General features: G+C 41.3%; 1 protein-coding gene across 5 annotated transcripts; it reads left to right on the top strand.

Moving 5' to 3' along the window:
* The first annotated feature begins 13679 nt into the window (after positions 1-13679).
* ZNF326 (zinc finger protein 326) lies at positions 13680-48261 on the top strand. 5 transcript variants are annotated; one of them, XM_054981667.1, is made up of 12 exons: positions 13680-13833; positions 18372-18486; positions 20333-20738; positions 23294-23489; positions 25687-25721; positions 27919-28000; positions 30122-30218; positions 33034-33181; positions 33654-33753; positions 34296-34426; positions 46390-46485; positions 47587-48261. In XM_054981667.1, the coding sequence occupies exons 1-12, from the start codon at positions 13818-13820 to the stop codon at positions 47749-47751; spliced, it is 1587 nt and encodes a 528-aa protein (XP_054837642.1). In that variant the 5' UTR covers positions 13680-13817; the 3' UTR covers positions 47752-48261. The 5 variants fall into 5 exon arrangements, with proteins under 5 accessions (XP_054837642.1, XP_054837641.1, XP_054837644.1 ...); XM_054981666.1 differs by having other exon boundaries at positions 30122-30236; XM_054981669.1 differs by lacking the exons at positions 25687-25721; positions 27919-28000 and having other exon boundaries at positions 23294-23423; positions 30122-30236.
* Positions 48262-72089: the final 23828 nt, after the last annotated feature.

Genomic DNA, 72089 nt, shown 5'->3' with positions numbered 1-72089 from the left:
ACTTGGGATGGTGAGATGCAAAGTGATAGATGCCAGGAAGGCACTATGCGTTTTTGTTCTGTTTTGGCAAAAACCAAGAGCAGGAGTGGGCAGATACGGCAAAACAGTCCTGGACCAAGCTGAGCCCAGTTAATTTTATTTTATTTAAAACATTTAAATGCTGTCTTTTCAACCAAATAGAGTCCCCAAGGAGGTAAACATCAAACCATTTCAGCATTACAACATTTGAGACACTGAAACAGAATTGAAAATGAAGTATATATAAAAATTCAATAAAACACATAAACACAATCACATATAACCCAATCAAGGAGGAGCCGTATAACAATTAGTGGTAGTATGCCAAACGAAACAAAAAACCTTTACCTCCTGGAGGGAGACAGATTAATCTCTCTCTGGAGGGAGTTCCAAAGTTTTGGCATCACAACATTTCTCAGCATTTATATGCTGCCTTTCTACCCAAAACTGGGTAGAAAGGCAGCATTATTAAACATATTAATATTTTTAAAACATTAAGATATTTAAAACGTATATATAAAGACAAAAAACGTACAGACAAGTGAGTTGCCACCCATCTAGCCTCAGATGGTGGGGCAGCCAAAGCAGGGCCTCCAGAGTGGATGGTTAGGTTCTTATGGGAGTAGGCCAGGTATGCTGGCCTGAGGCCATATAAGGCTTTAAAGGTCAACATCAGCACTGTGACTTGTGCCTGGAAACAATTTGGAATCCAATGTAAATGAGTTGAGACTGGAGTGATAGAGTCCCTGCAACTCACTCCAGTCAACATTATCATAAAAGCAACAGCACTTGGGAAATTCATTTCAGAATCTCTGTCTATGACAGCTAGTCTATACGGATACACACCCACCCACTGTTATTCTTCCTCCTAGCTCTTCTACAGTTTTTCTTTTTTATTGACTGCACAAAGATATTTTAAAAGTGTCAATATGGAGGGAAGCTGTGTTTGGCCGATTCCTGTGCCTTGGTGAACAACGTACATCATATTAATTAATAAAACAAGGCACAATCAGTTCAGGTGATTGGTTCATCAGGCTGGATCAACCTCTGAAATAATGGCTGAATAATCTATGTTGTTGACCATATAGAAGCTTCTTTATTTTTGTCTCTAAAGCTTCAGTTGACTCCTGAATTACCAGCGTTGATCACCTAGGTACCAAGCCATCAGTGGTCAAGATGGCCAAAGCTACCAGCCTAGTGTCCCTCTAAAATGAGGGAGGGAAAAAACCAGAAAAATCGACCTAAGGATGATAAATGTACTTCACCCTCAATCTTGACTTCTGTGATGCTTCTCTAATGTGTCCTGGAAGCCCTTGGTACAGAACTGCCTGAGCCAATCTTCAGATCATCAAGGAGACTGTCCGAGTCCCAAAAGAACCCCATTGGTGGATAAAGCAATCCCCTACAGTGTGTGGGATTCTTTTCTGAAGGGCAGCTGAAAGACTGCAACACGGATGCAACCATTCCACCCTAATTCAATTCTGCCATTTTCTCAGTTTTTAAGCCTGCAGTAGAAATTGGGCTGGTAGATTTTTGCATCTCTTATATCGCTGAAATCGTATTTATTTTCATTATTTATAGTGTGCCTTTCTCACTGAGACTCAAGGATATGTGAGAAAAGGTCCTTTCTTTAGTCTCTCTCAAGAGATAGGCACAATTGTTGAGGTTTTAAGGGTCACTTTACTTGTCATAGATAAAAGGAATCCTGTATTTAACGACCCTTTGATATTGCTGTTTAATATTTTTTCTTCATAATTTGTCTACCTAGTGAGGAACCACATCTGATTAGATATGTTCTATGCCTCAATAGCTTATGCTAGAAGAAAAACATGTTACTCTTTAAAATCCCACAAGACTCCAGTTTATTTTTGATTCAACAGCTTAACATGGTTTTCTCTGGAAACCATTTGATACTGCATCTCTAAGTATTTCCTGTAAAATCTGAAGGACATTTGAGATTATCTGATCTACAGCTGGCTGAAATTTCTGGGTGCATGCTTCAGATGTTACCGACAAGACATACTTGAGCTAAGATGAGAAAGTAGACGTGGGGAACAATTTACCCCTTGCCCTTCTATATCCCCGTATGAATTCTAGGTAGAATATAACCAATAGAGATGTAAGGACATCTCCATCTCTCTCTGCTCTTTTGCAACATGCCCTTCCTCTTGTATAAGCGGAGACTGGTATGTGCACACAAATGTAGGCCTTTGAGTATTTTCCATAATGTGTAACTTGGATAAAAGTCTTATTTTTAATCATTTGTGGTGCTTGCTCTTCTCTGCATATTTTGGAGATCTTAAGTACTGTTATGCAAGGGCAGAGGCAGGGAAATGCTGCCCAGAAATAAGAGAATGGGATGAATCTTTCCAAAACTAGCAAACAAGACATACTATTTTCCTTCATGTTGAAGGTCAACACCAGGTATGCAAGTTAAAGCTGTTTTTAGTTAGGCACTACCGGGATGCTGAAATCATAGTGAACACATCCCTGGAAAACTCTGAACCTTGACTTTAACCTTAGCAGAGGGCTCACATCCAATATCCCATATACTTGCATTCCAAAAAGCAGACCTTCTTATTCCAGTGGGCAGATTTAGGAATTTCACTTGAGAAATGATTAACTGCAGATTACAGAGGATATCATTGAGCAATCCTTCAGAAATTTGAATGTTAATGTGAAACACAGGAAAAAATCATTCTTCTGCATTATCATAAATGGTTTGGTATGCATCCATTTGTGAGTGACATAACAACTTGAGTTAAATAACATGCTGCATTGTTACTATTTTTAAACGTCACAATTTAAGCAACCAAAGAATTTGTTTCTGATCTTAACATATCTGATTTTTAAAAAATCTATATTGCCCTTTACATTCAACAATAACAAAAGGTCTTTCTAGACCAGGGGTGTTCAGTCCATGCACTGCAATTCTCAGGTGGGTCATGGAGCCCCACTTGCTGGGTCACAAGCCCCTATAGAGCTAACTTTTTTGACTGTTTTTTTAAAAAGAAACTGCTGCTCACAGAGAGGAAGGGTGCAACACCATCTGAGACAACCAGCAGGATACTGAGGTGAGATCACTGAGTGATAAAGAATACAGGCAAGTTTGGGGCAACTCCCCTCTCCAGGGCAAAAAGGCTCCCTTCTCTAACACCCCCCCCCCCCGCCCCACACACACACTTTTACAGTCTTGCCTAGCAACCTCTAATGTTTCACATGCAGGTGAAGCACAGAGCCTTTATTGGTGGGCTAATAACTCACATTCTGCCTCCTGCTGCTGCTGAAAGAACTGGTCTATCACGATGTTCCATCACATGCTCGCAGCTCAGTTTGTTCCATACTGCCACCTGGAGGTTTAATTATGTGTCCTCCTGGATCCGAAAAGCTTGAACACCACTACAGTAGCCTATGTAATAGCCTAAATGCCAACTTGCCCCTCTTCCCTCAGGCTCTTGGAGACAAGCCCTTCAATTAAACCCAACTCCTCTTACCCCATTTTCCAAACAAACTCAATCTTGCTTTCTCTCTCCTCCATAGTCAGTGATATGCCCTCCATATCTCAGGTTTTTAAAATGCTGATGCCATGGAAAAGAGAAATATAAGCAACTTCTGTATCAAATCTGAACTTTATTCCTTTAGGAACATAAAATTCATTCATACCTTTTCTAGTATATAAAATTATACTATTGGACGTATTTATGAAAATTAAAATATAAACAAAGCCTTGTTCCAATGAAATACAAATCAACTCTATACTAGACAAAGTTGTAAACTTCTGTACCCTGTGTTTACATAAGTCATTTGAGAAACAGGATGCCCAGAAACAATTTTGGGGGGCTCAGTGGGCTGCAGTGTGAGGGGGAAATGGGAAGTGCTGCTCCATTCTGTGAATAGATCTTGATGGATACAAGCAATTCTAAGCAGATCTACTTGGGGGAATCAGTGATTCTTACTCCCAGGAAAGGGCTCATAGGATTGGACACATGTAGGCACATTTGAGCAATAAACTGAAAATATGTATGTATGTCTGCAACAGACACAGCAATTGTTACTGTCAGATGCTGGAAATTCTTACATAAAAATAATCACAACACAGTTCTTAGAAACTGTTTCGAGTAATACTTTGGCTTATAAAGCATTGCATATGTTCCAAAAGAGAATATAGCTCTAAACTGTAGCTAAATTTTTGTATCTTGCATCTATGAGGCGAGTTGTGTATTTGTAGACTGAGTTCTGGTTGTGTCGAGTGTTTTTGTTAACATGGATGTAATGCCAATAAAGGTTGCTGAATTGAAATTGAGAATATAGTGTTTTCCACAAGGGGACCGGCTTGAGTATGTTCCCTATTGCTGCTTATATAGCACAGCAGTGACAGGGCTTCCACATAGCAGAGTTCGCTGGTAGGTTTTTTTAAAATTGGTAATTTAATAGCATTATACTGTTATACCAAAATATACATCAAGTTCTCTGAGTTCCCAGGTTTCATTTTTTTAAAGAAGTACATCTCTAGCCCCTTTTAATTGTGGTGATATGCCTTATAACCATATATTTCCATAAGGAAAGGGGCTAGAAACTTTCTAAAAAATGAAAACTGGGTATTCAGAGAACCTGGTCATAGTTTGGTATAACAGTTTATCAATATAACATTATTAAATTTCTGATTTAAAAAAAAGAAAGAAAAGCCCTCTGTAGTCGGAAAAAGAAATGGCTACTGCATGGGCAAGACCAGGAAAATCTGAACTTTTCCACCTATCTGGCTGCCACCCTGGCTTTGCTTCAATCTTCCCCAAAATTTGGAGCAAAAGTTTGAGAAAGATTGGAGAAAAGCCGGCAGAGGTACAAATGCACCATGATGGAGTGGGGAGCAGAGGGGAAAAAATCCCATTTCCCCATAGCATTGAACTTGGGGTTGTTACGGATTACAGCAAGGGGAAACATTTCATCTTAGGAAGGACTGACATTTATGGAGACAAACCAGAGTTGATGGAGACAGCTATGCCGGGAAAATCTCCATCAGTCCCAGATTAGTAAATCTTGATGTCCTATAGGGAAAATAATGGATTCTCCTGATGTGAGTAGCACTCAGCCATTGGCTAATGCTTTCTGGCGGGCTCCAGCTGTCAGGAGTTCATAGCTCAAACTGGCCTAGGCCCTCTGACCAACCTGGGGAGGAGAAATGGAAAAGGAGCTGTTTTCTCTTTGTGTATGTGTGTGGGGCAACCAGAGATCTTCTTCTCTGCATACATGTTTACTCCAACTCAATGCAGGGTGGGTGGGTGGAAAGTAACTTCCAGGTAATTTTAATTTTACAAGTTAGGTTAGACCTCTCTGTTTTTATTTTCTTAGTACCTGCGCCCTTATTTCTTTAGCCTGTGTACCTTCTAGAGATGTTGATAGTGAAATAAAGCTTTGTACTGTTTAAGAGATAAAGAGACTTGTCTTGATTCCTACCAATAATCCTTGCCATGCTCACATTTACCAAACAGCCGTGTTTGATAGCCCTCCAGACATTAAACTAGTAAGAAGAGTGCGTTCCAGGGTATGGTGATGGCTACCAAAAGAGAAGTCCCCTAGAGCTCTTGAGAGAGTTTGGGAGCAGTGATGGATTCCCCAGAGGGAAGGCTGGGTTTTCCTTGAACAAAACAAATCCTCCCCAGCCTCAGAAACACCTAATATTTCATAGGATATTTTTTTCAATGTTGCCTCAAATCTCCAGTTTTCCTTGAAAAACTGGGAGAAATTCTTTGGGGATAGTATTTTTTTCCTGATTTCCTCCAGGCCTGAAAGCTTTACATTGTATCTTTAAATGGCACCAATGCTGCATGAAGTTCCTCAGATATATCCTCTCCTATTATTTCTATCATGGTGTTTAAAAGAAGTTATACCTATTGAACATCTCCCAGAAAAGAATCAATCCTCCTTGGAACATCCCTTTTGTCTGTAATCAGAACAAATTTTGTTTTATCATAACTCAGATGTGAAATGACATCTCTGCAGCATCCTTCCTAAGGCTGAAAACTTTTTTTCTGATTAAATGAGTAATCAAATGCTTTAATTGTTTGTTAAAACAGGCCTCTTTACAGTTAATCCACAATAACAGAAACATTCTGGGACTGCTGTCATACAATTCTTGCTGATAAACACTGGCTTCTACCTTTCTTTAAGGGTTCTATCCAAAGCTCGCACCATTTGCCTCACAGAGGAAAACTCTAATGGCTTTCCTTCCTACTCTAAGAACCACCCTTGACTAAAATAAATAATGATTAGTGACAGCATTTTTTTAAAAATGTGAATCTTTCACAGTACTATTAAGTCCTGAATATATTCATTTGTTGAGGACATTTCACTGTGTTACTATAACAAAGAACAGTATTGAATATGGCAAAGAGGAAAGTATTGAAGATGGCCTTCTAGCCACAAGTAGTAGTTATTTGAACTGAAAAAACCCTTAGTTTTGTGCACGTCATCAGAATGTGCCAATGTGCTCAAATGATTAAGCAACAAGCATGTCTCACCCTTGATCCCCACTTATTTGGCATTCTGCAACATCCTAAAAATATTAACAAAGGGACCATGAAAAGGTTGAGTGGCCAAGGATTCTCTGTGCTCCAGAAATTCAAGCACTAGTATGCCCAAGTTATATTTTAAACTTTGCTCAAATGAAAAGGATTATTCAAAGGCAAGAATACAGTATCTAATTTATACAAGGATAGACTTTCTGTGGCAGAAACTGGAAGGTGGGAGAAGAACTGGGTTTGCTTTTTAAAAAGGGAAACAGGAGGGGATTAATGTGAAAAGCTAAAGTCATTAACAGTACATTTTAAAAAAAGTTCTAGCCTCTTTTTCAATTCAAATTTGGCCCTAGAAGCTGCTAGCAAATACAAGTGCTTTAGTTCATAGGTACAATATGGCTTGAGTTCACCTGCAGTGAACTTTAGAAAACAAACCAAACCTGGATGTTCTCAAAATGGTGGAGTGCCACTACTCCATCTGGTGGAGAAAGGTTCCCCTTACTAAATTTGCCTAGACCAAAACAAGGCTTCCATGCATTTATTATGTAATTGTCACAATAACACTTCTTGGCCCTTGGTTAGCAAATCCAAAAAAACACTCCTATGTTGGGTCAGTTAAGGTCAGAGGAAAAGTGGGTGAAGTATGACTCATGCTGTTTTGGCCAGGCTCCCATTAATTAAAAGCAACGCTTTCATTCATGTGCCCATCAGATAACAGCTGTTGCTGGCATTCAAAGAGTGGGCTCCAGCTCGAACTGGAAATCTAAAAAGCGTTATTGTTCTGCATTTTATATGCAAATGTTTATGCACTTAATATATATTAGTTACTCTTCCATTGCTTCACAAAGCAAATTTTTAATCTCCATAAACCCAAGATCATCCAGTCTAGGGAATGAGACTCATTGGCACCTATTGGTAGCTGTCTCTGATGGTACTGCAGAAGTCCTGCCCCTGCCCTTTATTACCCACAGCTCTTTTCATCTGAGCTGAAAATTAGGATTTTCTTCCATTGCTTTAATGTCTACACATTTTTCATTGGAGGCCTTGTGATCCTTATGTCCAGGAACAGTGTGCAAACCAACAATGTATAAGAGAGATTACCCCTTTATAGCAGGACAAGCCTGGTCCTTCCATTTCTGAGCATGTGAAATTGACTGTAATTGGTAAATTCCAAGCAAAACACAAGCCAGCTCATAATATAGTGGGTAGAATGGGGTAACCTTCTTCTTTCATCCTACATCACAAGAGAAGACAAGATCTTGAAACTGGGGATGCAGACAGGTTAAGGTATTTCTTGAGTGTAAAAATATTGAACCAAATTTCTATTTGGATCATTTCTTAGCCACCGTTTCAGAAAATTGCTTGAGGTGCCTTATAATCCATTCTCTGTGTGGTTCAGACCAATAGTTCTGCTTCTACAATGCCTAGGATAAACACAAAGTTGTTTTCTTCTGTTCCCAGAAATTTATACTGCAAAATATCCCCTTTGTTACTGTAAAAAGGCTAAGATACCAGAGCGTGAGCAAAGGGAGTGTTCTGGGACGGCTTATAGGCTTAGTCATTTGTGGTTTGGGTCATTTCCCCTGCTGGCTAATACAACCCAGTTCTGTCATATTCCCTTTTATCCTCCCATTTCTTTTCTTTCTCCTCTCTTGCTTTTCACTTTGTTTTTGAAACCCTGAAGAGAGAAGGAGCCTTTGTTTTACACTGCCTCAAACTAGCAAAAACCTGCTGACAACTCCTAAGGCTAAAACAATATACTCTTGCTGACCTGTTTGTCTCTGACAGTACACTTCCTACGTCCTCCATCTGCCTGTGGATTCAGTTTCTTGTCACTCTCTGTCCAAGTTTCTGCTTATCTTGGACAACAACACTTAATATCAAATCCCACGTATGTTCTAGCTATTCTCTGTGCAGGTTACTGTGGAGATAAAGCCACCTCTTATCCGGAACAAAATTGTGCATGCTGGCTTGTGTTTGCAAGAAGTTTTCTATTGCTGAACCTTCCCATTATTTGTCTACTTACATTGCCTCCAAACTTCTAGTGAGATACATATTTTGTCTGCTCACAAAAATTGCATCATAAGTGGAACTGAAACATATCGCTTTGAATGTAATAGTCACTTTTCCCTTTGTATTGCATATTTGATATCCTTTATATCTACAGCACTGAAGCATCATTAATGATAATGGATTAGATTCGAGACTTTGCTAATGGCAGAAGCTTCTACCAGCGCAAGAAGATTTTTGCCATTATAATACAACACTTCTATCAAAGGAAGACTTCTTGTGCCGGCAGAAGGCTTTGCAGTTTCTGAAATGGAGCATAAGATCCAATCCAGTAAGTTTTCTCCAATGATTCTGATGTCCTGCTTGGACCTTATAAGCAAATATGTTGCATGTTTTCTTCACGAGGTATTTCTTCTTTATACAACAAATGGTTGTGACCTCATATTTTATTTCCATTATCTATACCACAGCTTCCTCCCCAATGGGGACTGAAGGTAGCTCACATAATTCCCTGCTCTATTTTATCCCCACAACAACCCTGTAAGCAGGGCTGGCGCCATCACTGAGGCAGTGAGGTGGGCGCCGTGGGTGTTGAGGTGCTGAAGGGGGCTCTGGAGGGGGTGCCGAGGACGGAGGCATGCGCCATGGAGCTGGCATGCCTGGCCCGCAGTTGCTGCAGCTGGCCAGCTCACTGCTGCCACCACCACCAACACACGCCCCCGACCAGGCACAGCAGCCACAGGCCAGGCATGGCAGGCATCCAGGGCGGCATCTGGAACCTTCCCAGCCACAAGCCATGCCCGACTGGGAGCGCGGGCAGCCTCCGCACGCTGTCCCAGCCACCCACCAGCTAATGGGGCCGGCTTGCTACATGATGACATCATCATGCAGTCCGGGTGCGCACACACGTAGGGGCAGCTACAGGCACCAGAAACCCTGGCACCGCCCCTGCCTGTGATATAGGTTAGGCTACGATCACCTAGCAAGCTTCCACAGTTCTCCCAGATCCTAGTTCAACACTCCACCAGTACATCCTGGCTCTCAAATATGATTAATAGCACAGATCTATGCACCACAGAAGCAGAAGAAAGGAGTAAAAGATTACCCTTGAGACAAATGTTTAAACAAAAAGTTTATGTTCCTATGTAATTAGGCTGGAGATTTTTGCAATTGTAGTACCAATTTGCTCTGGAATAAGGAACCATCTCCAATTTATTATTGTATTAGCAAACTGTATAGACTGATTTTTAACAGTAGCTTCCAAGGTAGGTTACAATATAAAATAAACTATTAAAACACTTAGAACAATAAAATCATATAAAATAAATATAACAATTGACAAAACTTGCTAATATGTATTAGATTCAAAGTTAACAAGGTTGGTATGTGTGGCATCAGTGATTTCATAAGCACTTGCCAATGGACAACTGTGACACTGTGAAAACATTAAATCCCTGACATTCCAAATTGCAATGATATAAACACACATACAGTGGGGGGATGGGGGGGCAGAATCTCATTTTTTTCAAGAGACAAAAGGCTATGATGTTTATTGTGATGTTCCTGCACCAAAGGGAGTACTAAAGGATATCAAGCTCCCTCCCCCATCAGCAAATGAGTAATAATCTTGATTGAGGCCTGTAGAGAGCCAATTCAACACTGTGATGATGAGCTTTGGCTCATTCGCAGACGCCCTGTTACAGGTCTCAAGTTCAATCCTAGCAGCACCAGTTAAAAGATAGCAGATGTTGGGTTAGACCGTTTTTTCCCTGAACAGCCACTGCTAGGATTACCTAGATGGACTAGTAGTCTGATTTTGTATAAGGCAATTTTATATGTCCTTATAATTCAGTACAATCATTTCAAACTATCAAGATTGAGTAACTTGTGTCTGCACACTTATATCCAAATGATGGGCTGAATGTAGAGTTGCCACCTGGGCAGATTTGACTAATCAGGTTGATTTTACTTACCTGAGGCCAGTTGCTGGGAGTAGGATTGCCAAACTCCAGGTAGGTCTTGGTGATCTGGAATTGCAACTGACCTCCAGACTACAGTGATCAGTTCCTCCAGAGAAAATGGTAGCTTCAGAGAGCAAGCTCTAGGGTAAGTCAGATTCTAGGCAAAATTCATCCCTGAATTCTGCCCTTCTCAGGCACTATACCCAAATCTCCAGAAATTTCCTAGGCTGGAGGAGCTGCTGCAGTTGATGGAGCCAGCCACAAAATGGCAGCTACAGCTTACCTTTGGTCACACAGTAAAAATCCTTGAGCTGTGGAAACCGTTTCTGCCAAAAAACCTGCACAGCCAATCGATACTCCAGTGGCCAATCAGAAGCCATGCTTGGCAAAAGCCTACTTTTTAAAAACACTTGGCAGGCACCAGAAAAAGTGTCAGCAGGAACAACTGTGCCCACGCGCACCACATTGGGGACCCCATCTTAGATGAACAGAGCACTTTTAGTTGGCTTATCCTTTTATCCCTCAACCCCACAATTTGACTCCTCGTTCTCTATCTATGGATGGAGGGGGCCCTGGGCTTGACCCTATCTCTCGTCATATTTATGCTTTCCCCCAGTTTGCAGCCCTAGCTGCTGAAATCTTATGGATGGGTGGCAGTCAAGTTGCCTATGCTGCCTTGATTAAGCTACATAAGTGTTATTTATATCTGTCCTTATAAATTATGTAGGTACTACCCACTGAGAAACAGCAATAAAAGCCCATATGCCAAAGCAGAAGAATAACAAATCAATTTAGTAACTCTCAATTTGATCTGGCCCAAACCTCCTCCTCTTGCTGACCTAAGTTCTCTTGTCTAAGCCCTCCCTCCATATTCTCCCCGCCCTGACTCCACCTCTTGTTATCTCTTGATTGGAGCCACAGAATATTGGCTGCTATTTTGGGCTGCTTCAAATACAGTTTTACTTTAGATTGAGAGGATGTACTTTGGCTTTATTTTAAAGGTTTATGGTTTTTCTACAGATCTGGGGAGGGGGTTAATCCTGGGTTTGCTGTAAAGTATGTCCTAAACCCCTTTTTTTGTTTGCATTTTTAATTTGTAAACACTTCCAGAGAGATTCTAGTGTTTTGTCTTTTGAAAATACCATGCAGAATTGAAGTCAGATGATTCTTGCTCTACCATAGAGAAGATATGAAGGCTGTGTGGTAACAGAGGGCCAAGCTAAACCTGCAGGTTTTAAAAGAGTTGTGTCTGGGCCAGTTCAGGTTTCCGCAGCCATACAGCAGTTAAAAAGTAAATGGCTGGTATATAAAAAAGAGAGAGCCCAAACAGCCTCAGAATGCTTCTGCCAGAGAAGGAGGAATTCCTTTCTCTCCCCTTAAGCCATTTCCCCATGTCATAATACCATGGAAGGAGTCCCCCTCCCCTCTGTGTTTTTACCATACCACATGCACGTAATACTCCAAGTCGAATGGAAAAAAACAGGGGAATACTCCCTCCCCTGCTATTTTGACACGGTAAATGGCTTGAGGGGGGAGGAAGGAGCTCCCCGCCCCCACAGAGGCATTCTGAGGCCATTTAGGTAGTCTCCTGTGTAAGCACCAAGTCATTACTGACCCATGGGGGAACATCGCATCACGACGTTTTCTTGGCAGACTTTTTATGGGGTGGTTTGCCATTGCCTTCCTCAGTCATCTACATTTTACCCCCAGGAACCTGGGTACTCATTTTACCCACTTTGGATGGAAGGCTGAGTCAGCCTTGAGCTGGCTACCTGAACCCAGCTTCTGCCAGGATCGAATTCAGGTCTGTGAGCAGAACTTGGGCTGCAGTACTGCAGCTAACCACTCCACGCTACAGGGCTCTTGAGGCCATTTAGGCTCTCCTTTATTTTTAATAACTTCACCCCAAAGCTGCTCTTTAAAAACCTGCACGTCTCGCTTGGCCCAGAGTCAGGCTAGGATGTGGGAAACCTGGGTTCTGCCTGAGAAACAGAAAGCCATGAACCTAGCCTGAGGTCTTTGGAGGAAGGACAGGATACAAATGTAAAAATAGGTCAAAACTCTGCTTTTCTTTGTTTGCTAACCTCCAGGTCAGATCTGGAATTCTCACAAAATGCCAACTGCTCTCCAAACTACAGAACTCAGTTCCTCTGAAGGAAATGGCACTGGTAGAAGACATACTGGTCTCCCTTTGTTCCCTGCGGAGAGCTAGAAGTGATATTAAGCTGCCTGTGCAGCACCATCTCCCCGCTTAGGCTGCAACCTTAGCCAGTGGACTCCATAGCATCACATCCTCATAGAATTGTTGGACTTGGGTGCCCACCGGTTGCCCTCACTTGCTTTAAAAGGGCCCACCGACAGCCTGTACCTTGAAAGCGGAAGCTGGCCTGGTCAGGGAAAAGCGGCATTAAAGAGTATTTGCGCGGGGTGGAGAACGGGAAAGGAATCGGTGCTTCACCCTCCTAATTATGCTCTCTTCCAAGTGGGCCTCTTGCGTTTACACTTTCCTGTATCTTGGTACGCGTGTCGTTACATTTACAGACACAAGGAACTATCCAGCTCTAAGACTCCGTTTTCTGTCTTGTTCTCTGTGCTACGCAGGGCAGATCCTGTTCTGTTAGGGTGAGTTCTAAGGGCAACGCCGCAGATTCTGTGCTACATTGGTTGCCATAGGCCTATTGCGCTCGCTCCCTTCCTTCAGTAAATGACGCCTCAATTAATTCAGTAAGGTTTATTCCAAGGCAACTAGCCTTAATGAGGTCGGCGTCATCAGTCCCTGAAAGGCAAAACCGCAGCCTTGTCGTAATAGGGCGACTCGCGCCGCTACCCTCCCGGAGTCAGCGCCATGAAGAGGAAAAAAACGAAAGACCGAAACACAGCGACGTTGGCTTTCTGAGAGCTAAAGAATCGTTTCTGTCTATATTTTGGGCTTCCTTATCCAGTAGAGGGCGAGCCACAGTTCCTTGGGAGAGCTTTTAAATAACAGGACTAGAAACGAGACCCCCCCCCCCGGCGATTCGAGCCGCTTCTGCCGACACGAGGCGGACAGGGCCGCGCACCACCCCCTTCACAGGCTCCCGCCGCCATCTCTATAGTACTGACGCGCAGCCGGCCTAACGTAGCCAATCAGCCAGGCAGGAACCTTTAGGGGGCGGCCCTGCGCCTTTCACCGCCCTCTCGCCCGCCTGGTTGCGGAGGAAGCGGCGTCACGCAGGGCCCGAGGCGAGGAAGCGACCGGTGTAGCGGCCTCCAGAAGGGAAACGTCGCCGGTGCTGTCTCTACCCGCGGTCAAACCCCGAGGGTCGTAGGCACCATGGATTACGGGGAAGGTGAGCGCCTTCGTTGCGTGCTAAAGCCGCACTGCACAGCGAGGAAACGAACAGGCAGGGAATGGACTGGCTCAAAATGGCGGCTGGCGGGAGTTGCTGCGGAGGCGGTAATGGCGGCCGCGGCCTAAGAGCAGGGCCTGCGCTGGGAAGCAGAGGCAGGCTTTGTGGTCTCTGGGTCTGGTTCCCTAGCAACGAGCTACTCTGCAGCCGCAGAGCCCAGTCTGTACAACTGCCCTTATTGTTGGCGAAAGCCGTAGGCTTCGTGTCCTAATAGTCTGGCTCTTGGGAGTAAATCCGTGGAATTGAGTAGCATTTATTCTTAGATTCGCGTGTGAAGGGTCGCGGCCGTATCCTGGCACCTGGATGGGCGTTGGTGTAATCTGAGCAGGTAGTAGAAACCAGCACGGGTCCTTGCAACCCGCCGTTGCCTCTGCTTGGAAGTGCATTCCGGCTTTCAAACGGCGCAGTAGCCCTTGGTGGAAGAGGGTGGGGTGGTGGGAAGCGCTGAGGAATCGCCGCCAGGCTTCAGTAAAAAAAGAATTAAATGTAAATTCTTGTAATACTCTCTTTAGACGGATAGCCACTCTAGTTTGCTGTAGCTCATGAGAGCCCTTGTTCTGAAGCGTCTTCAACTCCGAGAAATCGTCTTGATGCTCGCCTTTGAGTGTTGAGGCATGCTGCTTTTATTCCCGTGTCACATATAGGAAATTGAGGCGAAAACCTTGTTCTTATCCAAGCCCAATCCAATGCATGGTGGCAAGTCCAGCGGTTTGATCCGATGCAGAGTAACTAGGATTACACTGTTAGCTGTCTTCTTTAGGAAAATTACTGCCCTATCAAACACACATCTGGTTAAAGTTGAGAACCTCAGTATCATCCTCTGCAATGTAGCTGGGGACAGAGATTGTTAATTTCTGTTTAATGGGGTTCAAACAAACCAAAACACCTTTATATACTATTAGATCAGAATTTTGAATGTGAGGAAGAGGTTGGAGATGAATCTTGTAACAAAGCATGGTTGATGGTGATTTTCTGTCATGAATTAGTCCACTGCACAAATATGGTTAGAATCTCAGAACCTGTCTTCAAAGGCAATTGGTACATGTCCTCCTTTTAACAAAATGAGTCTGGACCCTGAAATCCTCAACAGGATTTATAACAATACTCTTTTATACCAATGTGGTAATTCATTTTTGTTCCTGAGACTATTCACCTTGGGGAATGGTCATGGAAAGAGAGTTGCTGAACACAACATGGGTAAACAAAGCTGAAATTAAATATACTCAGAAGCTTTACATGATGTATGCACTTTATTTTTATTGTTACTTGATGGCTCTTTAGAAGTACTTTGGTAAGATCTAAAAAATACTTGTACAAGATCTAGTAATATACTTCAAAGGCATGAATAACACGATATTGAATATTATTTATGTAATTTATAGCCTGTCATTCTCAACCAGCTCCAGGCAGACTCCCCAGTAGAAGTCAATAATCAACAGAATGTGAACAGAGCTGAAGCAAAGTATAAATGGTATTAAATGGCACAACAGTTGCATAGTAGGGTCCTCCTTAGAGCAACTGACAGTAAAAACTATATATATATATATACCCAGTAGTATAGTTTAAAGTCTCTAACCCTTTGCCAAAGCATTTTTTCTGAACCATTTTATTACAGTACCACACTATTACTTGTATTTTAAAAAGTGTTAGTAAATTTTGGGGTAGCCCCTTGATTTCCAATTCAAACTAATTGATCTGAGCTGCTTAAAGCCTGTGAGACAATCCTTATACCCTATGTTTTGCATTTCTGTTCCTGCACTAACTATCATAACATAATATAGAGGCCATGAGAAAGGCACAGCGACTTTACTTCCGCTATGCACTGAAGCTTAAGAATTGTTTATATCCAGAGATATTCAGTCCTGGCCTTGGGTATTCTTTCCTAGTTATGTTTTGAAATTGTGCCATCCAAGAATGTTATTCTTACTGTGTTCCTTTTGATTGCTGGCTATGACCTGTCAATCCTGTTCAAAAGATCATGTACTTCGACGTGATTGTTTGTAAGAACTGGCTGTTTGTTTACAGAACTGTATGAGATCTTATAAACTGTATACAATCTTTTTTATGTTGATTGAAAGGTAAAATACAGGTGCTGATGCTTTCCTGTATGCATTCAGTTACCAAATTCACTGCATCTGGCTTGTTGCTAAATAAACCTTTTACTTCGATGATCACCAAGTCTAAATGTCTTGAGTTGTTTCTCATAGTAGTAGTGAAGTGGGGAAATCTGAAATTGGCTAAGGGTGTTAGTTTATTTCCCACTATTAAAACGCCCTCCTGAATACTCAAGTTTTGCATAGTTTGCAGAAAGTTGAGAGTGGCGGCCTTCCTGATCTCATCAGGCAGGCCATTCCATAAGGTGCTACACTTTTATAATGGATAGTAGAGCAGTGTACATGTAATGCCCTTAATTATCTGCAGCTTTTTGGTAGAGAAGATATGTGTATATAAGTCTGGGTATGTTTTCTTTCTTTCTCTGAGAACTGGGTATGTTCTCTTTCTGAATAAATATATAAAGGTTTCATTGTTTGCTTTGTTTTAAAAACTTCAGTCAGATGTCACTAACAGCTTCAGCCTAGGTTTTCTCACAGGGTGGTTGTGAGGATAAAATAAAATAATAATAATAACATTCGTTTTATATACTGCCCTCCAGGACAAATGGACAAGAAGAGAATGGTCCCCATTAGGGAGAAAGCTTGGGTATCAATTGTGATCAGCATGAATTTAGTTTGTTATACCCTCTTGTGTGGAAAGCACATTCCTGGTTTGGGAAGCCTGCAATCAAATTTACCAGACTGCCCACGTATGAGCATCTGGAAAAATTGGAAACCCCCTCTCCAGTCAGAAACCATGATTCTTAGCCAGGACTAAAGAATGACCTCATGTAGACAGACATGGCAGTTTAGTAAAAATGCTCTTCTATGCTTTAAAATTATGCTTTAAGAGTGATATTACTTTTGTCCATTAGGTGGCAGTCCAAAGCACAGTACTATTGTGTTTTCCCTAGACATGATAAAGCTCCTTAAGCAAAATGTTCTTGTGTTATATTGGATTTAGGTGCCTAACTTTCTACCTAGAATGAATATTTCTGAGGCTGATAACTTTTAAAAATTTTCCACCACACTATTCATCTTGTTCCAACAGTATAAATAAATCAGAATATAAGTTCATGTTATTTTGCTGATAGATTCTAGTAGGCATCAACTCTGTTCAATATATTGTCGAAGGCTTTCATGGCTGGAGAACGTTGGTTGTTGCAGATTTTCCAGGCTGTATGGCCGTGGTCTTGGCATTGTAGTTTCTGACGTTTCTCCAGCAGCTGTGATTGGCATCTTCAGAGGTGTTGCATCTCTGTCTTTCAATGCTACACCTCTGAAGATGCCAGTCACAGCTGCTGGCGAAACATCAGAAACTACAATGCCAAGACCATGGCCATACAGCCCGGAAAATCTACAACAACCATCAACACTGTTGATTGCAAAATATAAAAATTAGTGTCTCAAGCCCCCAAATCATCCATGACTGCCCCAAATAGTACTTGGGCTAAACTTTATGAAACTATATTTTTCTGCTGTGCATAGTAGAAAACGAAATAAAGAGCAGCGGAACTTTATAAACAGATGCAGAAAAAGATTGCAGCAAGGAGCTAAAGAGAGAATACCCCATGTTACTTTGTTTTACTGCCATTTCATTCCCCCCCCCCCAAACATTACAACTGCCAGCAGGGGCCTTACAACCCCTGCCCAACCCCAGGTAAAAATGCCAAAATATCTCTTCAGTCATGATTCACATTTAAAGAAACCATTAAGATTTTTAAAGCATTAACTTGTCATAAAACAACATTAACAAATCTGTTTCGGCAATTAGTACGAGTATAAAAATTGTTTAAACTACCTTTTCATTGTTCTAATAAAGTACATAAGCATTAACTAATCAATATTAGACGAATCGATATTACAGACTGGCACCTAAGCCAGTCTGGTTTTGCCTGTTAGCAAGCTTCCCAAACTCATGTTTTGTTACCTAGCAAGATGGTGTTAGGGTAGTCCTAGACAATGACTGTTGGTATTGATGATTTCTTATTTTTTGTGTAGACATGCAGTTGTAGCAGGAAAAGCTTTGCAGTGTGACTAGGTTTGTACTACTACAGGGTTAAGTTAGCAAGCAGTCTTCCCTGCTACTCTTGCTAATAAATGGCACCATAATGAAATAAACAAGGTAAACCACAGTCTACACAGTGGCGTTCTTAGCTTCATGGAATAAGTGACAGTAAGATAACAAATATTCAATTTCTGACATGCCAAACGCTGGTTACCATTCAAAAAGATATAGAAAATCTTGCTACGTGCATGTACAGGTTTTCAACTGGTTGTTGCTAACATTTTTTTTAGTGTCATATCATTAACTTTCTGGTCTGCCAATGGAGATGTGTGGCTGTTAATCTTATTTTAATAAAATGAAATTCCTTTCTTTCTTAGAAATGGATCGGGACTATGGGCATGGTGCCTATGGTGGCCCAAGACCTATGGACTCTTATATAAACCAGTCATATGGAATGGAAAGTCATGGAGGAGGTGGTGGAGGTGGTAACAGGTAAAATACTGAATCAGTTGCCTTAAGTATTAAACGTAATTGAATTTTATAGCATATTTTTGGCCAATTTAAGTGTTCCTTGAAGATGCTGCATTAAGTGAGGCACCATGCATGTGTTTCAAAAAGTCTTTCTGCTTTTAAAATGTACACTGCTGCAGTGCATGTTCTGTTACAATTGCTAGTTTGATTCTATTTGAACTACAGCCTTTTTTGTAGTGAGGGTTATCTTTTTCATTAACATATCAATAAAAACTTACAGTAGAATTCAGTTTGACTTAGCACTGTTGCTTTTTATTTTAGCATTCTATTTGCAAGGAACACTTAAGTTTAACTCAGTTAGTGCTAATATGTTTTGCAAGAATGTTCACGAGTAGAAAACATGTCATGTTCAGATTATTTTATTGGCAGGTACTAATTACACTAAAATATGTATGTTTGGGTTACTCAACAAATTCTTGGTGCAGTGATCTTACAACATATATTATTTTGACCATAGTAGAGATATTTCTGACAAGTTTTTGGATTTGTACTGTGCCTGCAGTTCATGTCTACTAACTTTTAATTTTTACGCAAAACTAGTTTTCTTATATGATCTGTGCATTCATTTAAAGAAAATAACTGGATTAAATATTATACCTGTTTGTGTTCTCATCCATATATTTGTAAAAGACTGCAGGTTGGCAGCTCTGATTCTGTAAGTTCTGTTGTGATACTGATTACCAGGGAAATAGAGAAAAATTTGTATATTACTGCACTGTTCTGTTCAGCAGCTGGTTAAAATATCTAATGCTTGTGGGTTTGCTTAGTTAATTGCCCTGAAAACTAGTATTAATCTGTACCTACCATTTAGTAATCTGCATATGATTGAAATTCACTAGTCGTCATGAATATATTAACATTGTTTGCTGCTGTAATGTACTGTTATGTAGATAGTCTTTTAAATATGCAAGTCTTGTTTTAATTTTTTTGAATGAGAGAAAATGATTATGCTGTTATAGGCAAGGACAGTTACCTGTAGCCTTGGTAGTTTATATTTCCCTTTTCTTATTTATTATGTGTTAATTCTTTGGATAGACTAATGACCTCCCCTTTCCCGTGCAGTTGTACATGAGAGCAATGCCCTCCTGCATGCTTCGTTTTCTGATTCTCAATGAATAAACAATCTGTTGCATTTGGCTTTTTGGTAACAAATGTTACCTGTATATACATAGCCAATTGATACCACTATATTTCAATGATACTGAAGACCTATTCGTGTCTTTTCAGTTCTAAAATAAGGTACCTGCCTTACCCTCCAGGATGTGCTAAATATAATAGTAAAGGATGGGGCACACTGGCAGTTGTTACCCTTGCATTTGGAAGATGACATTTTGCAAAAAGCAAACAATCTAAAATACGAACGAGTAGTAAACTTATCAAAGTTTAAAAGAAAAAGTATTAAGTTTTAGTAATTGCCTCTTATTAAGGACAAAGCCATTTTAAATGTTGTTGAACTGTTGTTAGGCATGGCTTTAAAGGTAGTCAAATTTAATTAATTTTTAAGACTGTGCAGGTGCCTGCATCTTTTAAGACTAGGTCTGGGCACAAACAATGAGGTTTAAATACTAAGAAATGAAATTTAGTGAAATTCAGGTATTCTGAATTGTAATATTATATTTATGGAAAAGTGGCTCAGATAGCTTTCTGTCTGGTCACAGCTTGGAATTGCCCAGACCTATTCAAAACAAACTCTACCAGAGTAAAATATACATTGATTTTAGTTGATAAATGTCAACTGATAAACTGTCTTTTGAAATGTTTAACTTTAGTAAGCTTACTTTTTTTTTCCTCACTGCAACTTTTCCAGGTTTGGACCTTATGAGTCTTATGACTCCGGGTCTTCTCTGGGTGGGCGAGATCTGTACAGATCTGGCTATGGTTATAATGAACCCGAACAAAGCCGCTTCGGAGGTAGTTATGGTGGTCGATTTGACAGCAACTACCGGAATAGCCTTGACTCTTTCGGAGGTAGAAACCAGGGCGGGTCTAGCTGGGAAGCACCTTACTCACGCTCAAAATTGAGGCCTGGGTTTATGGAGGACAGAGGAAGAGAGAGTTACTCTTCCTACAGCAGTTTTTCTTCACCCCATATGAAGCCTGCACCTGTAGGCTCTCGGGGGAGAGGAACGCCTGCTTACCCTGACAGTGGATTTGGAAGCAGAAACTATGATGCTTTTGGAGGACCATCAACAGGCAGAGGCCGTGGCCGAGGAGTAAGTACAGAATCTTTTCAGATTCTTTTCACTAGTCACTCTTTTAAACCCTTTCAAGACCATAGCATTTAAAACAAATGACACTGTACATCACAGTGCACTTTTGGCCAAACTGTTAGGGTTGATGACCTTCCTATCCCTTTTGGTGTTTACTTAGAACATCTTACCCAGTCTCTCTTCATTTGCAAGTAAACGCACTATAAGAGATTAGTTGCTAAGGTTTTATCAAATCTCTCCTTTCATTTGAAAGGTGAAGATTAAGGCAATGGGTTTGGTCTAAAAGGGATTAAAAGGAATTGCATTTTTCCTTGTTATCACTAGCATCTTGGCTAGTGGGAGAAGTTTTGAATCACTGTAAAGGTTAACTAGAACCTTTCTCAGTTTTGATTAGGTTAAAGGTGCAATGTATGAACACTATTGAACTTTAAGGAGTAAATGCTACATGCAGATTTTGTCCAGGCTGGCAGCCAAATAGATCTTCATTCTTACCCAAACTTAAGGTCCCCAGAGTTGCATGGAGGGGTGGGTCTAATAAAGGTAGGTGATAAAGTGATTTAAAAATCACAGTTAAAGGGACACCATCAACTTGAAGTCTTGTCATCACAGAAAGGTACTTTTAAGGATATTTCCGCATTTTCTGATTGTTTTATAATCCTGAACATGATGTTTCAGTGCAGCTTCAAATGGTGTAACTGCACACTGTAAATAAGCTCAGATATTTGCAACAAATTGTTAAAAGGTGTCACACACCTGATAGCATTTTTTTGCTAGTGAGTCACAACCAACTTATGCGGTGACCCCCTGCTGGGGTTTTCGCGGGAAGAGATGGTTTGCTATTTCCTGCCTCTGCATAATGACACTGGTCTTCCTAGGTGGTTTCCCATCCAAGTACTAACACAGGGCTGATCCTGCATCTGAGATCTGACAAGATTGGACTAGCCTGGGCTATCCAGGTCAGGGCACTTGAGGGCATATTTCAGGCTTATAAGATGATGATGTCCCATTAACTTATTTTATAATCTCCTATTTGACTTAAAGTATAAACAGTTCAGCTAGTAAAGTTTTGATTAATCTTACATATACTATCTGAAAATTCATAGTATGTTTCTTAAAGAAGCTAGTCTTAAAGAAAACCAGGTAGCTTACTTATAAGATAAGACTGGAAGGTAACTTTTTTTTAAAAAAAAGATGGTCGAACCCATGTGACTTAATTGGCCTAATTAGATTTATCTCACAATGATGTGAACAGAGCCAGAAGCTTTCTTGTAGTTTGATGACAAACTACTTTGTGGATTTGTGTAGTCCTTGGTTGTCAGACTTTAATTTTTAAAAGATTTATGAGCTTGAGTGAGTTAAAATTTAATGCAAAAAATCTTAGGGAATACTGACTATTTTAGTACTGAAAGCTTAGCTTGCCTCTTTTGAACCCGGAATACTCTGAGTATATATATAATTATATATATATATGCTAATTCTTACTGTATTTGAAATGCATTGCACCTTTAATAGATTATGGATATATTTGCTTGTGCAAATGTAAATCTCCTAGAAAGTGTCCTTTGATTTATGTACATGCTACGTGGAGATATTTCTAAACTGTTCTTTACTAGGGCCCTTTATTACTCAGTTTGTAGAGAAACTGAAATTTAGAACATTTGCATGGATTTTGTTAGTATAATTATATTGTTATTATTTTAAATATATTGTTGACTGCTAGAGTTAAACGTAAGTTACAGTAGGAAAACATTTTACGAATTTACTGCCTCTAGTATATTTAGCTTTATAACATTAAATATTTAAGTTTTGTTTTTATGGCAGTATATATTTCTGCTTATATGATTTCACTTATCCAGTAAAATGAGCTTTCTTGTATATTACTATCATTAAATATACAAGTAGGAAAAATGGCCTGTATTTTGGCATTTTCTAGTTCTTTCTCTTCAGTTTTCTCCAGTGCCTTTAATTTGGTTAGTTTCATGGCTTAAAACATTTACATCGTTACTTAAATGTCTGAAATAGGGACCAGAAGAGGGAAAATAGCTATTTCATGTCTATGGCTAATATATTTGGATTCTTACTTCAAATATTCCGTTACTGTTGAGAACTTGATGGAAAAAGCATTATATTTTACTGTGCTTACTGCAAATGATGCTCTTGTTTTGATACATAGATGGAAAAGAAGGATTTTTAAAGTTTGTTTTTCGCATTAGGGGGGCTATGTTCTTGCCTCAGAACCTCCAAAGTGGATTTTTATTGATTTTCTTGGCAGAGAGTACTGTGGAGTGGTGGGGTGTGTGTGTGTATTATCTGGAGAAGCTGAAGAGGGGGACAGCAGCTAAAAATTTAGTTGTCCTTATGATCTGGACTAATGACTTTGAATAAGCAGAAATCAAATAAAAAATTTTATGGTCAAGTAATTGAAAAACGAATGGACTTGCTATTTTGATGTGTGTTAACTTACTAGTTGAAGTGTCCATAGATATGACTGTGTACTAATTACATTGTTTCTAGTCAGCCATATAATTTTCTAATACCTGCTCTTCACCTATTTGCAGTACATGGGAGACTTTGGAGGCATGCATAGACCTGGAATTGTGGTAGACTATCATAACAAACCCAGTTCTGCAGCAGTAGCTGCACGAGGAATAAAGAGAAAAATGATACCGCAGCCGTATAACAAACCAGGTGGGACATTTATCAAGAAACCCAAACTGACAAAACCTAATGTGAAGATGAACCAAAACAAACCTAGTAAGTAATTGAATGAAAGATGCGAATTATAGCACTATTTAACTTTTTTTCTGAGAGGACACATTTATCATGCTATGCCATATTTCATTTTTCAGCCTCAGAGCCACCTCTTAGTAATAGAGGTTGATCTTTGCATAAACTAGAAATTTTAATATGGTATTTGGAAAGTGAGATGAATATTATCAGATTTGTGCCTATATCCTATGTTGAACACACCCGTGAAAATTCAGACCCCTTGGTTTTGAATTCATAAATATATTTCGAAACCCATTCTAGCTTCTTTTATTGTGAAGACTGCTTGAGTTATGAGATGCTGCAGTAAGACGGTCAGATACAGGTTATCAAATGAACAAACTGTTACTGCAACTAAATCTGAATACTTTTTTCAGTTTAAAGTTTAGCAGAAGATGATGGAAAGCAAATACCTGGTCTGTTTTTTCTGCAAGCGTTTGTGTGTGCAGTATGTAGTGTGCTATCATCTACTGGATTCTACCTTTGTGGCTCATGTGGAATTTTTTGGGAAAATAAAATATTTCTAGTCTCACATTGAGAACACAGGAAATGTCATCACCTGCTCTTCGTGTAGAACAAGTCTGACCTCATTCCAGTTTAACTAGAATGGTTCAATCTTAGCGTGGTGATTAATTAAACACAAGCAAACTGTCCTCCCATTTGATGGCTTCATGTGTTGGAAATGGGATTCCAGTGCCACATGGTTTTCTTGCAGTGCCTCAAGCTATGGCTGTGATAACATAGGAAACATCATTGAAAACTAGACTTATCTCAAAAGTTTAAAGAAAACTGAGAACGTAAAGCTTGTTCAGATGTAACAGGCAAACCTGTGGGCTCATGATTCTTACAAAAAACCTTGTGTGTGTGAGTGAGAGAGAGCGAGATCATGCCAAGTTTTAATCTTTCTCTTCACGTTGTCTGCAGGAGGTAAGCTTGGCTTCTTTTAATGAATTTTGAGAAGACTACAAATGATATGCTAGTCCATACTTACAATCAACAGAGTTTGAGTAGGCCCTATTTCAGGAAAATGGCATGGGTATCGGTTTCAGCATGTTGCTTGAGACACCATCATGGGTCTCTGATTGCTGGAGGCTGGTTTGCCCATTATCAGTGTTGACAGGCAATTGCTGCCCTGTTACAATAGGGTCCCAAAAGGAGGTACTTCATTTTATACACTCACACATTTATGGCAACCATTATGTGAAATTTTAGAGACACCAAGAGCAGGACATAGCCTGCACATTTAACAAATTTTCTTCTGTAGTTTGGTATCATTCAGTAACAGGTTTCGTTTTCTGTTGCCATATGTTCTGTGCTAAGAATAATACATGTTATATATGTACAATCTGTGTAATAGATAATAAAGCTTAAGGAAACTTCAGGGTTCTTTTTTCTTTTTGCAGTACAAAATACTTGACTAGTTTAAGAGGTTTCTCTTTTACAAGAAGCAGTGTTTTTGTCCATATGGCTTCTTTTCTCTCTTGATTTTTCTTTTTAATGACGTCAAGAAAAAAGCCTCCCATTTGTGTCTCGTAGTTGTGAAAACTCAGGAAAAAAATTCCCTCTTCTGTTATGCTTTAAGTTTAGATTTAAATATCCTGCTGTATTCAAACACACCATAATTTTTAGGAGGTGGTCTATAACCCCTACGCATGGTCTTGTTTTCCTTAAATAATAAGTTTACAAAAGTTGTGAACTAGATTCTAGATAATCTGTTCTTACTGGACTTGGTGGCCTATGAAGTGTTTTTAATTGCTTGTGTATGCATTTTTATTGTTATTCTTTAAGAGTAAGTGTGAAAAATTCAACTGGCCTTTAAAAAAAAACACGAAGACAAATCTTTTAAGTGTAATATGCACAATACTTGTGAATTGAAAATTAAAGGTGTAACAAATGAATGGAAAACCAATTACACAGTATGATACTATAACCCCACAATTCTCTGATGGTTTTTTTTTTGTTTATGTAAAAGTGCTTGTGAAGAGGGCTTGCTTAAATCTAATTATATGTGTTTTTTAATCTAATCTGTTACTGCATGCCAAAAATCTTTCTTTAATGTATCTTCAGTTCTCTATAATAAACCTTCCTATTTTTCCAGTTTCCCAAGGATTTAAACAAATTGTTAGGTGAGACAGAACATGCAGTTTGATTCTGTTTAAATTTCTTCCTCCTTTCATGCTAATAGACCCAAGGACACCAAGCAAGAAAACTACTGCTGAGGTAAAGATCTCTAGATTTGCAAATAATATACTTTACGGTTAGTGGAGAGTAAATCCTCAGTATTACAGTAGTAGTCAACGTGCTTCATCTTTACAGTTAACAATAAAGGTGACATACCTATAGGCACAGTAGGCATCGATTTTCTTTTCTGATAACACTTCCCTTGGAGAACTTCCACAGCAGTTATTGATACAGATTGCAAACTGCTGTTGGAAACAAGACTCGGCATCGTGTGTGTGTGTGTGTGTGTGTGTGTGTGTGTGAGCATGAGTGTGTGAGCATGAGTGTGAGAGAGAGAGAGAGACTTTTCAGCAGTTAGCATTTTATAAATTCCAGTAATCTTACTCCAGTTATTAGCTGGCAGTTCTTAGATGTGTTCCGTGTTTTGTTTTATTAAGGGATTACAATATACTATATTAAGACATTATTCGTAACAACTGTTCATCTGCTTAAAGCTGTAGTCATGAAGACCAGGTATGGCTATCTTAAAATCAATGTATTGAACTTTATAGTGTATAGTATTACAAAAGAAGTCAGCTCTGTGAGGAAATTTTTCAGGGACAATAGTACCATTTGGGATTATGGCTGAATTCAGTATAAATTCGTTGGCTTAAAATTTGGGTTGTATAGCCAAAAAACAGATGTTGAGTCATCAAAATGATCAACAAATTGGTATTTTGATCTGTTTGGTTTATTGAAACAGTTGTTACTGTAACCTCTGAATTATCAATCTAAATTAAAAAATATAGATTAGAAAAATGGTGCATGCCTGGTTGTTATAACGCAGTGGAATTTGAAACACTCATTTATGCTGTATGAAACCAGTACTTTACAATTTGATTGCTGCACCAGGAATATTGAACAATTTTGATTGTATACTTTGTGAATGGTCAAAACGCACTAGCACTTTATTGGTCTGAGATTCTCTTGTTGCACTTATTGGTTATGTTACCATTAACACTCATTGAACTCATGCAGCACTTTGAGTGGCTTGGAAGTTTACCCAGCCTAAACCTGTTGTTATAAAGAATGTATTGAACTATCTGATAATTGTGCTAGCTATGAAAAAATCCTTCTACGTATTAATTATATATTTTCCTAATTTCATTGCCTCTGGTTTTCTACATTTTCAATTTAGACTATATAAGATATGCTTTTTGATTGGAGACTTAGTTAGTTTTCATGGCTTGTCTTTTTCGCTAAATGCAAAAGGAGGCACACAGCTAAACCAGCAGCACAAACGTCAGTTATTACACCTGTCTCAAGCATGAAAGTTTTTTAGCTTGGTAGGATAAAAATATTGTCATGGTTATCAACAAGCACAAGTGGAGCAAGTCATAAGACTGATGCTACTACAGAAAAAACATTGATTCCAGTAGGACACATCTGATTTCATTTTACAGAGGAGCAAGGACTTACTAGAAGATTGCAGAGAGCTCATATGTGATTATGTACTTCTTGAGCAACTCAGTTTGAAGGCTGAAGAAATGAGGAACGCTACGTGAAATAATGAGATAAGGATAGCGAAGCACACAAGTGTTACTGTAAAAAGAAAGTAGGAAGGCTACTCCTTAGAGCCAGTTGGTTGTAGAGGTTAAGAGCACGGGACTCTAATCTGGAAAACTGGGTTTGATTCCCCACTCCTCCACTTGAAGCCAGCTGGGTGACCTTGAGTCAGTCACAGCTTCTAGAAGCTCACTCAGCCCACCCACCTCACAGGGTGTTGGTTGTTGTGAAGATAATAATGACATACTTTGTAAACCGCTCTGAGTGGACATTAAGTCGTCCTGAAGGGTGGTATATAAATCAAATGCTATTATGAATTGGTCAGCTACATACCAGAAAACCTTGAAAAAAGAAATGCTGTTGTCAGATTTGACGGTTGAGCTAGATAATAGGTATCCTTGTTGTGACACACTGGATTGCTGTACTGATTGGAATATTTTCTCAAATATTGACTCTTAACTCATAATGTAAATGTATAGTTAGGTGCTTTATGTTACACAAAAACACAACTCTTGGAGATTTTACTTGACAATATAAATTTATCTTTTTAAAATTAACTCCCATTTTAATTCAGATGAATCACTGCAGCAAATTGGATTGAGGTGACTACTTCCTTTACTGGAAATTATGTGGCCCATTTTTTCAGTTCTTCTGTTTACGTTGGAAACTTGTGCATTTGACCTTTCATTAGGGTAATGAAGCTGAAGCAGGCCCAATTACGGATGAAGACTTTACAAAAGATGCCTATGATGGCATCTATCAGGCTTTTGAAGGTAAGTCTGCTTATTTTATTAGGCAAAACGCAAGATACTGTGCCTCCCAACAGTTTCATCTAGTGGAATTTCTCAAGAAAAGCTGCTCCAGATGTTCTGTCTTCCAGTTGTTTGTTTTCCATCTTCAAAGCAGATAACTTGTGGGTAGTGATTGTGACAAAGATACACCTCTTGCTCTTGATAATGTTTTTTGCATCCATATGATGTGTAAACTACACTTAATTGACTTTTTTCCCTTTAGCTCTAGCATTTATGCCATCATTTAATGTTTGTTCTAGTATCAACCATATTTACAGTTGGAGCTTTTGATTATTTCATAGGTATTGATTTTAAAGTAGTCCAATTATCAGCTGTTCTTCACCATAAATTGGTTGTATTTGTACATGCTGCATATTAAAACAGGTAAACTATCTATTTCTAGAAAACAGAAATTTCAGTTGCTAAGCCGTATCTTCAAACCCACAAGCAAGAAAATTCAACAGTGAGGCTGAAATTTTCTTTAAACTACTTCTTTCGTTGTGCCTTGATATTGTATATGGTTTGTATGATATGAGGAATACTGTAAGATTGCTACAAATTGTATGGAGTTTCTTTTCTTGAAAAACTGTGGGTATATCTCATACTGTGTAATTGGCTTTCCATTGAACTACTGTGCACCTTTTTATGTGCTGCTCTAATTATGAAGCCATGTGAAAACTTTTTAACCTAAAATTACACTATCCTATGATCAAAACCTAGTTTGCTTTGAGATTCTAGTTTAGTGTGAATTCATCAGTAATGGCACCTTAACAAATGCACAACTCTTTAGGTTTAGCTCTTCAAACAAATCATTATACTGGAAAAGAGGAGTCTAAAGTTCAGATCTAGACTTAGGCTTCCATTTCCCTCATCTGTAATAGCCTAGAAATTTAAAGGTCTGCTTGCCTTGAGAGGCAAGGTGCAGACCATATCTCTCTACGGAGCTACATGTCAGATGGTTTATGCAGAAATTAAGCAAGGATTCATTTGCCTGCCTTTTGGGCTTTGGAGGTAAGGTGCCATAATGCAAATTTGTCCTTACGGGGTAGTTTGGAGGGGGCTGGGGATCCTTTCTGGTGACATGGAGTAGTGTATGCATGGTGTGTGTGAAGGGGAGAAATTGTAGTGCTTATTCGATAAAGTAGGTGGATAGTACTTCATTGTTCAGAACCCACCAAAATAATTGGATGGTTCAGGTATTAGTCTGATTTTAGATGCTGTTTAGTGGTTAGAACTTTACAAGTCATCGGGTACCTGTTTTTAATAAGGCAGACTTTTCTTTCAAAGTGAATGCAAAGGAGAGAACAGCTGTTTTGGCTGCTTGAAAATCTTACCTAGATTGACACTTAAAATCTCATTTAACACATGGATTGAAAGCCTGCCTCTCCTATAAATGGAAGGACTCCGTTCTGTAAAGGTTTTGAAGAATATTTTTCTACTCTTTAATCACAAGTTTGGAAGAATAAGTTTGGAAGAAAATCATAACTTTTGATATTTGTGTTAATACTATCAGGTTATCAACCATACAAGAGTAGAAAGGTGGGAGAATATACTTGCTACTTGAGTAACAATGTTGAGCTCTTCATCAGATTTTTTGAAGTTTGTACACTCCCCTCAGGTCATCAGTGTTCTGTTTGTGTTTCTTCAATGTATATAAGCTGTCTTCACAATAAAATCAGCAAGTATCTAGCTTAGACAATGTAAACTTTATGCACTAATAAGTTGCAGAGATCTCCAATAACTTGTAGAATATCCAGTTGTTGCTGTTTCCTGTTGCTTCTTCTGGGCATCAACTTAGAAATGCCTTGGCAATCTAGCCCATAATAAGGTTGTGTTGGTTAACTCTGGATTCAGTTTTTTATAAGTATCCCCCATCATCACAAATTTATGCTAAAATATTTGAATGTTACTGTTTGCTTTTAATTAAAAAACAAAACCACACCCCTGTCGATGCCATTGATATTCATGGCCTGAATTTATTCATCCTTATGAGACCATAAGTGATGATTGTAAGGGAGAGATAGGGTAAGCTGAATTTCACATTTTCTCCCTCATTGGATTTTGGAATTAATAAGTATTTATTCAGATCTTAACCATTTATAGGTGTGAAGCCGGAAGTGAAAAATGAAGAAGAAGAAAAACGTCGGATTGAGGCAAGAAGAGAGAAGCAAAGGCGCAGGAGAGAAAAAAACAGTGAAAAGTATGGTGATGGTTACAGGTTTGTTGTAGAAATGTCATGAATTTCTTTTGTCCCCTGTCATCTTTCACTGGCAGTGTAGTGGCAGTATGTCTTTCTACTATCCTGTTCTTCCCTCCATAGTGTCCTGTTTCTGAATTCTAATACTATCTAGATAGTATGTGTTAACTTTTTCAAACAGCTAGGAACAAGGTCACTACTCCTGTCTCATGGTACATGAGAAGTCATTAGTTGTATCCTGAGCTACCAGAAATATAAAAAGAATCTATTATAAGAGTAGGTCTATGTAGGCAATGTTAAGGGCTCTCCTAAATTGTTTTAGATAGTATAGTGAAGAGTGGTATGTTTGGTTTTGTCTTTGATAACTTTCTAAGTGTGATTTAATTGTTTTGATCTGTGAGCTGATAGAATATAATAACTTAAGAACGTTGGTTGAGAAGTTACTAGTCCCTTTTTATAGGCTCAGTTCTATTCATAGATCTTAGGATCTAAGCAATAATCAGTCCTGAATTGTGTTATATAAATGCTGATTGTTATTTCACTTGCTGTTAAATGTTTAAGAGAACGTTTCACTGCTGATTAGGAAGTTATCTGGAATTTGGTATAAACCGTTGCAGATGCACTGTTGTTCTTTTGGCCAGCCACAAGTAGAACAATAGATGTCTCTTCTTAAAATAAGCTTTCTTTTAGTTAATTGGAAGGTGCTACTATTCAGTGTTAAACTACAGTATTCTGTTGAGCTTTACAAGCTGCTGCACAAAATTTTGCAGGGGATGCTGTGACCTGTTAGTAGTAAGCCATGGTCAAAATAAGATACAAACTAGATGACATAATTTTATAGGATGATGCTGCCATCTACTTATTTGGAATTATGTATATCATGGACAGCCAAAAAGACAAATAATTGAGTACTAGCTCAAATCAAACCTGAATTCTCCCTAGAAGCTAAAATGACAAAACTGAGGCTATCATACTTTGGTCACATCATGAAAAGACATGATTCTCTGGAAAAGTCAATAATGCTAGGAAAAGTGGAAGGCAGTAGGAAAAGATCTAAAACGAGATGGCTTGACTCAATAAAAGAAGCCACGTCCTCCAGTTTGCAGGATGTGAGCAAGTCTGTTAATGATAGGATATTTTGGAGGTCTTTCATTCATAGGGTTGCCATAGGTCGGAGGTGACTTGACAGCACATAACATACATACAATTTAGAATGTATATTGGCATCAAATTTTTAATCATATATTGGTTTTACATTTTTAAATCATATTTTAGGGTAGTGTAATTTCTTGTTTCTGTGTTAACGCTGGTCTTTGACCATAATAAGCTGATTGATTGAACTGAAAAATGAAATAGACAAGAAGCTATATCCTTTCCTTCAGAATTAGTTAGCAGTAAGAATATTGAAAGAATTTGGCAAATTTTAATCTTGCTATTTATTTATTTATTTTATTTATTTATTTCAAATTTGTATTCCACCCTCCCTGCGAGCGGGCTCAGGGCGGATAACAACATATTAAAAATACAATTAAAAATTCATGTACATTAAAAACAATACATTTAAAACCGGATGGTGGACAGCCTTCACAGGGAGGATTAAGATTTATACTCCCCTTTTTCCAGGCCGGCGGTGTTGTGGTCTTGTGATTGTGATGCATAACTAGTTCTTGGAGGTTCCCTTTGCTTCTCTCTTGTCTTTTCCAACCTCCAGATGTGAAGCTGTGCTACTCTTGCAACAAAAGCAGATTATTGTGGCACTGGCTTTTGTGGTCTAGAAATGGAATGTCTGAGCTCTAGCTAATAAATGTTTATACCATATTAAAATTTCAGGTTAAGTGTTGTAAGACACTTCTTCTTTCTTTCTAATTTGTATGTGTTATGTTTTTCCTGTTTCTTCTGTAGCTAGTTCTTCCAATAAATAGATATTACATATCTGTTATTCAGAAACAGCTGTTTTCCTGGTAACACCTGCCTTTACTGGCTTCATACATTTACAGTGCAATCCTATGGTGAGTTACTCTAGTCTAAACCCATTGGAGTCAATGGAGTTAGACTGGAGTAACTCTCCATAGGATTGCACTGTTAGTTGAACTTCCTAATTGTTTCATTTTATTAAATCTTTTTAAAAATAGTCTGGTATTCATGGAGCGTCTTTAAGTACCTGAAGTAGAATTCCCCTCCAGTCCCCAATTGGACAACAAGCCTTCACTCTAGTTTGGACTGCTTTTGAAACTGCTGTGTTGAAACCAGTTTGCCTTATGGCATGTGGAATAGCAGTTTGAGAAGGAGGAAGTCCAAAGCCTTTGAGCTGCTGTGGAAGTAATTGTAGAAGTTTTCAGGATCTTGTAGAAAAGATCTGATGCACCGGAGCGGCAGTTTTTGCCATTTTCACTCGGCTGTGGCAGCCCCTCCTCCCTCATGCTGCTCCTAGGGGTGCACTGTCCCCTAAATGCTGCCATCGCAAGAGGCTCTTCAGATTTAGGCAGGAGGTTGGAGATTGGGAAGTTACACTTCTGAACATGGAATATAGATAGGGTCTACATAATGTTATGGCATGATCTTAGGCTGAGTATATTCCAAATGAAGTCCAGTTGGGTTCCATAGGTTTTGCTTCCAAGGAAATCAGCTACAGATTGTACTCTCAGATATTATAATGGAAATCCATTTGTAATATCCGCATTATTTGTTTTAAAATGATTTATGTAACATTTTGATTAACATGCAGTTGAAAGTAATTTTTTATAATGAAGCAGATTTTTAAAAGACTTGATTTTAATAGAATATGCTAATATATGTTTGTGCATATGTCTTCTGCTAGAATGGCATTTACCTGCTCATTCTGTAAATTTCGAACCTTTGAAGAAAAGGATATTGAAGCTCATCTGGAAAGTCCTGTACACAAAGAAACTTTAGATCATATTCAGAAACAAACCAAATTTGATAAAGTTGTGATGGAGTTTCTACATGTAAGTAGCTATCTTGTGAGAAGTTTGTTAAGGAGGATGTCAGTTGCATATTAATTTAACGAAACTGACAAAAATAACCACATAGAACCTAAAACATTGCCAAGTCTAAACAGTGCAGAAGGGTTTCCTAAACATAAACATGGTAACTTGGTGCATATCAATGTTTTAAAAAAATTAATGGGGATTAAAAGATCAGCTTGGGATTGTACAAGATAATTGGCAATAGCCTAACTGAATGATTATGATTTGTCTTTGACCAGCTGTCTCCTTTGTCACATCACACACTGCATTTGGTTTGCTCTTAAACTTTAAAAGCAGTTTGCTGTGCAACCTAGGATGGTGGGAATGAGCTGTTTGGAAATAAAGTCTTATTTGAGTCATTGGCTTGTTGGTTGATGGGTCTAATAATATCAGACTGCGATAAGTGAAGATAACATTTAATTCCTTAAAATGGCGAATACTTGCATTCTAGGAATGTATGGTGAATAAATTCAAGAAGACAGCTATGCGTAAGCAGCAGACCGCTAGCCAAATGGAAGCTGCCCTGATGGTTGAAAAAGATGTAATGGAAGGCAAGTGGCTTGTGAAAATGTACTTGTATGTCAGAACAGCAATTTGTTTGTGAAGGCACAGTCCAGAATAACATATTATACAGACCCAGCTAGTTTCAAAGCCCGGCCATTTCACCAAGAAGCAGTATTGGAAAGCAGCAGTTCATGGAAGAGATGATGAACAGAGATACTTAATCCTTACTATGTGTACTCGCTTTTGCTCTGGAAGCTTTCTTTACCCCAACCTTTGTCATTATTAGCTTTTTTGTTCCTATAGAAATTTTCAATTGTTTGCTATTTTCCTAGCAAATTGTATATTCATGTAACAGCTTTCTCAGTCTGATAGCCTATCTGTAACATGTGCTAATATCAGCTTGGCAACCCATGGCAAGGTTTCCATGCTTAACACTTACCGGATATCTCTTGTATGAAGTAACTTTCTTGTATATAATCAAACAATGTTAGTATCGGGTTTTGTTTTATATTAAGTTCTTTTCATTCAGATTTCTAGTTTGCTTGATGTTTCTTCAATTCTTTCCATAATACCTTTATTTATTTCTTAGGTGTTACAGCTGATGATCATATGATGAAAGTTGAGACTGTTCTGTGCTCTGCATGTAGTGTATATGTTCCTGCACTGCATAGTTCTGTTCAGCAGCACTTAAAGTCTCCTGAGCATGCAAAGGGAAAGCAGGTAAGATTTAGCTATTCAGTTAGTGATTTTGTTCATTATTTGAAAATGATAGGGCTTGTGTAGGTTGCATCCTAGCATATTGTCCCATGGAATCCATGCTGCTTTGCCAGAGTGCCGAGCATTTTTAAACTGCATAACATTGCAGTATCAACAAATCTGTTGCTCTTTGGGAACAGGTGACATCTATGTACACTATTTGACTTGTAGATATCCTAGGGTGTCTTTTATTTTTGCTGGTGATTTTAAAGCATGTACAGGCACTACCCTAGAAGTCTTTCATTCTGTATCCCTGGAAATAATAATGAAGGAAACAAGCTGTTACAATCATTCTTATAGATCATCTAAGGATAATAAGGTCATATCTGTCTGGTAAACTGATGGGCACAAATTATAAGTAGTAGAAAACTTAGTAGTTTAAATAGCCTTACGTAGAGAGTAGACCAGGGGTGGGGAACATCTGGCCCGTGGGCCGTACATGGCCCGCGAAATAATTTGGTCTGACCCTAGATGTCCAGCTTCCAGTGGGCCCAGCAGCTCCTGCGCCGGTGGGGAGATGCCGCAGAGAGAGACGAGCAGCAGCGGTGCTGCAGGTAAACTCAGCAGGTGGATCCCCTAATCTCACCCTTACCCACTTGGTGGGGGGTGCGCTCCCTGGGGTGCCCCCCCCAGGGGTCATGCTCCCACACCGCGAGAGCAGGAAGCAGTGGTGAATGCAGGCCGCTCTTGTTGCCAGCTCTGCCTGCTGCTGCTGCCGCCGAGAGCAACCAGCAGTGCTGGCAAAAGTGGCCTGTGCCGCCGTGGGGGTGCTGGCAACAGAGCTACAGCTGCCGCTGCTGCTGCCAAGAGCAAGCCACAGCGGTGGCAAAAGCCTCCTGCGCTGGTGGTGCAGCAGCGAGAGCAAGCAGCGGCGGCGGCGACAGCGGGTGGTGCTGGCGCTGCCAATAGCTAGCTGCTGCCGCAAGCAAGCCACAGCGGTGGCGGCAGGGAGAAAGGGAACACAGGTGCCTTTCTCCTGCGAGCGTGATGACATTGTTCCCAGAAGTGCCGTCATCATGCACTCTGCATGATGATGTCATTTCCAGGAACAATGTCGTCACGTGTGCAGGAGAAAGGGCGCTCCCCGTGCGGGACAGAACATAAAAAAGCTAGGGTGGGTGCCAGGATCCCAGTCCCCTGCCGGGAGACACAATGGACCCCGCAACCCTATCAACGGCCCACAGATCTTAATTTTGCTTACAGGATTTACAGAGCAACACCATTTTTGCTTACAGAGCAACCCCATTCTGAGGCCTTTCGGGGGAGCCCTCTCTCTGACCCCAAGGTCGTCAGTGTAGGCCGAAGAAGCAGGCAAGGGTAGGGAGGAAGGTAAGACAGACCCGTGCCACAAGGCCAGCACAGCCAGCGTCCCAGACCCCACACTGACAACCACAGGCGGGACTTCCAGTTTGATGGGCAAACTGGAAGACTGTGGAGTAGACTATAGGACAGTTCGGTGGATAGGGAACTGGTTGGAGGACCGCACTCAAAGAGGTGGTCAACAGCATTTCATCAGACTGGAGGGAGGTGTCCAGTGGGGTGCCGCATGGCTCGGTTTTGGGCCTGGTACTTTTCAATATTTTTATCAGGGATTTGGATGAAGGAGTGGAAGGGCTGGTCATTAAATTTGCTGATGATACCAAATTGGGAGCGGTAGCAAACACCCAAGAAGATAGAATTAAAATTCAACAAGACCTGAATACTCTGGAGAAGTGGGCAGCTGTGAATAGGATGCAATTCAACAAAGACAAGTGCACAGTATTACATCTGGGCCACAAAAATGGGAAGCACAAATACTGGATGGGGGATACACTTCCGGGCAGTAGTATATGTGAAAGGGATCTTGTGGTAAGAGTGGACTGTAAACTGAATATGAGCAGTTAGTGTCATGCGGTGGCAAAAAAGGCTAATTCAGTCCTGGGTTGTATCAAAGGGGACATAGCATCGAAATCGCAGGAGGTCATAGCCCCTCTCTATACCGCCTTGGTCAGGCCACACCTGGAGTATTGTGTGCAGTTCTGGAGGCCTCACTTCAAAAAGGATGTGGACAAAATAGAGAGGGTGCAGAGGAGAGCGACAAGAATGATCAGGGGTCTGGAGACTGAGCCCTATGAGGAAAGGCCGAGGGCCTTGGGAATGTTTATTTTGGAGAAGAGGAGGTTGAGGGGGGACATGATTGCTCTCTTTAAATATTTGAAAGGCTGTCATTTGGAGGAGGGCAAAGAGCTGTTCCAGTTGGCAGCAGAGGGTAGGACGCGAAGCAATGGGCTAAAACTACATGCACAAAGGTACCGGCTGGATATTAGGAAACACTTTTTCACGGTCAGAGTAGTTCAAAAGTGGAATCAGCTGCCTAGGGAGGTGGTGAGCTCCCCCTCACTGGCAGTTTTCAAGAAGAGGCTGGATGAATACTTGTCAGAGATGCTTTAGGCTGATCCTGCACTGGGCAGGGGGTTGGACTAGATGGTCTGTATGGACCCTTCCAACTCTATGATTCTATGACTTGATATTCAAATTTAAGTTGATAATTTTGTATGGCCCGCAAATGATGTTATAAATATCCCAATTGGCCCTTAGCAGAAAAAAGGTTCCCCACCCCTGATATAAATAAACTATATGCAGAAGTAAAAAACAAGCCTGCTTTAATTGGCAAAAGCTAATCAGAGCAGCTAGAAATAATAGAAACCTGAGTGAATTCTGGAAGTTGGTTACTTCTATTTTACATTCTAGGAGTCCATTCTTATTCCATGTTTCTTTGAATATCTGGGAGGAACGTTTTGCTGATATTTTTGCTAGTTCTTGTAGTAACTATGATTAGCAGGTGGAATCTAGTTGAACTACCAGAGTGGCCTCCTGTTCGACCATCCGAAATTAGTTTCTTAATTTTTCAGATGAAGAATGGGAAGGCCCCTGGTGCAGATCTAATTCCCCCAGAACTTTTCAAAGTCAATATTTCTTGGTGGAAGGATATACTGGCAACTGTTTTCACTCAAACAAATGCGACAGCAGTTATGTCATCTGCCATCATAATACCAGTTTATAAGAAGGGGCTCAGGGTAGACCCATCCAATTACAGGCCAGTTAGCTTTCTATCAAGGGCAGGGAAGCTCTATGCCCTGTTGTCTCTTTATCACTGGCAGGAAAGTAATAAAATCCTGGGGAGGGAACAGTCTTGTTTCAGGTGAGGGGCTTGTATAGATGATCATTTCTTGATATAACAGTTCTTAATAAATATGCAACCAAGAGTTGGAGGATTCTTGTTGCTACCATCATGGATTTAAAGGCAGCTTTTGATACTGTACCCTGTGCTAGACTGTGGCACAAGTTAAAATTAACATTTATTGACAGGAGACTTTTGGTTTTCACAAGAGACTTTTGGAATTCTGTACTGTAACCCCGCTGCACAAGTCTGCTATGCAGATGGACAACTTTCCAACGTAATCTCACTATAGCAGAGAGAGTGTCAGGGGTATGTCCCTTTATTGTTTAATTTATATATTAACTAGCTTGATACCCATGCTTGGCTATGGTATTTACCTACCTTAAATCTAGTTATAATATTATGGGTAAGAGTCAAGCTACAAGTGACTTTTTTCACATGTAGAACACGTGATCGTTTTCACAAGTTTTGCTGGGATCCGAAGTCCCAGTGTCCTTCCCCTCTCTGTTAGAATCGCTGCCTGAAGAGCCAGAGAAAGCCGGCTGCAGCAGCCGCTTTTGCAAATCGCTCCTGCAGTCCCAAGCCTGCTCTCAATGATCTTTGGGGGCGGGCAGCTGCAGATTTCTCCCTGGGCGTCTTGCTCCCGGGGAGCTGCTCTGGATTTGCAAAAGCTGCTGCTGCAGCCAGCTTTCTCTGGCTCTTCAGGCAGCGATTCTAACAGAGGGGAAGGACACTGGGACTTCAGTTCCCAGGAAAACTTGTGAAAACGATCAAGTGTTCTACGCATGAAAAAAGTCACTTGTAGCATGGCTCTAAATAACACTTTTTGGTTTGGGTGGGGCGGGGTTGAGTTGGTTTTGTAGTATAATAGTACAGTGCCTGAGCTTCACAAAGATGTTTGAATAAAGCAAAGTGTATTGATGTCAAAAACTGATGAAGTGAATTTTGAAATGTAACATTTATTGAAGAGACTAGCAACAAAGCCTGTTGTGGGAAAAAATGCAATGTGCTCTAGAAAGAGGAGGTTGGGCAGGCAGGAATTCCCGCCTCCTCTGTCACTGATCCAGGCCAGTTGAAGGCAAGAGGGGAAGCAGGCATTGCCTCCTGCTCCACACTGTATGCCAGCTGGGTGAAGGGGCGAGCCTTGCTGCCTGCTCCGCACCTGATCCTGGCTGGGTGAAGAAGGGACAGGCATTGCCTCCTACTCTGCACCTAATTTCTGCTGGGTGAAGTGGGAGGGGGCCAATGCCGCTTACTTCGCACCTGATTCCGGGCACTGCCTCCTGCTCTGTGCCTGATCCAGGCCGGGTGAAGGGGGGAGTGGGCATTGCCTCATGCTCCGATCCTGATCCCGGCCAGGTGAAGGGGAGTGGGCATTGTCACTTTCTCCTCACCTGATCCCAGCCAGGTGAAGAGGGGCGGGCATTGCCACCTGCTCCACTCCTGATCCTGCCAGATGAAGTTGGGGACAGGCATGGCCTCATGTTCAGCTCCTGATCCTGGCTAGGTGAAGGAGGCAGGCATTGTCACCTGCTCCTTGCCCTGAGCCCAGCTGGGTGAGGGGGGCGGGCACTGCCACCTGCTTTGCTGCCGATCCCTGCCAGATGAAGGGGAAGGCATTGCCACCTCTGCTTCTGATCCCGGCTAGGTGAAGGGGGGGCAGGTATTTCCTCCTGTTCCATAGCTGATCCTAGCCAGATGAAGGGGTGGGCATTGCCACCTGCTCTGTTCCTTATACCAGCTGGGTGAAGGTGGGGGGCTGCATTGCCACCTGCTTCACTCCTGTTCTTAGCTGGGTGAAGGTGGAGGGTGAACATTGCCACCTGCTCCGCTCCTGACCCCAGCTGAGTGAAGGCGGGGTGGGTGAGTCGGCATTGCCACCTGCTCCGCTCCTGATCCCAGCTGGGTGAAGGCCAGGGTGGGCATTGCTACCTACTCCACACCTGATCCTGGCCTGGGCTTTCCACTGTGGCGCACTCTCTGGAGGTCTGGCTGTTTCATTTGGGCTTCCCTCCACAGCAGCACCCTCTAGTGGTGCACCAAGGTAGGAAGTGAGTTGTCTTGAATAGTTTAGCCTTTTATATAGTAAGTTTTTTAAAAGGAAAAGATTGTAGTGCAATAAATAAAGTGCAAAATACATACAAACCAGTTTTTTCTACGGAAGAACCTCTTTGTAGACCACATTGGTGGTTTTCCTCTCAGGTGCTAGGATCACCAGGCTGCTTGGTGAGCTCACTCTGGAGCAGGCCACGTAGAACTGCCCATGTGAGAAGCAGTTCTCTCTCAAGTCAATTCCTGTCACCTTCAGTGTCATGACTGCAAGTCAGACACTGTTAGACACTGAGTCAGTGGCTGCGAGTGGTGTGAGGTAGAGTTGGACTGAGGGAAGGGTGGTGTGGTGGGCACTTCGGCAGGTTCATGTGAGAGGTTTGCATCGAAATGGCTCCTAGAATGTTTGTGCGCCATCTCTCCATGAACATTTAAAAACTCAGTTGCCATACTAACTTTTATATAAAATCCCTATTCAGGAGTTTTGTACTCTTTCTTTAGCTGTCTGCAGTTTCCTTGACCTGATTTTTACCTCAGAAAACAGAGTGCCACAGCTGACCAATCGGGGGGGGGGGGTGGCAAGCAGGCAGCTGCCAGCCATACAAGAAAGCCAGGCTCACAGGGAGATTGGTGGCCCTAGTGAACTTTTAGGGGAAGACTTGGATGTGCATTTTACTTCAGGACACATTCAGTGACTCCCCATAGCAACTGCATACTGTTTAGAATGTTGGGGTGAGGACCACTCAGGCTGCATATGCAAATGACCTTGAAAGGCTGGCCCAAACGGAATAGTGGTCAAGCTAGCAGTGGGCAGGGGTGAAGCAGGCAGTAGCATACTAGCCACACAGAGAAGCTGTATCCCTATTGGAAAATACTTTTTAAAGTTCCTATTTTACTTTTTGCTGATGATGCTGTTCTCCTATCAAGAACAACAGCAGGACTGTCCTATTTTGATAAAGGCTTTTGTCTCTTACTCTCTAGAAGAAAGCCTGATAGTTCACTATCAAAAATCCAGGGTTGTCGTCTTTGGCCAAAAATCTTGCGTACCTCGAAAGTGGCAAGCTCATGGCAGTAATATTGAGGAAGTCCCCCATTTTAAGTATCTAGGGGTCTGGTTTGAGTAGAGATTAACTTGACCAGTACAAGCTGCTCATGTTAAAAGATGGGCACAGTGGCAATCTTTTATTCACGTGTCATTTCTTTTATTCATTTGGGGCTCAGTATATTCCAGCGACCATTAAACTCTTCAATGCTAAGTTGGCCGGACAAAGTTTATATTGGACTGGTATCTGGATTGACAAAATAGGAGAGTCCTTCTATTCAATTCTCCTTAAATTCCTATATTCCATCTCTGGAATTCCAAACTGTGTCGCAGGAGTGGCTCTCCCGAGCTGAATGGAAACAATCTGTTGAAGCTTGAGCTTGACTGAAGGCTTTTTCTCTTAAAGTCAACATTTTACACTGACATTCAAGAGGGATAATGTGACTACAACAGCACGATTTGTATAACACAATATGTTTGTTTTACTCAGTTCATTGGTTATTTTCCATCTGGCCAGCTTCCAGACTATCCTACTATATAAAAGGCAAGACGTAGTGGTGACAACTCACTTTTTATCCCCACACAGGTGCACTAGCACACCTCTCTATGGGGATAAAAGGTGAGTCCATCAGCTGCGTGGCTTGCCTTGTTGGTCCAAAGTGGCCACAGTGGCAGCAAGATGGCCCAGTGTGGTGGTGCAGCAGCTGCAGGGCCTTGAGAGGGCTATGTCGCCATGTTGAGCCTCCCAACCGACTGCGCAGGATCGCCAGTCCCCTGCTGGGGGCGGGGGATCCCCCGCTCCCACTCTCCACCCCCGCATCTCCACTTACCTGGCTGGCAGGGGAAAAGGCAGGGGAATGCGCCTCTTGGGGCATGCTTGCTGTTGGCGCTGCACACTCCCGTGGGCCACAGTAAGCCAATTTTGGCCCCAATTTGGCCCACTGTGGAGTGCAGGAGCGCTCTGAGGCCTGTTGTGCTGCCCCAGCAGCACTCCCGGGCTCCACAGTAGCCCGATTCAGCCCTCTGCAGAGCACAGGAGCACTCCAGCACCTGTTGTGCTGCCCTGGCCATGCTCCTGCAGTAGCCGGATTCAGGTCGAATCAGGCCCATTTTGGGTCGAATTGGGCCACTGTGGAGCACAGGAGCACTCCACGACTTGTTGTACCATTTCAGTAGTGCTCCGGCACTCCACAGCAGCACAATTCAGTCTGAATTGGGCCCCATTCAGTCTGTTGTGGACTGTGGGAGCACTCCCTGGGGTATCACGTGGCCGCTGCAATGACATCATTTTCAGGAAGTGACGTCATTGCGTTGACACTCTGTATCAGGTGGCTTTTGAATGCAGTTGTTTTCCTGAGGCTAGAAATCTTTTAATTATTTGTTCCAAAAAATAGATCATATGTAAATATTACCTCTTTTATTAACATATTAGTAGACCCATCACTCTTTCAGTTGCGAAATCTTACGTTCTTGTGATTGATTTTCACAGCCAGTTAAATGTAGTCTAGCTTTTTGTATTTTAATAGTCTGCTTAATCATTAAGAAGCAGTATGAGATAGAGAATCTATGAAGTTCATGGTACAAGTAAGTAGAATGTTGGAAAGTCACAGCAAACAATTCCTATTAAGGCCATACTACCTGGTATGGCCTTAATAGGAATTCTGCAGAGAGAATTTTTTTTTGATGTTTATAAATAATGCTGGAAGTATGTGTGAGCAGCTACACTTTAGGGTTGTAAATTTCATTGTTGTTTATTTAAAATATATCTGCCTTTTTCCTGAACAACCCAAGACCCAAGGCAAGACCCATAACAATGATAAACAAGCAACTACATATTAATAAACATTATCAGTTCTACAACGGACTTTTTGTTAAGAAAACAACAATGTGCTTTAGTCTTGTGCCAGATAATAAATGGTAAGGGCAGCATTGGGAAATGCATGCTTCACAGGCATAGAGGATACTGGAATACAGTGGTAAATCTTTGCCAGTTTGCAAGCCTTGGAAATGTTGTGCGTATTAACTATTCATCACTCCAAAAGAGTACATTCTAATGAAGGACTACTTAAGCAGTTCTTAATTTCTGACTCTATTCTCCTACTTGTTTGGGCTGCTGCAGTACGAACAGGATGCAGTGAAACTGATACTCCATTCTGGTAACAGGTTATTGTAGCTGTGGTGAGGAGAAAACATTTAAGAGTTTGGGGGAGACAAGGTAGACTCTGATAGTGGGGCTGTAGATACTAGTCTTGCCAAGGGGCTCCCCAAATGCCCATAATCCTTTGGAAGCACGTGCAGTTTTGACAATTATGCACAAAAAAGAGGAACACTTTGTTTAAACACTTACAGCAGATATATAAATGGTAAACAAATAATTTACACATTTAATAATTAAAATCCCTATTGTATATGCAGCTAGCACAGCCATGGTTTTCCTTAGCAGTGGTTTCAGCTCAGTCATAAAATTATTCAAACTAAGGATTCAGGCGAAATTTTCAGATTTTACAAGAGAATTTCCCTTGGTTTAGGGAAATATAAACTCTTGTCTTCTATCCAGAATACTAAATACAAAGGTCCTTCTTCTCAAAACATGAACAGCAGTCAACAATTCAGCAAGTAAATATATTAAGCTGTTAATCAGTTTCATGCAAGGTGCAAAGTGCTAACGTTCTAAGGTTGCAATAAATATATTTTCTCAAATTACATACAAATAATACAAAACATTAATATATACACATACTCCCATCGGCTGTTTGAATAAAGCATTGCACATAACCAGTTTCATCTAATCATAACACGCCCGGAAAGATAAGTTCGTGTGAGTCTCTGCAGAATGCAAATCCCAAGGTCCGTGGTATACACAGTAAGATAAGTCTTTTGTTTTCCAAGTTTCAAAAGATGTAATCCTCAATTCAACGATGCTGTGAAAGGTTGGTGTGGAAAATATCCTACTTTATATCGTATCCAAGATGTTTTAAATAGCCCAACAAAATGCCAGCAGGAATTCTTTCGCCTATTCCAAGCTTTCTCAGGCGCCGTAATTCTGCATGAATAAACAATATACATAGTACTCTATCAGTTGTTCTATTAAACTTCACCCTCCTTCATTACCAAATGCATAGGGTATACTTACAATCCAGTTCACACATCTAAGTTTCGGATGTGCATGGAAGGAACGCGGCGGCTACAATGTCCGTACAACCCTATAGTCGCTTCCCCCTTTATATCACAGCTAATTACCACATTATGTACCAACAATTCTGGTCTTAAAGGAAACAAGACAAATCAAGCTCACTATTCAAGCCTTTTGAAATTAAAGTGTCCAGGTGGAATATCCAAAACATTTCTCTCTGTAACAACTGCATCCCCGTGAATATACCTTCCCTATTTCTGATCACTTCTTGTATGGTAAATTTTATGTCAGCTTCTGTATGGAGGGGCCTGGATAAAGTGGGCAGTCAAGGGTGCCTCCATGCTCTGTCTTATCTTAGATTGGTGCTCTTGAATGCGTATCCACACTGCTCGTGAGGTGCTCCCAATGTAATATTTCTTACATGGGCATACTATAATATAGACCACCCCTTGGGTGTTGCAAGTGGAAAACTGTTTAAAAGTTTCAGGTAGTCTATTGTTAGTTTATTTCCTGTTAGGACTAATGGGCATACACTACAGTGTCCACAATTGAAATGACCCCTGGGTCTGTCATTCTGTTCCTCTCTTGTTTGCATGTCAGCTCTGATCTCTAAGGTTTTTAGTTCTTTTATAACCTATAGTTGGAGTATTCCCACAGCCTGGTAGATGTTGAATCAAGTGCCAATGGGACCTAATGATTTGGCTGATTTTAGATGCCCATGGGGTGAATTTAATTGCCCAGTGCCATCTCCCTCCCTCCTCTTTTTGATTGGGTTTAAACAGTTCTCGGGGTGTCATTTGCTCTAGAGCAAGCTCTTTCCAGGGTCCCCATGGAGTAGCCTCTTCTTCTGAAATTCATCACCAATCTGTTCTTTTCCTTAATATAATCTATTACCTGGGAGGAGTTTCTCTTCACCGTTAGTATTTGGCTATAGGGAATGTTGTTCTTTAGCCTAGCCGGATGGTAGGATGTAAAATGCAGGTATTTTGTATGTAATTTGAGAAAATATATTTATTGCAACCTTAGAATGTTAGCACTTTGCACCTTGCATGAAATTGATTAACAGCTTAATATATTTACTTGCTGAATTGTTGACTGCTGTTCATGTTTTGAGAAGAAGGACCTTTGTATTTAGTACATGTGCCAGTCCTTCCTGTTGCCTTTTTGTTGTTGATGGTTCTATCCGGAATAGACAGTTTGTAGGAACATAGCACCCTGAAATCCCGTTCTTGGGGGGACAGGTAACCCCCAGGAGCAGGATTTTGAGAGCTATTTTGGGCTGTTGCAGGAGGGGACATGTGGGAAAATCATACTATGTGGATGGAAATCTTTGTGCTTGCAGAAATGTTAGTTTTCAGTTGTATTGAAAAATGTTTTATGAAAATCTGTTGAAAATCAAGTTTAATAATGTAAAGAAACTGGCATTATGTAATTTCCCCCTTTCGTTATAGTGGAAAGTTTTCTCTGTTTTCAGGCATTTACAGTTGCCATTCCCCATGTTACATATACTTCATGCTGTTCCTGTGGGTGTACTAACCATTCAGCGGATGCATTAGTAACAGGAAGGTGGGAAAGTTCTGTTGTCTGAGCTCTGCTGCACTCATGGTGCTTAAGATCTGACCCCCTCCTTTGGAAGATTGCTAGAGTTTGTCATCAGACTCTTCTATAGGAGACAGGTTCTATTTATAGACGAACTTGTCAGCTGTTCTGTAAAAAACTTAATGATTTTTTTAAAGATAATTTCTGTCCTGCCATTCCAGAGAACTTGCTCGAGATCACTTTACAAAGTAAACATAATAAAAACAACGCATCATAAAAACTGTTAACAAACTATTTAAAATTCAGCCACCTTAGAAGTGCATGGAGGGATATCCTGATGGCTTTGTAGATGCTTACTTTGTTCTAATAAATTTTGTTTCAAAATAATGCTGACAAAACTGCTTCCACTCAGAGGCAATTCAAATTCTCCTCAGCTGTTGTTTAGAATGGTTGGGCTTGGAAACTATTGCAGATTTGACCCGCTGTGTCCATGTCCATTTTGAATTGAAGGAGTTTATGTGGATTAAAAAAGGAGAGAGAATTTTGAATGTTCCAACAAATTCTGTGCAAAGAATTTTGGGGGGAGTCAAAGTAACCCCCAAGAAATACATGTTAGTGTATTGGTGATTAGATTTTGGTCTTTGTGTATTTACCTGCATTTTTCTTCAGTTGTCCAATGTTGAAGAAGATATCGGGCACACTATAGATTTAGGATGGCTAGTAGTTATGGAAGTTTTAACTTAACTCTGGATTTTTCCCAGATGGTCTGAAATAAAAGTAAATACGCAGTTTGACTTGAAGATTAAGCTATGTCCTTTTATAGTTGTTCTTAAAGTCAAATGTTTAGATAAGAACACAGATTCAATTCTTCTGATTAATGTCTTTTCTAGTTTTTTTTCGTCCTCAAGAAATAAATTCATAAGCTTGATTCCATAATCTTTGTTGCAGTGAAACTTTGGGATAAATGACTAGCATTTTCTTTTACCTTGTAATTTTGTTCACAGACTTACAAAGAGCAAATTAAAAGGGAGAGTGTCCTCACTGCTACTAGCATCCTGAATAACCCTATTGTGAAGGCACGGTATGAGCGCTATGTTAAGGTAAGTGGCAGTAGGGATATGAGTGCTTCACTACTGGTCACTAACTTTAAGAAGGCATGAAATTAGCTTCTGTGTGATTATGTCAGCTTAACTTTTTATGTGCATGAAAGAATCCTAAAATTACAGTTTTAATTCTGAAACTTGCTTAGCATTTGGCTGTTTGCATGGTTGAAACATATTTGCTAACATCCATTTCTTCAGTATTTGGCTTCAGTTAGTTGCAGTGTTAATTCATGCTTGGTAAGGGTCATGAAATGAAAGAGAATGGTTGGGTCTTGAGCAGTGCAAACTTTTACATCCTATGAGATTTGCTGGTGTAGACTAATTGGAAGGATTGAGCCTCTAGTTCACTCTTCAGGAGACAAAGCACTGGGGAGGGATAGTCAGATCTTGCTTTCTTCAAAGACCCATCAACATCTGCTGTAAGCCCTTGGAACACTGCCAGCTCAGTGTAGCTGGACGTTGTAGAAGAGAATCCAGTGGCAGAGCCTAGCCTCTGAAGATGCTACTTTTTCAAGTAATGTGCTATATAATCCTGTGGAAGAGGTTGGTTCTAAGAGCTCCAGAGAAGAGGGGACAGTGGTTAGAATAGATGCTGGTTTGTTGTATGTGTGCATGTTTATTAAACTGATGATGTGGACAAACTGGACTAGTTTAACAGGTAGCAATTCTAAGCAACCAACATTTAATGTTAGTTCTTGGCTGTAAATTACAGTTTATTATGCTACCTTTCTCTGCATTTCTTACAGTGATGTCATTGAAATTAAATACAAAGGGGTGGATCCTAATCCTGTTTTCTGCTGGTAGAAGATATTTCTGGCACTGGAAGAGGAGAGAGATTACAGGGGGCACAGAATACTGCAGTGGGAGGTGGATTCTGCTCACACTTAATATGAACCTCTGATATATGAAGAATAACATACAAAATTAATTGAAATTAGTTTGCTTGTGTCTGTAGGTTGAAAAAACTCTTGGAAAACTTGAGTTGAAATTGTTTATTCAGTTTCAGATTAATGTCATTATTTTCTTGATCACTGCTACTGCATTCGTTCGTTTCCCCCATAACTGCTGACTTAACCAGGGCTTTTTTTTCCTGCACAGGGTGAAAATCCATTTGAAATTACTGATCAGAATCCAGAACAGCAAGGAGAAGATGACAAGGCTGATGAGCCTGTAGAGGAGGAAGAGGAGGCAGAAGCTGAGGAAGAGGAGGCAGAAGCCGAAGAACAAACTGACTTTACTCTTGACCAGACAGAAGATAATTAAACTAAACACAAGCAGAAAAAATGCTGCTTTGTTTTTCTGTTAAGGTGGCTGTGTAAAGCTTCAAATAGTTAAGTGTGAAATTGTGTAATCATCCTTACCCTGTGCATGCATTCCATTCAGATGAATAGTTTATGTAATTTTTTTTAGCTTTGCTCAGAACTATAGGTAAAGCTGTTTTTAGTTATGCTTTTATAGTAACCAGGTGTTAGTACCGATACATTATTGTATTGTGTATGTTTTTAAACATTGGCTTTTTCCCTTGTGATGTTGAGAATTTGATACAATAAAGTGGATAGATTAATCATTTCTATACAAAGGTATGTCAGCTAAATGCTTTGTGTCTTACAGCAGATTTACTTCTAGAATGTGTATACTAAACCAAATATTTCTGGGAGTGTGGCTGTCTTTTGGACTGCATCTCTTGGTGTAAAATACATGTTACGGCATACCTTATAGCTTTTTTTGTCAAAATATACATGTTTGTAGCAATAAAATCTTTTGGAAACCTCAGTTTTATGCAGTTTAGAGCTAAAATTTCTTAGAGGTGCTTAGAACTTTTGGGAGGGCTGCATGTAGTGGTGGTTAGGAATTGTTGTATCTTTACCTTTGTGTTTCAGTGCTCATGACCATTTGGTGCTATGGAAGTCATTGTGCTAGTTTTCTAGCAGTAACAACTGAATGTGAGTTGCAGTTTTAGTGATAACAAATCCAGTGGCACTAATTTGTTAATAGTCAAGTGATTTTAGTTAGAGGGCTAGTTGTCTCTGGTTATCACTAGCCATTCATTCTGTTTCTAATGGTAGCAGTTACACCCTTTACTTTTATCTCGTTGATAACAACTAGCTTGCTGTGTAGCTAGTGCTTTCCCAGTCAGTGAATGCTCCTGTATTTTGTACTGCGCTCCGCACACATTGTGCCCTTTCTCTGCTCACTCTGCTCACATATCCAAGGCTTCAGAGCAGTGTGCATTTGCGGACCAGCAATCTGTTACGTGGTTCTTAGAGGCTAAGAAACTAATTGATTTGTCTTCCTGTTGATCAGTGCTACCTAGAGTGAGAAGAAATAGATTTTCAAACAATTCTTTCAGCTAAGAGATTGATCTACTGATTACCATCTTACTCTTTGTGCTGGAGCTTATAATTTCATTGCAATATTTTTCCATTTTACAGTCTGCGGGCTGGATCCTGTCATCTGTCAGTGGGAAGTGCTGATGATCAGGGAGCTTTCCCATGTTTCCTTCTCCCTCTATCTCCAGCAGTCCTTTCTCAGGACAGGAGAGTGTGGACCAAGCAGGTGGGCAGGGGCAGGGTTGAAATGGAGAGGGGGGAAATTACTCTCTTGATGGAAAAGACTGAAATGATTTTGCCTCATCTCTCCTCCCTCCCCCCCCGCCCCCCCCCCCGCGTGGATTCTGCAACCCTGAAAATCAGCTTCCCTAAGATCGGTTGTAGGAAGTGTGTAGGTAGAAGAATGTTGGAAGGATTCCCTTTCCTTGTTCCTTTAAAGATTGGATTTAAATAATTTACATATTAGACAATTAGATATATTAATGATAATCTCACTGTGTAATCTACCTTGAGTCTCAGCAAGAAATGGCCACATTTATTTATAGTTCTCCTGTGTGTGGATAGTTAAAAACCAGAAATTGGGGCCGTGGACAGTCAACAGATCTTTCTACAAACCTGAGAAAATGCCCAGGTTAAGACCCCCCCCCCCCAAAAAAAACAGTATCAGTAACTTTAAGACACAAATGCCCTCAGTGGCAGTTGCTGGTCAACAACAGTATCGCCAGCCCTCAGGCATTGGTTTCTGTTGGTAAAAGACTGGGAGGAGAGTGAAAGCAGGGCCCTTTCTAGGGCAGTTTTGATCCTTGAAGGAGTCAAAGGTCCAGCAGCAATTGGGACCAAGTGACCAGCTGTCATATGATTTACATGACTCACCAAGGACTGGCTGTTTGCTCCTATTCAACAGCCTCTCACCCACAAGACAGTGTCATGTGGTTAAGAGTTTCAGACTAGGAGCTGGGAGACTTGGGTTCCAATCACCACTTTGCCATGAATGCTCACTGTGTGACCCTGGCCAATTTACATGCTCTCGGCCTTTATTTATGTCATTTATAGTCTGCCTTTCTCACTGACACTCAAGGGGGATTACATAGTATGAGATTAGTACAGTCTGTTTCAAGGACATGTCAATAAACAATGTTATAGGATAAATTAATGCAAGTTTACAAAGACACAACATTAGCAAAATTCCAATACAGAGTTGAAGAAATTCTGAAATAGAGAATAAGCAATTCTCAAACTGACATTAGACAACATAGAACTATCCAGTAGGATCATACTTAAAGCAACAGGTAGTGCATAGGAGTACATACTTAAAGTAACAGATAGGACGTAAGGGATCATAGTGGTGAAGTCTATAATCCTTATCTCTAGTGAAGCATCTCTTTGAAACTATCCCCCTTTTGAATAATGCAGTTTTGCATTGTTTGCAGAAGACCAGGAAAGGGGGGGGCTCTCCTGACCTCAGGCAGACCATTCCATAAAACAGGCCACCACAGAGAATGCATGTATATGAGCAGCTGTTGATTTCACCCATGTGCAGAGTGGCACCTGAGGAGATTGTTGAGATGAGCAAAGCTGCCATGGAGGAACATGGAGAGAGAGGTGGTCCCGAAGGTATGCTAGACCAAGGCCGTGAAGAGCAGCTTTGTAACTAACCTTGAACTGAGCACGGTAACTGATAGGTAGCCAATGGAGTGACTGCAGGATGGGAGTGATATTCATGTTTCTGCTTGTTCCTGATAACAGCCGAGCTGCATCATTTTGCGCCAACTGTACTCTCCTATGGTTGTTGGGGGTTTTCCGGGCTGTATTGCCGTGGTCTTGGCATTGTAGTTCCTGACGTTCCTGACGTTTCGCCAGCAGCTGTGGCTGGCATCTTCAGAGGTGTAGCACCAAAAGACAGAGATCTCTGTCTTTTGGTGCTACACCTCTGAAGATGCCAGCCACAGCTGCTGGCGAAACGTCAGGAACGTCAGTAACGTCAGGAACTACAATGCCAAGACCACGGCAATACAGCCCGGAAAACCCCCAACAACCATCGTTCTCCGGCCGTGAAAGCCTTCGACAATACATTGTACTCTCCTAATTAATTTAGATGGGAGACAAATGTATAGTGCATAAAATGGAGGAATGGATCACCTACCGTGGGTCCCTATTGTGGAGAAGGGGGGGGATTTATTTGTTGTTTATAGTACACTTTTTTCACTGAGACTCAAGATGGATTATACGGTTCAATACAATCAATAGCTGGGACATTCAATAAACAATAAAATAGGGTATAGACTGCATAAATTTGAAAAACAAATCTGATACAGAGCTGAAAACATGAAACAACATAAATGAAGTAAAATGAATATAAGCATGGAGACAGATAAAAGGTATGTTGGTTGGTGGGTGTGAAGAACAGATAGGGAAGTGTGAGATGAGAGCTGCCAGGAGGACAAAGAGGAAATAGTATGGGGAGAAGGTATAAAGGAAAGAGGTACACCCCCCCACACACACACAAGTCCTTGAAGGTTGCCCACCACACAACTCGCTCATCTGGTACCAGGCAACTGGACCATAGGGAAGAGATTGTTGGGGTGGGGAGAGGGGAGAAGGAAAAGCTAAAGATGGAAGAGACAGATAAGGTTAGATTGGCTGGTGGGTGGGAAGGGGAGAAACGGGGGGCTTTCAGGAATGGGAAAGAAAAATAAGTGGGGGAGGGGAAAAGAGATTCCCCCTCAATCCTTGCCAGCTCCCAGTTTGTATGCTATTTTTTGTGTACAAAACGGCACAGTAAACCATGGATAAAAACTTCAAAAGCCTCTTGGTACAGTTCCTTAGAAAACTCTGGGTGCTTAGTAGTGTGAAAAGATTTATTGGGTCTTTAAAGTGATTTGATCTTTAAGGAAGTAACACAATACATTTTGATACGAATCGCTGGAATGAATGTCAGTTGATTGGCCTAGTTAGAGCTGAAAAATATTTTTATATAATGAAGGTTTCTCCTTCAGTGGGGGAAGGCATCCAAACTGGTTAGGTCATGCCTCTTCTTGTTCCAGGCAGGGCTATGCAAATTTGTGTATGCCTTCCAGGGACAGAGTGAGAGGTCCCTTCAGTCTGAATAGTTCTTCCGTTCCAAGAGGATGCTAGAGCCTAACTACTTTGAGACAAAACACGGAAAGAAGTTATCCAATTGTCCAAGTTAGGCAGCGATGGAAAGTATTGCCACCAAAGATTCAGGGCCCTGGGTCTATGGGTAAGAGACAACATATGAAGGACAAACTTCCCCGTCTGAGGCCTTGGGCCTTGCAGCGATACAGACTGACCAGTCAGGTGTTTCTGAGACCTTGGATCTCTCCTTGATAGGATCTACCTTGCCCCCGCCAATAATGGTGGCACAACTGGAGGTGTTGACTAGATGAGGGAAGGGGAGAAGGATCAGTCACTTGGTGATTTGGAGGCAGCTGAGCCAAGCTGAAATTCCTTCACACCAGGCATTATCAGCCACATGGGCAGTGAGTTGATACCTCCTCTGACGCCTCAAGCCCCCCTCAGCCCCCTCCTGGTGGGCTAAGATCTCAGATTTGGGGCCTTTCCAGTGAACTTTCCTCCCTTCTGACAAGCTCAAGCAGCCATTTCAGGGACGCCGGCTACAATGGGAATGGCAAATATGGTGGGCTCACCATTTTTTCCTGCTCTCTACAGACCGCCCCCTATGGAATGGATGGTGCAGGCCTGAAAACCGGCCTGGATTAACCCCTCATAGGTTGCAGGCCCAAACCTAAACCCTCCACCCTGAAGCAGAAGGGACAATTGAGTTTAATCAGGAGAAAGCAGGGGGTGGGAGATAATCAGGCGAAGATACAGAGACAGCAAAATGTCTCCAAACATGCAGCCTCTCTCTATCCACCACTCCAGAGTCTTCAACTTCTTTTATTTATTCCTCAAAGCACTGTTACTGACAAAAATACTAAGAAGACCAGAGCAGAAAGAACTAGATCTCCATCTCTTCCACACCCCATGAAGGTTTGCAGACACAGATAGGGAGCTCTCACTCTCTAAAACAAGACTCTGATAGAGAGGACACCATATCCATTAACCCCTAAGCTATTGCAACATCTGATCAGGAGAAGGGAGAGTGGTTGAGGGAGGAGTCGGACATGAAGGATAATTCAGCCAGACTCTTCCAACCGGAACAGTTCCAGAGGCTGCTTAAAAAGGTGGTAACCACTTTAAATCACCCCACCCAGGGCGGTGTAACCACAGCCCCACCCACCGTGGTTGCTAGGGGGGTTAAGAAACCTACCAAAAATACGATAAGCTGCCCTTCAATGATGTCATATGTTCAGAATGGTCCATACCAAAGACACAGTGGACAGAAAAAACGAATCTGTCTTAAGAAATCTCATAAGGTGGCTTCTTTGGCAATAAGAGCTTTGGTGGTTCTTTCCGATTTTGATTGTGCAGTAGTAATCTGGATAGACAACCTACTACAACAACCTGAACCATATCCTTTGACTCTAAAAAAATCTCTGATAAAGATAAAAAGAGCTGCCCAGTTTGCTTCAGATGCCTCCCAGGACAGCATCCAGTTTTGTGCCAGGACTCAAGCAGCAAACGTGGTCATGAGGAACCTCTGGCTGAAATGCTGGAAGGGAGAGACGCTTTCGAAGTCTAACCTCTCCACTGAAAAATATTCAGGTTGACTGCTCTTCGGAGAAAGAGCACTTGACAAAGTCCTGGTTGAAACTAAAGAAGAAAGCTATGCCATTTACATCTTCTAATAAGGAGAGTCCTTTTGTTCCTACAGGCTACAAAATAGAGCCAGAGACAACAAGGAATCAAGAATTGGACAGCAGTTCAGTTACCAGTTTAGATTCAGAAGGAGACACTTCCAAAACACAAAACTCTGCAACACAAGTACATAAAACAAGAAACTCTCAGCTTGAGTCCAGGATTGGGAGATGCCTTTCAATCTTTGCCAACAAATGGAGAAAGACCACCACAGATCACTGAGTCTTATCCATATAGTTGGATACAAGATTCAATTTAAGGTTTCCTTCATCGTGGGCTGCTGGGGGATAAGAATGGTATGGACAATGTGTGAGGGCTATTTTACATTACGAAAATCCAGAGGGTGACACCCCAGGAACCCCACAACTCTACAATAAATATATCAAAATGAATTTAATTGTAATATCATTCCCATTGCATAAATACAAGAGTATACAAAAATTCATACAATATTACAAAAGCTCATTCAATAGTACATTCAATAGACGCACGGACCACCCCCCTACCCCTTTTCTTTTGAATTTGTTAGACATCATTTTAGAGAGGAATTATTTTCGTTTTGGGCAACAATTTTTCTATCAAATTAAGGGGGTTGCCATGGGCAGTTCGGCAGCCCCATGCATTGCCAATTTATTTATGGCTGACTTGGAAGAACGGTTTATTTTAAACCAAGCCAATAATCCTTTTTTTGAACACATTGTCTTCATGAAGAGATTCATTGACAACATTTTCCTCGTAATGAGGGGGCGGGGACTATGCAAATACTTTTGTGAGCTGGTCGAATCAGATAGACAATAATATAAAGTTCACCCACCAGGGACATGAGCAATGTATACCATTTTTAGATGTGGTAGTACATAAAATTTCTGAAACTAGGCTAGGGGTTAGACCTTACAAAAAACCAACGGATCGATCTGCTTATCTTAATTATTCATCTTTTCACAGACGCAACCTCAAAAACAATATTCCTTACGGTCAATTCCTCCGTCTGAAACGCAATTCCACCAGAGGGCTCAGACTTCAAACGGGAGGCATGTAGTATGAGTAGAGCATTTGAATCTAGGGGCTATCCGAGAGAAGTAGTAGAAAGTGCCCTTAGCCGAGCAGTAGCCAAACCGCGGCAAGATCTTCTGCATTCTCATGACACACAGAGGCATGATGACGGGGGCATCACATGGGGACTTGAATTTTCCCATTTAGCCGGTAACATAGCCAGCATTGTTAAAAGACATTGGCATGTTATCAAGGATATACCAGGATGTGATTTACCTTTAAAGGTCAGATTCAGGCGAACTAGAAGTTTGTGTCATGTTTTAGTACACTCAGACTTTAGAGAGGCTACTGTTTCATCATCATTACCGATTGGTCACCATACGTGTGGGCATTGTAATGTTTGTGCCCTAAATATACCATTAACATCGATTAAACATCCTGAGACAGGTAGATCACTTTATTCTAAGTCCTTCTCTACATGTTCTACATCACAAGTGGTGTACATTATTCAGTGTCCATGTCCTCTGACTTATGTGGGCAGTACAAAACGACCAGTTAGAGTGAGAATAAGGGAACATCTCTCTAAGATCCGCACAAGAAATCTGGAAGCCCCATTGGTAGATCATTTTATTAAGTACCATAACAATGAAAGAGAACTTAGATATTTGGTATTGGAAGTGGTGCAATTTGATAATAGCAACAACAGTAAGTTATTACAACTTGAAGCCCAATGGATTCATAGAATGAATTGTTTGACGCCCTATGGGCTAAATAGCGAGATTAATTTTGCAGTGTTCTTGTGATTGTTGTCTGATGACTGCAGCAATGGGGGATGTACATTACTGTACCTTTAAGAAGAATGAGAAAATGTGATGGAAGGGAATAAAAAGGCACAGTACTGTAGACAAGCACCTGCTGTGAATTAGCACTAATTGAAAAGGGAAAGCGTCGCCACGGGCGTATCAGTTTGGAAATTGTGATCTTGATTGTTATGTGCATGTAAGTAAAAGGAATGGAATATACTGTTTATTTATTGAAATAAATGCGGCTTATAATTTATAATATTTTCATGGCAGAGAGGAGGCCAAGATGAAGGGAAACCGAAACGAGCAACTTTAGCTGGCGGGCTTGTTGCCCCTTACCGGGAGATCCTGCGGGGGGGTCCTGTTTTCGTACCTTGGAATTAGCCGCTTTGAATATTTACAGTTGCACTTACAGCTATTTTGAACTTGCTACTTTTCCGTCTTCATGTGTAGGACGAGTATGGGTTTTAAGAATTACCTCCTCTTCAGCTACTTGCATAGGAGAGGACTTAGCTACGCAAAGGAACTGGCATTTGCTACTAGCAGTATTTTGGGAGATGTATGGATTTGTATATATGTAATTGTACGATTTGTGTACTATTGAATGAGCTTTTGTAATATTGTATGAATTTTTGTATACTCTTGTATTTATACAATGGGAATGATATTACAATTAAATTCATTTTGATATATTTATTGTAGAGTTGTGGGGTTCCTGGGGTGTCACCCTCTGGATTTTGGTATTTCTGGAACCCGTCCTGTTTAGTGTGGTTATTTTACATTACGACCATCCAGCCAGGTATGATAAAGAGATTTGGACTTTTGTGTTCCAAAAGCTGAATCTGGTGGTCTTTTTGGGGGGGGAGGGGGAACAGCCAGTGAAAACTGTATGTCAGTGTAGCAAATAAATAGTCCAGTGTTGAAGGGAAAATGTAGTACTCTGAAGATGGCTAAATCCAGTTGAGCTAGCCAGTGAGAGTTACAATGTTTTTTCTTTTTCCACACACAAGTCATGGTTGGGACACAACTGCAGACAGGCTGCTGTTGAGTTATTTTTTGGGATAATTTTTATAACTTACACAAATAAACAACTTTTCTTCCTGCAAAAATTTAGCTCTTTTTTAAAAAAAAAAACACTTGAAGCCATAGGGAACACTCTTTGCCATTGAATGTGGTAACTTGATTTTTCTTCTACATAATAGCCGGTTATACGTCCTTGCTAGCTGACATTTTTGATAGCATTATCTTGATACATCCCGTTCTCCTAAAATACTGAATCCCTGACCTGGATGTTCCAGGGAGCCTGATCTTGTTAAATCTCAGAAACAAAGCAGGATCAGCCCTCGTAAGTATTTGGATGGGAGACCACCAAGGAAAAGCAGCATGACCAGGGCCGGTACCAGAGTTTCTGGCGCCTGAGGCCAGGGGCAGCTTCAGAGCTGTTGCCGCCCTGGTGCACACGCACGCACACCCAGACTGCTCAGTTGCCTCGCACCGCCCTGGCCACCTGCCGTGCCTGGCCCACAGCTGTGTGCTAGTGGTGACAGCAGCAGCACGGGGCAACTTAGAGCCAGACCAAACGAGATGAGGGTTGCACAAGTTTTCTTGGGAAATGTAGGAGATGCCTTCCCCTCTCTGCCACTGCTCACTGCCCTCTCTGAACGTATGTGTTTGTGTGTGTGTGTGTGGAGTCCCAAACATTCCCCCCTATCTCCTGCCTGTTGCCTCACAAACTGGAAAGGAGTGGAGGAAAAGTGATAAATTTCTTTTGGGGGACTGGGGGGGGCGAGATGGGACGGAATAATGACAGCAGAAAGCAAAGGGGAAGGGAAAAGAGAAAGCGGGAAGGACCTAGAGAAACAGCTGCGCCTCAGGGTGTGGGCGTTGAATGGGCTGCTGAAGACACAAATCCTTCTTCCAGGTACAAGCCCTCCTCCTCACCCCCAATGCGAGGGCATCCTGGGAGAGAGCAGCAGCAGCCCACCCCGGAATGGTCTTTGGGCGCTCTCACGTCCGGCAGGCTTGTGCCTGGAAGAAGGATTTGCGTCTTCAGCAGCTCATTCGAAGTGCACACCCTGAGGCGCAGATATTTCTCTAGGTCCTTCCCGCTTTCTCCTTTCCCTTCCCCTTTGCTTTCTTCTGTCATTATTCTGTCCCATCCCTCCCCCCAAAGTCCCCCAAAAGAAACTTACCACTTTTCCTCTGCTCCTTTCCAGTTTGTGAGGAGACAGGCAGGAGATAAGGGGGAATGCTTGGTGTGCGTGCGTCCTCCCAGCCCTCCTGCTCAGTTGCTTCGTGGCGTGTGCCCCTGCCCCGGCGCCCCCTCTGGTGCCTCTGTGCTAGAAGCGATTGCCAGACTTGCTTCCATGGACATGCTGGCACTGAACATGACTATACAGAGGCAGGCAATGGCAAACCACTTCTGAAGGTCTCTTGCCTTGAAAATCCCAGCAGGGGTCGCTGTAAGCCAACTGCAACATGGTGGTGTGTGCACACACAAAAGATTCTAAATAAACAACCTACGTATTTCAAAATTAATTAGCTTTTTACAAGCATTCCCATAAAGTACTAAAATTCTCAACCTGGGGCCATATGGCCCCCCCAGGGGGCCCTAGGATATTCCAAGGGGGCCACAGGTAAAAATTTCAGTTTCCCAATAACTGCATGTGTGCATTTTGTGTGGCTGTTTATGCTTATTTGTTCCGTGGCTATTTACAAACGACATTGAAATAGCTACCTTCAAGTAAAACACCATTATTGGCATATAAAATAACTACCTTTATACCGGTAGGACAGGGGGGCCACAGGAAGGAAACAAGGTCGGAAGAGGGCCATGGTCAGAAAAAGGTTGAGAAACACTGCTCTATACCACCAAAAAGATGAGAAAATGGGTTCTAGATAAAACCAAGTCTGAATTTTCCCTAGAAGTTAAAAAGACTAAATTCAGGCTATCATACTTTGGACACATCATGACAGGAGAAGACTTACTGGAAAAGACAAGAATGCTAGGAAAGATGAAGGTAGTAGGAAAAGGGAAAAGGAAGCCATGGCCTTTCGTTCGTAAGACCTGAGCAAGGCTGTTAATGAGAGGACCTTTTGGAGGTTAATTAATTCATTGGGTTGTCATACATTGGAAGCAGCTTGATAGCACATAATGCACACACCTAAAATCTCAAAGGGTTTTATGAGTGCTCAAGAGGAATGCTTGCAAAAATTGCTGCTCCCTTCCCCTCCAGCTAGCAGTCGGTTGAGCTAATGGGGAAGAAGAGCTGCGCCCTAGCTATCCCTCTGAAAATTTTCTGTGTTCATGTGGGGTTTTTTTTTAAATAAATGTTTCATCATGTGAAGTGATAAAGTCTACTGCTTGTATAGTCTGGGCCTACATGTTTTAAGGATCTGTCTCATGATCTTTAAGAGTATTAGGGCTTGTAAAGGAAAGCAGAACTGACTCAGCTTGGGTTGCCCTTCATAGTTACAGCAATTTATCTTTAAACTGCTGGTGGCAAAAATTGTTCTGTCCTTAAACAGGATAAAATACCCATTTTTGGTGCTTGTGTATCTTTTCATTTAAATTATCATTCCTCATTATTGTGATGCTAAATGTTTTAACACCATGTGTTGCTTTTAAAACTTCAGAAAGCTCTTCTGTGCTACTATTCTCACCCTGCCATCCACTAAGGGGTTAATTTGTTTCCATCCCCAGAGGTGTGGGTTGCCTGTCTGTGCTGAGGTCATTGTCACTCTTAAATGACAGATGTCTTCCTGGAAAACCCTTGCATCTTCCCTTGTGATGTAAAGTTCAGCGACTGCAATAACAGGGTGGTGTTCTCTAATAACTGTTAAATTTATTCTTTAGAGATTTGGCAAAAATGTTCTATTGCTCCTAGAGGACTCCCTTGGTACCTAAGTCTGCATTTTCTTTTTGCATAATTCCTGTAGATTTAAAGTCACTGTACTCCCAGTAGTACAGCTTCTGTAGCCCTGGTTCACTGCTGCTGAAATTCTCATAAATCTCCTTTCTTCTAACGGCTTTGTGTAGCAGCTGGGGTATGACAATATGGTCCCTGATCTGTAATTCTATACAGCCCCTGAGGGGTATACGTAGAATGACCAATCGTGAGCTTCTGTGGTACTTCTAAATGATGTAGCATGGAGATGTATGCAATCTGCAAGATGTCATTATCTAATGCTTCCTATCTGTATTCTTCAGAAAATTCCTTCTCATATTAGACTGATGTTTACTTGAAGTACAGGCAATTGTGGAGTATATATTCCCATTAGAGGGAGGGAAGAGCAGTTATACTTAATAAAGCGTGTTTAAAGTTAGTAGTACCATTTCAACTAAGAAGCCACACATTTCAAATTTTAGACTGCTTAAATGGCTCCTCTGTGGTGGCTCTATAATGAAATATAAGTGCTTAAATACAGCTTTCTTTGATACATCTGAGAGCTTCTCTGAGGTTTTTTGGACTTGAATGTTCCCTTTTTAATGAACTTAGATTTTCATATACCAAGTCAAGGAATGCCTGTATTATGAACATTGTTGCATTTTTTGTTGGTTGAGACGATTTAGCATGATCTAGCTCAGAAATCCTATTGAACTGAATGTTAAAGCAGATAGCACCAACCATATGCTTTGATATTATATGCTCTATCCATAATCCTATAATGAAAATGTGTATGATATTTTGCTTCTTGGATAGTGCATCCAGACAGACTGATGTACACAATATGCATCAGGGTGGAAGGTTTTCTGAACTAAAAAATGTGTATTCCTAGTGACGTCATTTTTTATTATAATCACTATTATAATGCTGTCATTTTCATTTTACACGTTTTAATGCTAATAATAATAAAATAGAACCAATTCTGTAACATGAACTATTTTGCCTCTCCTTTTCAAAAAAAGTTATAATTCTTTTACCCAAATGTCCTGCGATATGTCCTGAATTTGGCTTAAATTCTGCCAGGCTTCAAATGAAAATAACCAGGGCATACTTGAGAATAGTCTGAATTCTTCTGTTTCATAGAAGTATTATAAAAATTGTTTCTGAATCTAGGACTCTGCTAATGCCTGTGAGTCCATGAATGATGCTTTAATGGTACCTCCAAGTTATTCCTTTCATCCTGCGGCCTCAAAGGTATTCACTTGCTTTTCTCCCCACACATGGGACTGTTTTTAGTATTCAAGTTAAGCAATTTGGGCAGCAGCTTTTCTATAATTGCTTCTGGGATCCCATATTTGCTCCCCACTGAATGATTCTGCATTGTGGAAATAGGGCTGGCATTCTAATTTGTCCTCTGTATATCAAGTACAGTTATTACTAGGAATTTTGTATTTTAAAAGTGGCTTCACTTCCAAAGCAGAAGACGTTACTTCTTGCTTATTTTGAAATCTTGCTTTTTTCCAGGCAATGAATTCTTCAGTTTGTTACCTTTACCCTGGGGTAAGTATTGACAGGTACTTTACTCCCTTTTCTTTTTGAAATCATGAATGTATTTTATTGTAATTTTGCATCCTTGCACCCCCACCCCCATATACTTGCCACTTCCATCTAGCTTAAGCAAAGTACTAGCTGGGTTAACAACATTTTCCAAACAAAATGAAAACTTTTAGCCTTGCTGGAAGGAGATGAAAGTGGAACCGTTGCCTGGTAAAATGATTTCTGCCTGCTAAAATAATTCCAGATTAATCTGATTTCATTTTGATAATGCTAATTTATTATCAAGTGTATTATGCTTTAGGGTTTCTTTTCTGCTGGTAACAAATTAACATATATAAACCCAGTATTATAAAAACGTGTAGTAGATACTTCATGCAACATTGCTTTCAGTTTACCTTTTCACAATTGTATAGATATTAAGGGGTGTATTTTTTTTTCAAGAACTAGATATATCTTTCCTCCCTCTGTCAGACACAGAGCCACAATGTCTAGTGACAATATGTAAAAATCTCTGCAGAAGTGGGCAGAAAAATGCCTGAAGAAGATGCCTATTTTGTGACTATGTGACTTAAGGCTGCAATCCTAAGAAACTCCCCAGGATGTCCCATTGAGCTCAATAGGATTTATTCTAAATGTACATACTTATGGTTGCAGAGTAAAATACTAATCTGAAGTATGTAAAGGGTAGTAGAACTTGGAAATTTTGCAAGATACAATACTTGACTCAGATAGTATGCTACAAAGGCTCAGCAGTTTCCCGTATGTTTAGAAATGCAGGCAGGGGAAATGTGTCCAAACAGACACACTAGTGAACTCAGATCTGCAAGTTCCTGATCTTTGTTTACTTTTGAGTTAGATACCATCTGAGTCTGATGAAAAACATCTAATTCAGAATTTGAGGGGGACTTGATTCTTTAACAAAACTTTCTGTTCCATTTGCAATGTGTACTAGGGGTGTGCAAAATGAAACAAACAAGCTGGACATTGACCTGGAAATTGCTGTTTCATTTCAGCAGCTTCAGGAATGGTGAACCAAATCCTGGAAACCATTTTATAATGATACCTTCTCACCAAAACTTTTGTATGTTTTGTTTTGTTCTTAACAACAACAACAACAACACCATTCGATTTATATACCACCCTTCACGATAACTTAACACCCACTCAGAGTGGTTTACAAAGTAAACCCCACAACAAAACACCCTGTGAGGTAGGTGGGGCTGAGAGAAGCTATGACTGACCCAAGGTCACCCAGCTGGCTTCAAGTGGAGGAGTGAGGAATCAAACCCGGCTCTCCAGATTAGAGTCCCACGCTCTTAACCACTACAACAGACTGGCTCTTCACTAGCAGTGGTGGCAGCAGCAAACAGGCAGGCACTGGACCCATATAGCAACATCTTGTTTTCCTTAACAGCAGTCACCAATTAATATCCCAAGGAGAGAGAGCCCTTACGTTATTAATTGACTCTGTTGGCACGAAGAAAGAAATGTGCACAATGCACATGAGTGCATCTCCCCCCTCCCCTGTTACTACCCGGCTAATGGCATTGTCTCCCTGCAAATCAGATCCTGGCAGGGGGAGACCCCCTCCTTGCTTATTGACTTTGGAAACATTTGGAAGGGGGAATGCACAGACTTCACTCATAGGCTGCAATTCTAAAGACATTTCCCTGGGAGTAAGGACTGTGAATAATGTGGGACATTTGAGGATACTTGTTAAGGGGGGGCATCTTGGTTTGTTTTGGGGTGCTACCCAGACACTTGGACTGTTGGTTGCTGTGAGGAAAAGTGCCACTGGGGGCAGTACAAGTAGTCTGTTCAACCAATCGAGTTTCATAAAAGCCCCAGTTTGATAAAAGCCCCAGAATCATAGGCTGCAATTCTAAAGACCCTTTCTTAGGAGTGAGCACTATTGAATAATGTGGAACTTACATCTGAGTAGACCTGTTGCAGCATGCTCATCTCCCATTCAGCATCCACCAAAACATTTAAAAACAAATTCTCCACATCAAGCTTAAATCAAGTCCCTGCCAGCTATTTGCCTGCTCTGCCCACAGCCAAAGGAAAACTTATGGGGGAAATATGGGTCTATATAGGTGGGTGGGGATTCAGACAATCATGTGGCCTGCCTGCACATGGGTGACAGAGATTAGTGGCAATTAATGTGAGAACACCCTGTTTTGCAGCAGAACGCTGAGCGTCAAAAGGAAGGATTTGCCCCTCATTGTGGGATCAAAACTACAAAGCACAAGTCAACATTGCACCAACAAGCAACAGCAGGATGCAAAATTAATCATTTATTGACAGCATAGAAAAAGAAAAAAGTGAAAATAAAGTAGGATTGTTTTTAATGCCACTGCCCAACTACCCCTTTGCCAGCCAGTTTCCTATCATAGCATGCATCTGCTGACACTCGTGTTCCTCAGGGTCTTTTGTTGTGTGTGTGTGTCTAGTGTAACTGAGGAAAAAATTGGTGGGTTGATGGTTTAAAGGGAGGACTGTGTTCTGTGTGATTTTGGTGCCATTAAGTGCAAAAACAGCTGCCCCAAAGAGCCTGGAAGCCATCATTGCAACAAATGGTGAGAAAACTCATGATAAGGGGGGAAAATGAGTTAGATCCAAGCTGGCAATGCCCCACCAAGAAAAAAAGGTACAGTTTGTTCAGACACCATGGATTTGAAACTGAAATGGATTTTTTTTATTGTACACCCCTAATGTGTACTTCAGTTGGTGATTTCAGCATAATTACTACTGATACAATTTTTGAAGTTACTGATATGATTTAATCATATATCAAGTTTGTGTATTCAGTTCCAACACAAACCCTCTAAAACTGATGCAGAGATTTCCACAAGGTTGCTCAGGGCAATTGGAACCCCTTTGGCTGAGTCACTGGTCATCTGTTCGAGACATTTCTTGTAATGTTATTCCTTGAAAGGATGTCAACTACCCTGCTGAAATGGAGAGTGGGTATGACAGTTGGATGGTGGAGGGTTTTTTCATCTTGAAGGATCAGAGGCCATGCTTTCCAAACTTACGTTTTAAAGCCAAGTGTATATGCCTGCCAGTGGTATGCTGCCCTCACACATATCCCTTTTCAGTATTCACCGGTTCTTAATACAGGTACCTTTGTGGGAGGTTCTCTCAAGTCCCAAGGAGGGAACTGGTGAAAATCAGTACAATCTTATCTACAAGTTCTGGCACTTCCTTTTTTTAACAAATAAAGCACTGTCCCCTTTGATGAAAAAAAAACATAGCAGTGGGGCTGGGAAAACTGATTATTCTCAAGCTCCTAGGTCAAATCTTAGCTGCCTGCAGCAGAAACAAAAGAAGAAGGGCAATATTTGATTCTACGTGATTTTTGGAGTTATGTATAGCTATCTACTTCTGAACAATGGCTCCAGCATGAAGATCAAAGACCTACACAGTGAGGTCATGTACATTTCATGTACATTTTGGTAAGTCTCCATGTCTGAAGAAAACCCCCCCGCAAATTAAAAACAACATCAACATGAAGAATACTGACAGGTCTCGCTATCGGCCTCGTTGGCCTAGCAATTGAAGCACAGGAGCCTTGGCTTAGGTAGCAATGGCCCAACTACAGGTTTGAGGGAAAGTGCTCAATGAGGGGGAGGGAAAGTGGTAACGCTGGGGAGTGGAAACCAGAAGGGAGAGAACAGGGTGGAAAGGAAGAGAAAGGGGGAAAAGGAGCTGGGTAGAGAGGGATGAGGGACCAGGATAAGGGGGATTGGATATCCCTAACCCATGAGTCTTGCAGGGCCTCAATTTGTATGTTTCAAAATAGTAAACCTATTCTCTCCTTTTGCAGACATTTAAGGAGCTGCAGTCAATTGCAGTCTTTTTGCAATTGAACCTGTCTAGTAAACTTTTGCAAACATGTTGATACCTTAGATTTAGACATGTAAAGGGTTTTTTTAGGTAATGTGTGAAGCATCTCCTAATCATGTGTGAATAATGAAATAAGTGCACTTTGCATCAATTTCTTTACTTTTGCAGAGGGGACTTTTGTAGACTTTTTCATACTGTGTTATTTTAAAGCAGCCAGGCTTTACAATCCAGAAAACTGTCAACACATATATTAACCTGACTGCATCCCCTTATGACTTAATTCTTATACACTGAAGGCCTAAAAGAAAAGTGAACCCATATCTTACACATTGTTGACTGACCACATTAAGCCAAGCTATGAGATAACTGGCTATTTCTACACCAGATATAAACTACAACCAGCTTTTAGTTTAAACCTGAATTTAGTTTGTAACTCATTTTCTGGGTTTCCTCTGACCTGAGACATCCAAGTAGTGATAATAAACAAGCAAGTCCCTTTGTGCAGTGCAGAAGGGACCCCCCCTCCTTTCAGACTACATAATTGCGATTACAGGATTTATGGTTATGAGAAGGGACCTCCTTGTTTCCCAAAACGGCCTTGAAGGTAACTGTGGGGAGCAACTATTTTGCTAAGAATGAAGAAGCAAAAACTAGATCAGGACAAGACAGAGATGAAGTCAGGAACTTTTCTTGATTGAGAATGATCTGCCAGCTTTAGGTAGGGTAAAATTATCCCTGACAGGTCAAGTTAGTTATTCATTGGTTATTTATTTGTGTAGAGAATGTTTACACCACCTTTCCAGGTATCCTGCCCAAGACAGCTTACAAAATAAAACACAATAAAAACACAAGACATTAAAACCGTTAATTTAAACCCAGCACTGAAACTGCAGCCAGAGCAACAAAAAAAAGATGGAACAACTTAAGATACATTTATCAGTTTTCAGATCCAAAGCATGCTATAAAATGGCATTAAAAGTTCAATCCTTTAATTAAAAGCCTAGCTAAAGAGAAACATTTTGGCTTGCTGCCTAAAACAAGGTAGCATAGGCATCAGCCTGGTGTCTCAGGGGGAAAAGTATTCAATAGACAACGTGCCGATGTTGAAAAAGCCCTATCTCTGGCTGCCACCTGCCTTACCTGTGAAGATGGGGGCATGGAGAGCAGACCTTAACTGGTAGCTTGGACAGTGCAGGAGGGAGTAATTCCTTCAAGTATCCTGGCCCCAAGCCATTTTGGACTTTCAAGATAAAGCTACCTACTGACTTCTTAGGGTTGCCAGCCTCCAGGTGCTGGCTGGAGATCTCCCAGAATTACAACTGATCCCCAGGTGATAAAGATCAGTTTCCCCAGAGAAAATGGCCACACTCTGTGGCATTATACCCCATTGAGTCCCCTCCCCAAACCCAACCCTTTTCAGGCTCCCCCCCCCCCACAAATTTCCAGGAATTTCCCAACCTGGACATGGCAATCTTATGACTTCTAAATCCAATTTTTGATGCCAGAATTGACTTTTGAAGCCTTATGTGATCTGGAACCTACCTACTTGAAGGACCTACTCGAAGGACCACCTATCTCAATATGTAATTCAACAGTTTGTATCAGGTGCATGAGGTAACAGATGGTCTACTTATAGACCATATGTTACCTCATGCCATATAGAGGATGGCGCGGAGTTGTTTTCCGCTGCCCCAGAAGGTCTGACCAGAACCAACAGCTGAAGAGTTTTTGGCTAAACATTAGGAAGAACTTTCTGACAGTACGAGTGGTCCCTCAGTGGAACATGCTTCCTTGGGAGGTGGTGGGCTCTCTTTTGGAGGTTTTTAAATAGAGACTAGATGGCCATCTGACAGCAATGCTTATTCTGTGAACCTAGGCAGACCATGAGAGGGAGGGCAGGAAGGGTACATCAGTGCTTAGTTCTCATGGCCCCTTCTTACATGCCCAGAGTTAGGCAGATCACAACCTTGGGGTCTGGTAGCAATTTTCCCCAGGCCAATTTGGCTAGGGACCCTGACAGTGCGTTGCCATCTTCTAGGCATGGAGTAAGGGTCACTGTGTGTGTGTGTGGGGGGGTATCTGTGAATTTCCTGCATTGTGCTAAGGATTGGACTAGATGACCCTAGAGGTCCTTTCCAACACTTTGATTCTATGATTCTACTTCCTTTACCAACAGAAAGAATTGGTCTGCTGAAAGAAATTGCATTTTTCAGACTGATAGGCAGAGGGCAGCAAAGCCCCATTTAAAAACAATTCCCACTCTAATCCAGAAACAGGCTTCATCCTTAACTAAACAATGTGCCATTGACAATATATTCCTTGATTGATTGATTTTAGAAATTAATGAAAGAAAAGCTTTTACTCCTGCTAATGCTAGAAAAACATTTCAAATAGGGATGGCCAGGTAGGTGCCATATAGAAAAATCCTTTCCTAACACTAGTTAAGATGTCAGTCCTTCAATGGATCAATGAAGAGATTCAGATAAATTGGGGGGGGGGGATTCTATGTAATGACTGGACTGTTACAAAGCTGAAGCCGTAGGTGCCGTTTTTAAAGCGCTGCTACTGAGCAGCCTTCTTTTGTTTTGATGGGCTTACAGACTGGTCGATGCAACAAGCCTCCTTGAAATGAATGGACCTTGCGTCAGAGCAATGCGAGGTGGATTGCTTGGAATGTTGCAAAGTGGTTCGGGATGTATATCTATCTCTTGCATCCTTTAAAATAAAAGGATAAAGTCTTGCCTCAGGCAGAGGATTGATTTTTGGGCATATACCACGTTGTCCTGCTAGGTCTCTAGCAGTGTGAAATTATTCATATTATGCAGCTGCCAAACTCTGTCTCTCCTTGCTTAACTGTAAGTGTATTTCTGAAATAAAATCATCTCATTTGAAAGCAAAGTAATATAATATTCCACAAGAACATCTAAATGGTAAACTTATGAGTGGAGATCTTCGAAAATTGTTAAAGCGCTTTAAAAAAAGTTGATAATTTTTATGATTTCTTCCCAAAAGGAACATCCTTTGCAGTACTGTAGCCATTAATAATTAAAGGAGAGAGTCAAACTTGCTCCATTAAGTACAGGACATGGTGCAGTTGCTTTGCCAACCAAAGTGTTACAAGACAGTGTTATTTAAGCAGTAATATTGATTTGCAAAATTGCCAAAGGAAAGGTGAGTTAATTTCTCCTTCTACACCATATTGAGCATCATAATTTTAATGTGAATTTGAATTTGTCATAGAATTGTATTGTCCAGATACAAAAGCATCACACCAAGAAAGGAATCCAAGGGGGAGAAATGCAAATGAAGGGCTTGGGCTACACAGATAGTTGTAGTCTTAATCCTCAATTGCTTTCACTAAATTTTATGGGGTTAAATAACAAAGTAGACAGATGGGTCACCAGAGGCAGATTTAGCCCCCATTACAAAGCAGCCCAGTATATGTTCTCCTGTCTAAATGAATGGTTGTCCATGACTTTTATGTCAGGGTAACAGTTTGGGATGGACAAAACCTGCCCACTACTCCAATAGTGAATGGTCAGACCTCCACCAATAGGGGTTCCATGTAATGAATGTGATATATTTCTGGATGCAGAGTTCACCTCAGTTGGTGTTGAATAGATATAATGAGTCTTTACTTCTAGGTAGGATGAAATACCTGCCTCTGGTACATCTTTCTCCAGTAAAGGCAGACTTTCTCTAATACAGGACTTTGGCTGATTCTACGTGTCCTTAAAGGGACGGCAAACTTACAGAATGCGGGCGGCTTTTCCAGTTCACTCCACACGTCTCTGTTAGCAAACTGGGTGCAGGATGTTTACCAACCTTTTAAGGCATTTCTTCTACGAACACACTTCCTCCAGTCTTTCCTTTTGGTGCAGCTCGGTGGAGCACTTTTTCTCCGTTCCTGGGCATAGGAATGGCAAAAGCGCTCTGAGGAAACCTCCGACTGGCATCTGGCTCCTCCCCCCAAGCTCTCAGCATGCGATCAAGCATGTGCAGAGCTTAAAAAAAAATTGAAAGGGGGGTGGTGATGGTGACAAAAGAGCCCCGCCTCCCCTCCAAACCTGCTTTTTCTAGGAGCTGCTGAGGCTGCGCGCAAACACAAAGTTCAAGGTAAGCGCTTTTGGGGAGTATGTGTGAATGCTGAGTTCTCAGAGAGACTCAGGAAAACACACACAATAAGCGGGACAAAGGTGGGGAAGAGCAGTTGTGTGGAAACGGCCTTCATGGAATAAACCAGTTTAGAATTATTTGTATGGGAATTAGCAGTGCAATCCTATACAAAGTTACTCTGCTTAATTAACAGATGTAAACTGGATTAATTCCACATATTTTAGGTATTTGCTCCCTTTTATCCCACCTTTTCTCCAACCATCTCACTGTTCTTCCCTTCTCCATTTTATCCATACAGCAGTCCGATGTGTGTCTGGATCACGGTCACTCAGCAAGTTCCAGGGCATGGTGGGAAACTGAACCTGGATCTCCCAGATTCCAGTCTGATCAGGGCCAGCACCTCCATTGAGGCAGGTCTGGCAACTGCCTCCAGCACTGAGGCACCGGAGGGGGCGCCAGGAGTGAGGGCACACACTGTGGAGCTGGCAGCAGCAGTGCCTGGACGGCTGAGCAGGAGGGCTGGGAAGCCACCCACGCGCCGCCCCAGCTGCCTGCCATGCCTGGCCCGCAGCTACTGCAGCCTCCCAGCCCTCCTGTGCTGCTGCCGCCACCAGCATGTGCCCCCAGCTGGGAGTAGCAACCGTGGGCCAGTCATGGCAGGTGTCCAGGGTGGCGCATGGAGCAACGGAGCAGGAGGGCTGGGAGGATGCACGTGCACCTCCCCAGCCACCCACCGTGCCTGGCTGGGAGTGCACACCAGTGGCGGCAGTATGGGGCAGTCTGAGCAGGCAGCCCTCTCACCCAGCTGCCTGCCGTCCCTCCGTCCAAGTGTGTGTACGTACTTTGCACGTGCGTGCACACACACAAGGGGGCAAGAGCAGACCTGAAGCTGCCCCCGGCTTCAGGCACCAGAAACCCTGGCGCTGGACCTGAGTCTGACACCCTAAACATTATCCCATGCTGGCTGTCCTAGGACTATACTGAAAGTGAGCAAGTTGTAGGCCAAGAAAGTGATGAAGAAAGAGAAAATGAATTTGTGTAGTGGAAAAAATGAATGGATATGTAAAGTAAGTGAAGAAGCCAATAAAACAAGGTGAGTAAATGCATATGCTAATTCAGAGAGTAAAGGCAATGTAGAAATTGAATGACTAATGGAAAGTAAATGAATTGGTAAACAAGTAAAAAAAGAGTACTGAGTAACTGAGTACTGAGTACTCAGTGGGTACGGTAAAATGAGCTCACTTGTAGCTTTCAAAAATTGTTCATCTAAACAAAGGGTGGATGTACAGTACTGCAGTCTCCTTCTTGTAGTTCTTTTACATGGTCAGCCAAGATAAGTGATTCGGGGGACACCTCAATATTTTAGCTGACAACAGGTTTGCTAGGGTAATCTTCAAAGGATTATTTTCAAATGATAGCTGAAGACAGGCGATAATCTGCTGTGAATATTCACAAATGGGGGATCACTTGGCAACTTGGTTAACATCTTTTGAACATCAGGTTAAAACTATTTAATTACTGGGACTTTTGCATTTTAATTATGCTGAAATATTGATTTTGAGGGGAATGTTGCTTTAATGCTTTGTTTTTGTGACTTGACACATCACGATGTTGCATTATTTTTAGAATTTTGGAAGTCTTAGACATTTTAAATAGAAACAAATATAATAATATTTTTAATGAATACATACTAAAGACATGCAACATGTTCCTCCCAAAATGATCTGCACAAAGTTCACTTTGCTTATTGTTTTCATTTTATTTAACTATAGATCCTACTTTTGCATTTATCTGGGTCAGTCTGTCAAAATTTAAGATAATACTTGGGAATTAGTTACTTGTTTCCTAGAAACATTATAGTATATATAATTTTAAAAGCCATTTTTCTTTCTTGTCTTTTTCTGTGGGACTGGCTTGTATCATTCAAGTCAGGTGGTTTTAAATGCACTGAATCCCATAAGGCCTCAGATGTATGCCACTGGCTTTCTGAGTATTCAACAGGAATCTCTTGTGAGCACAATGACAGTCGGAAACCCGTCCCCATATATTTTGCTAATCTCCCTGAGTATTTGTAATGATTCATTTACTCCTGAGACATCAATGGCTCTTGGGTAAATATACAGAACACTAAAAAAACTTCCACTCGCTAAGAATAGCCTTGTCCCACTTAGTTCTCTGATTGATTTCAGGGTGTTTTGTACATCTCAATAGGCAACACCAATGATTACCTGCATAATGTACTTGTGTGTTCAACATCAGTGATTTTGATTCTTCTATTTAAAAAAAAATACTTACTGCATTTAATTCACATCATCACTAAACACAAGAGTTCATAGGGTCCTTAGGAAGTCTCTTGTACAGGTATTCAACAGATCAGGATCTGATTAGTTTCAGCTAGCATACTATCAGTGCTGTCGTAAGTAGACATGGGCATGAATGGGGGGAAAAAAAGAACACCCTGTTCGTCGTTCGTTGCCATCCATAAACAACAAACAATGAACATGAACTGTTTCTGGATATGTTCATTGTTAGTTGTTCGTAGGAGCCAGAAACACCCCCACCCCCAAACCCCCCCACTTAGCCCCCCTCCCCTCAAACCCACTTACCTGGCCCTTTAAAGATCCCTTTAAACGATCAGCTGGCAGGTGGCAGGGCGGAATCCCCCCTGCCGCCTGCCAGCTGATCGTTTAAAGGGCCCTGCCCTGGCAAAAACAGCAGTGTCCGCTGGCAGCTAGTTTGAGGGTTACAAAAGTGACCTTCTCAATGTCCAATACCCACCAAATTTGCAGGGGACATAGTCCTCACTGTCCTCTGAAGACCCCCCCCCCAAGTTTCAGAGAGATTGCACCATGGGAAAGGTATGATTCATTGGTCTCCCCATTGGCTGTCATTTTCTCTTCACAGTGGCAAAAACGGGACTCTCTGCTGGAAGTACTTTGAAGGGTTAAAGCCAGAAGGAAAGCCAGAAGGAGTTCAGACAAAGTTCAGTCCCTCCCTGCCTCTGGTTGCCAAGGGGATTGATTGCAGGTGCCAGACTGTCTGGTTTGATGAACAGCTGCGGAAGACAAGGAACGAGGCTTGCAACAACTACCTGTTCATTTAGGATGGGGCCTCATGAACAGCTTGTTCGAGAATAGCAGATTAGGCTGTTCGTGGGTTTTTTCTGTTCGTAATGCTGTTCATGCCCATGTCTAGTCTTAAGTAGAGTTATACCCTTAAAGCCTGTTGACTTCAGTGGATTTAAAAGGGTATAACTTTCCTTAAGATTGCACTGCAAATCATCTATT

The sequence above is a fragment of the Eublepharis macularius genome, chromosome 5, assembly GCF_028583425.1.
Source record: "Eublepharis macularius isolate TG4126 chromosome 5, MPM_Emac_v1.0, whole genome shotgun sequence".
Taxonomy (NCBI): Eukaryota; Metazoa; Chordata; class Lepidosauria; order Squamata; family Eublepharidae; genus Eublepharis; species Eublepharis macularius.
Note: the sequence above shows the minus strand (reverse complement) of the source record. Positions and strands in the feature narration are given on the sequence as shown.

Coding starts and splice junctions, on each gene's coding strand:
- ZNF326 (XM_054981666.1), top strand. Junction 18,487..20,332: donor GGTGGTGGAGGTGGTAACAG/GTAAAATACTGA, acceptor CAACTTTTCCAG/GTTTGGACCTTATGAGTCTT. Junction 25,722..27,918: donor GCAAGAAAACTACTGCTGAG/GTAAAGATCTCT, acceptor ACCTTTCATTAG/GGTAATGAAGCTGAAGCAGG.